General features: G+C 41.6%; 1 protein-coding gene and 1 non-coding gene across 3 annotated transcripts; one reads left to right on the top strand and one right to left on the bottom strand.

Moving 5' to 3' along the window:
- Positions 1–2,722: 2,722 nt before the first annotated feature.
- On the bottom strand, positions 2,723–2,829 carry LOC111747649 (U6 spliceosomal RNA). Its single transcript, XR_002783628.1, has one exon. It is a non-coding gene; the product is annotated as a U6 spliceosomal RNA (small nuclear RNA).
- A 13,176-nt stretch (positions 2,830–16,005) lies between these two features.
- On the top strand, positions 16,006–70,316 carry LYPLA1 (lysophospholipase 1). Of its 2 annotated transcripts, none has more exons than XM_064270416.1 (9): positions 16,006–16,158; positions 17,655–17,686; positions 32,235–32,300; positions 33,246–33,293; positions 40,855–40,925; positions 47,633–47,706; positions 52,754–52,855; positions 54,619–54,795; positions 66,715–70,316. In XM_064270416.1, the coding sequence occupies exons 1-9, from the start codon at positions 16,090–16,092 to the stop codon at positions 66,733–66,735; spliced, it is 660 nt and encodes a 219-aa protein (XP_064126486.1). In that variant the 5' UTR covers positions 16,006–16,089; the 3' UTR covers positions 66,736–70,316. The 2 variants fall into 2 exon arrangements, with proteins under 2 accessions (XP_064126486.1, XP_064126485.1); XM_064270415.1 differs by lacking the exon at positions 66,715–70,316 and adding an exon at positions 63,677–65,410 and having other exon boundaries at positions 16,010–16,158.
- The last annotated feature ends 1,773 nt before the right edge of the window (positions 70,317–72,089 follow it).

Here is a 72,089-nt window from a genome sequence, read left to right as displayed (position 1 = left end):
TGCCTCTCTGAAGGGACTATTGAGCTGAATGATACAAAGGGACTTTTAGTGCTTTCTAAGAAAAGGTTTATTCCTCACTTACACTATGTGCCCATCATGGATCAGCTGGGAGCTCTGCTCCATATCTGTCTAAATCTAGGACCCAGGCTGAGGGCAGCCACCATCAGAAAACTTGCTGGTTGCTATGACAAATGGAAAGAGGATTCTGGAGGGTACAATGAATGAAAGGCTCTAGCCTGGAAGTGACACTTGTCTCTTCTGCTCACAACCCATTGACCAGAACTAACCACATGACCTCACCAAAAAGGGGCTGGGAAGTGTAATCCTACTATGTCCTGAAACACAGAAAATAACTGGAAAACATTGTTAATGACTACCACAATCCTTCACACCCACAAGTTTTGCTGCTATCCCATTCCTCTAAAACTGAGGAAATTATTTCCTACTATTTTACAGAGCTGGAAGAATGAGTCCTTAGAATGTTACTTCATTTTTCCTAGTCAGGTTTCCAATTTCCAATTTTTCTAGCCTCAGTTAAGCTGCCTGAACTTTTCTAAAGGTAAAAAAGTCTGGCGGTATGAATATTCTCCATATCAACTTCTCAGAGCAAAAATCAAAGAAATGGGCCTAGGACAGTCTCACTGATTTTATGGGTGATGGTTTTAATTTCAAGATTATTATGTATTGCACACATATTTGAAAGAGGAAGTAAAATGTTCAACCAATATACTACTACAACATGCATGTTTTTTTATTCTAGTGTTTTAAAAATATTTCATCCTTTGTTCTATTTGGAATCAGGCCTGATATTAAATATATCATATAACTAAATATAAACTGAATACCTATATGCCCACCACCCAGTTTATAAAGTAAAGTATTACATATATACTATTGTTTTGTGCCTTCAAGTCGATTCCAACTCACCGCGACCCTATAGGACACGGTAGAACTGCCCCATAGGAATGGCTGGTAGATTTAAACTGCTGACCTTTTGGTTAGAAGCCTGAGCTCTTAACCACTTCCCCACGAAAAAAAAAAAAAAAAAAAAAACCTGTTGCCTTCAAGTCAATTCCAACTCATAGTGACCCTATAGGACAGAGTAGAACTGCCCCATAGGGTTTCCAAGAAGTGCCTGGTGGATTTGAACTACTGACCTTTTGGTTATCAGCTGTAGCACTTAACCACTACACCACCAGCTTTCCACTTCACCACGCCAGTGGACTCCATATATACATATATACAAGTAGGCCCCTTTTCACACTTAATCACATTTCTCTTTCTCCAAGCTTCCCCAGAAATAACCAATATTCTGGATTTGAAATTTTTGCTGCCCATGCATTTCTTTAAACTTTTGCTACATATGTGTATATTAGTTGCATTAGTTTCCTAGGGTTGCCGTACCTAACACAAATTGGGTGGCTTAAAACAATAGCAATTTCTTTTGTCACATTTTTTTCAGGCTAGAAGGCTGAAATCAAGGTGTCTGCAGGATTGGTTTCTTCTGAAGGCTCTAGAGAGAATCTGTTCCATGCCTCTCTCTCCTAGCTTCTGGTGGTTGCCAGCAATTCTTGATGTTCCATGGCTTGTAAAAACATTGCTCTGATCTCTGCCTCCATTTTCACCTGGCTTTCTCCCTGTGTGTTCCTGTGTTGAAATTTCCCTCTTTTTATAAGGACATCAGTTATTGGATTAGGGCCCACCCTAATCAAGTATAATCTCAACTTGATTACATCTGTACAGACCCTACTTCCAATCCATTTAAAATATATAGTATTTCTGAGATTTTTTGCTTCCAACCATGATGGAGTAAAAAAACAGATTTATCCTTTTGCCATGAAAAACTAAGTAGGCAAAATAAATGACACAATGGTTTTCAGATTTTAGACAACAGGCAGTGAAAGTCATCTCTGAGAGAAGGAAAATAATGAGGTGAACCATATTAATGCCCCAGCTTACTGCTTGGTGGGAATTTCAGGCTACATGCAAAGAGAGGGTACCCAAGCAGAGCCCAGTCTCCCTCAGTTGAGGAGACAGAATTCAGAGTTCATACAAAAAAAAAGCTCACTATAATTTATGGAGCCGAGTATGAGAGAAGAGAGAGCTGCATGGGGAAAGCTCCAGAGGAGTACTGATCAGTGCATGTGCGTGAGGAAAATGCTAAGGCAGTAAAAGACCAACAGAAAGATTCATGCAGGACCATCTCCAGAGCTCACACATCATATGTCCCCATCAGCCAGAATAAAAAGGTCTCCCAACACAAGGGGCATTCTCACAAAAATATTGAGTCAGTAGTGGGACCAAATCAGTCCAGATTAGAGGCTATAGTTGACCCACCTAACACAATATAAAGCAACCTTCAAAAACATCCAATTGATTACAAGTAACTGCACCCAAAAACAAAGCCACAAAATATTCTTTAAAACAAAAACTCCAACATTCAACAGGGTAAAATTCACAATATATAGTATTAAATAAAAAATTACCAAGCATGCAAAAATCAGGCAGAAAATAAGACATATAATGAAAAGACACATCAATCAGTATAGACAGACCCAGAAATGACAGAGGTGATAGAATTAGTTGGCCAGAATGTTAAAACAGTTAATATATAGTCCATATGTAAAACCACACAGAAGGATAAGCATGTTAAGGACAGTCACAAAAGATTTTTTTTTTAATAATTTTTATTGCACTTTAAGTGAAAGTTTACAAATCCAGTAAAAATATGCAACGCTTCACAAATTTGCATGTCATCCTTGTGCAGGGGCCATGCTAATCTTCTCTGTATCGTTCCAATTTTAGTATATGCACTGCTGAAGCGAGCACATGAAAGATATTTTTTTAAAAGGCAAATAGAGCTAGAGAAGGAAAAAGTTCTGAGAAGAAAAACAATCTGGATGAGATTATCAACAGATTAGACACTGCAGAAGATTAATAAACTTGACATAATAAATCATCCAAAATGAAACAGAGTAAAGACTTTAAAAAAAGTGAACAGAACAGGAAAAAAAAAAAAGTGAGCTGTGGGACCAGCAGCCTAATATAAGTGTAGTTGGATTCTCAGAAAGAAGAGGGGAAATGAGATTATATATGTACATATATGCTAAAATTTTTTCAAATGTAATGAAAATTATAAGCCTACATTTCCAAGAAGATCAATGAACCCCAAGCAGAAGATGTATAAAGAAAACCATGCCAATGCACATCATAATCAAATAACTTAAAATCCAGTGATAAAGAAAAACTTTAAAACCAGCCAGAGAAGAAAGACACATGTAGATTGGAACAAAGGTAAGAAAGACAATAGACTTCTTATTGAAAACAATGAAAGCAAAAAGACAATGGAACATCTTTAATGTACAGATAGAAAAAAAATGGTCACCTAGAATTCTATATACCATGAAAATATGTTTTAAAAAAGAAAATGAAATAAATACTAATTTACACTTTAAAAAGTTTGAAGAATTCATCACCAGACGAACATCATCATAGGAAATGTTAAAAAAAAAAAAAAAAAAAACTCCAGGCAGACAAAAATTATGCCAGCTGTAAATCAGGATACATCTGAAGGAATAAAGAACCCTGAAAATGGCAAATATGTGTTTAAATATGGTATACTTTTTTCTAATTTTTAAATGTCTTTAAGAAATAATTGACTGTTTAAAGAAAAAAAATAGGATCAAATAGGATCCTTAGTACACATAGGGAGCCCTGGTGGCACAGTGGATAAGAGCTCAGCTCCTAACCAAGAGGTTGGCAGTTTGAATCTACCAGCCACTCCTTGGAAACCCTACGGGGCAGTTCTACTCTATCCTACATGGTCACTCAAATTGACTCAATGGCAATGCTTTTTAATATACATAGAGGAGCCCTGGTGACACAGTGGTTAAGAACTTGGCTGCTGACCAAAAGGTCAGCAGTTTGAATCCATCAGCTGCTTCTTGGAAACTGTATGGGGCAATTCTCTGTTCTATAGGGTCACTCTGAGCTGGAATTGACTCAACGGCAATGGGTTTGGTTTCGGTTTTAATATACATAGAAAGGTGCCCTCGTGGTGCAGTGGTTAAGCACCTGGCTGCTAACTGAAAGGTCGGCAGTTTGAATTGAGCAGCTTCTCTGTGGGAGAAAGATATGCTAGTCCGCTACAGCCTTGGAAACACTATGGGACATTTTGACTCTGTCCTGTAGGATCTGTATGAGTCAGAATCAACTCAAATGCAACGAGTTTGGTTTCTAATATACCTAGAAATAAAATGTATGACAGTAGCACAAAATTCAGGAAACGGAAAATCATGTAAACTATTGTAATGATCTTCTACTATACGTGAAGAGTAATATCAGAAAGTAAACTCTAATAAGTTAAAGATCTGTACTATAAACCCAAAAGCAGCATCTAAATAAATGATGCAAAGAAGTACAGATAATAAGCAAATAAAGGAGATAAAATGGAGTCATAAAATATACTCAATCCAAAAGATGGTGGGAAAAAAAGGCGGAGCACAAAGAAGAAATGTGATAAATAGCAAATGGTAGATTAAATCTAACCTTAATAATTACATCAAATGTAAATGGTCTAAACACACCAATTAAACGTAGAGATTGTCAGATTGTATAGAAAAGGAGGACAATACTAAATATGTATGCACTTAATAACAGAGCTTCAAAATATATTTTTAAATGATAGAACTAAAAGAATAAATAGGCAAATCCACTATTACAGTTCTCACAATAATTGATAGAAAAAAATCAGTAAGGCCAGAAGACCTGAAGAACTCTATCAAACTACTCTAGCAGATAATGCATACTTTTCAAGTACAACTGAAACATTTACAAAAATAGACCATACGATGGGCCACAAACCAAGTCTCATTAAATGTAAAAGGATTCAAATCATACGAGATATGGTTTCTAACCACAAAACAATGAAATTAGAATGAAATAACAGACCTCTACCAACCTGAGCCCAGAAGAACTAGATGGTGCCTGGCTATCACCACCAACTGCTATGACAAGGATCACAATAGAGAATCTCAGACAGAGTGGGAGAAAAATGTAGAACAAAATTCAAATTTACAAAAAAACAAAAAAAACCAGACTTACTGTTCTGATAGAAACTGGAGAAACCCCCAAGATTATGGCCCTTGGACACTTCTAACTCAGAACTGAAGCCACTCCTGAAGTTCTACTTTCAGCCAAAGACTACACAGGCCTATAAAACAAACAATAACACATGTGAGGAACATGCTTCTTAGATCAATCAAGTATACCAGACTAAATGCACAACACCCACCTAAAAGCAAAGGCAATAAGGCAGGAAGGAACAAGAAAACCAGATGAATGGAAACAGGAAACCCAGGCTGGAAAGGCAGAGAGTGCTGACATATTGTAGGGGTTACAATGAACGTCACAAAACAATTTGTGTATACATTTTTGAATGAGAAATTAATTTTCTCTGTAAACTTTCACTTAAAGCACAATTATTTTTTATAAAAGAAAGCAATAACAGAAAGACACCTGATAAATACCCATGTATTTGGAAACTAAACAACATCCATGTTTAAATAGTCCATGAGTCAAAAAAGAAATCACAGGTGAAATTAAAAGTATTTTGAACTTAATGAAAATAAGTCTAACAAATTGTGGGATGTAGCAAAGCTGTGCTTAAAGGAAATTTTATAGCACTAAATAGTAAAGTCTCAAATGAAAAACCTAAGTTTTTAAAATCTAGAAAGTATGCTAGAAAAGAGGAACAAAATAAACCCAAAGTAAGAAGAAGAAAGGAATAATAAAAGGAAGAAATCAATGAACTAGAAAAAGAGAAAATAAATGAAATGAAAAGCAGGTGATTTGAGAAGATCCATAAGATTGATAAACTTCTAGCTAGATAAACTAGGGTAAAAGGAGAAAAGACTCAAACTACTACCAGGAATGAGAGACGTGACATCACTATAGAACTTTTAGACACTGAGAAAACGATACGGGACTATTGTGAAAGAGTTTAATAGCAACAACCTAAACAAATTATATGAAATAGACAAATTCTTTGAAGGCATGAACTATCCAAGCTGACAAGAAGAAACAGAGAAACGAATTCTCAGTGATGGTGTAAGAAGCTCAGCAGAACCTCTCCCCAAGGAAACAACCACTTCAGTCATGAAAATTATTTTAAAAACAAACATTTAAAGACTTTGGAAATTGTCCTAAGGGCATAGTGCAAAGGGAGAGATATTTATTCAAGAAAACCTACCAAATCTTGGTGAGAACAGCAGGAGTATGTTGCATTTGAGTCACAACTCATTACCACCACCATCCAGCTTATTGTGACAAAAACTTTACCCCAGGTGGCTACGGCCAAGAGAGGGGCTCCGTCTCTTCCCAGCTCCCAGTCTAAGGCTACAGAGTCTCCCAAGGTGGGACAGGCTTCCAGCAACTCTAATTCCCCCCCCTACAAGTTTGTATGGCAGAAGCTGTATTCCAGGCAGGCGCAGCCAATAGAATCGGGGATTCTTACCATACCTACCCACACTTGAAGAGTAGAAGCTCTACTCCAAATGGAGCAGGCCAGGAATAAAGAGCCCTGATTGCCCTTGCCATATCTTGCTTATAGAACGCAGGATAAATGCCAGGAAGGGAAAGCCAAGAAGACCGGGATCTACCATCTCCATCCAACACCCACTCATAAAACAGGGATTTAACTCCAGGAGAAGCAGGATGCTGTACCCACTCCAACCTCTGATGCACTGGCATAGAGGTTCTGTCCAGGAGTAGAGACAGGCTTTAAGGACAGAGAGCTCTGTAACTCTCCCTGAAAAAGATGATTTTATTTTTAACAGAATGGGGGGAACTTCATACCTAAAGGTCCTGTTGAAAACAAGGGAGAATTTGTTAATGATGAAATAAGAGGAAGAGCCTACTTATACGATACTACCAGCAACAAGCAAAGTGGTAGATCAGTTAGAAATTTTACAGAGAGAACCAGGGAAAAAGAAAATAAGAGCCTTTCTGGGGTCTGAGCAAGCCTCAAAGACTGGCCCTATAAAGTGGCCTAACTTAACTAGATCACTCCATGGGGTAATTTATTCCCCAGGATGTTGTTTAAAGCAATAGAGTAATTAGTTATTAAGTAGTAAAAGTTAACAGTCATATGCGATGCCAATATAGGCAGAACAGCCAGAAACTTAATTGGACTAAAAGGGAAAGATGTAGTCAAAGAGCGCCTCACTAAAACCAAAATCATCCCAGGCACTCAGGAAGATGGTGCACATGTTCAAGGCTATGATTATTGAGAAGGAGCAGCAGAGACTGCACACTGCAAGGGAAATTGACTTCATTGAATGAGTCCACCCAAGACACTAAACAAATAAACAAGGAAAAAACAACAATAAGTCAGTTTCCAGGTTCACTATGATATATTTTCTAAAATATTCAGTTTTCAACAACAACAACAAAAAATTAAGAGACATGCAAAGAAACAGCAAGGAGTGACACATACACGGGAAATAAAGCAGGCAGTAGAAACTTCCTTTGAGAGACCCAGAAGTTGGTTTTAGCAGACAAAAATTTCAAAGCTTCTATTGTAAAAACATTCAAACAACAAAAGCAAGCCATGATTAAGTAGGTAAAGGAGGTAGGATGGCAACGTCTCATCAAACAGAGAATGTAAATAAAAAGATAGGTACTATAACAATGAACCAAATGCATATTGTAGATTTGAAAAGTACCATAATGGAAACGAAAAATTTACTAGAGACTCAACAGTAGGTTTCAACTAACAAATGGAAAAACCAGAGAATTTGGATATAGAGCCACGGAAAAAAGAATAATGAAAAACTAACAGAGCCTTGGATAATTGTGGGACACCATTAAGCAAACCAACATACATGTAATGAGAGTACCAAATGAGAGGAGAGAGAAAGGAGCAGAACAATATTGAAGACATAATGCCAGTTTTGCTGGAAAAACATTAATCTACACATCCAAGAATCTAAACAAACTCCAAGTAGAATAAATGCAAGGAGGTAGATCCACACCCAGACATTTCAGAGTAAAAATGATGAATGCAAATGGCAAAGAGAAATTTTTGAAATCAGCAAGAGAAAAATGACTCATTGCATATATGAGAACCCAACTAAAATTAGCACCTGACTTCTCATTACAAACACTGGAGAACAGAACGCAATGGGATGACATATTCAAAGTACTGAAAGAAAAATAACGTCGACCAAGAATTTTATACCCAGCAAAATTAATTTAAAAAATAAAGACAAAATAAAAATATTCCTGGATACAAAAACTGAGAGAATTTATTGCTAGTTGTATTAGGCTGGGCTTTCTAGAGAAACAAATTCAATGAAGTGTGTGTGTGTGTGTGTGTGTATATATATACACACATGTATATGTACACACATGCATATCTATGGGGAAAGAGAAAGAGAAATTTATCTCAAAGAAATGGCTGATGTGGTTGTTGAGGCTGGCAAGTCCCAAGTCAGTTGGTCAGGTGTTACACTGGAGACTTCTCCTTACTCACGTAGCTGCAGGGCTGGTGAACCCAAGAAACGCAGGTCAAATGGCAGGCTGCTGGCTCACAGCCTGCAAAGGCTGATGAATCCCAAGATCAGCAGGTAAGCTGCTAGCTCAAGTTCCAAAAACCAGAGGTCAAATGATGATGAGCTGGATGTAGGATCCAGAGAGAGTGTCTTGCTGGAACATCCATTTATATACTGGAGGCAGGCCACACCCACAAGGAAACTCCCTTTCATCCTGATTGGCTGCTCATAGCAGATCTCATCATGGAGTTGATTACATAATTACATAACTGCAAAACCACATCATGCCTTTGGCATGACTGATAAGAATCATGGCCCAGCCAAGGTGACATACAACTTTAACCATCACAGGCCACCTCTTGTCAACTTGACACCCATACACATCTCCTTAAAATCTATGTAATCTCTAAATAAAGACAATTATAAATCATACTTGCACATAACATGATATAACTAATAAGTGTGCAGTCGAAAAACCACAAGCCCTGTTTACATCTTATATAAGTGAAGAAAACAAAAATATTTGATGCACACATACAAGGAAGAAATACTCAAAGCAATTAAACAGTCCTTGTTTCTGCAAGCTGTTTCTCAAAAGGAGAGTAGTTCTCTGCAGAGAATGGCAGGGCTGTGCTCCAAAATCATTAAGGGTCTGCGCTGTGATTCACCAAAAGGGGCCTGCCAAAATCTCTACACAGCGTTTCTATCTGACACTGACACTTCACCTAAACCTAACCCTAAATTTAAACTTAACTTTAACCATAACCATAAGTATAAATCTAAACTCAAACCTAATCCTAACCATAAACCTAACCCTACAAAAACCCTAACCCTAAATCTCACACTAATGCTAAACCTAATCCTCTCTCTGAACATAACTCTAACCCAAAACTTAACCGTAAAACTAATGCTAAGCCTAACCCTAAAATAACCAGAAACTAACTGTAACTCTAACCTAACACTAAACCTAAAAGTAACCCTTGCCCTAATTCTAAAACTAAACTTAGGCCTAACCCTAACACAAAACTTAACCCGAAACATATGCTTAAACTTAACCATAAATCTAAATATGACCCTAAAAATAACACCTAAAGTAAACCTAAACTGAAACCTAACCTTAAACTAACTCTAACACTAAACATAACCCTAAACCTAAAACAACCCAAACTCTAAAACCAACCCTAACCATAAATCCTAACTATAAACCTAACTTTAACCCTAACACTGAGCCTAAACATAATCCGAATACGAAATCTAAACCTATTACTACTTTTATTACTAAACCTACACCTAAACCTAAATTTAAACATAACCCTAAAACTAACCCTAACTTTAACCCTAAACCTAATTATCATCCCAATCATAAACTTAACCCTAAAACTAGCCCCAACACAACTGTAACCTTAAACCTCACTATGATGGTTAAGGCTGTGTGTGAACTTGGCTGGGCATGATTCCCAGGGGTTTGACATTATAATAGAGTTTGGAGGATATGTAATGATGTAATCACTTCCACAATGAGATCTGATATAATGTAATCACCTCCATGATGAGATCTGTTCTGAGCAGCCAATCAGGTGAAAAGGAATTTCCTTGGAGGTATGGCCTGCATCCAAAATAGGTGGACTTTCTGGCAAAGCTTGCTAACTCTTGCTCACTCTGAATCCTGCAGCTGGCTCCTATTCATCTGTCCTCTGGTTCTTGGGACTTGAGCTACCAGTTTACCTGCTGTCTTGCTGATAAAGTACTTAGGAATAAACCTAACCAGAGAAGTAAAAGACCTACAAGACACTACTGCAAAAAATCAAAAGAGACCACATAAGTGGAAAAACATACCATGCTCACGGATAGGAAGACTTTCATTGTGAAAATGTCAATTCTATCCAAGGTAGTCTACAGATACAATGCAATTCCAATGGCATTTTTTTAACTAGATGGAGAAACAAATCACTAACTTTATATGGAAAGGGAAGAGACCTCAGATAAGTAAAGCATTACTGAAGAAGAAGAAAAAAGTGGGAGGCCTCATACTACCTGATTTTAGAACCTAGTATACCACCATGGTAATCAAAACAGCCAGTACTGGTACAACAACACATACATAGACCAATGGAATGGAATTGAGAACCCAGATGTAAATTCATCCACCTATGATCAGCTCATACTTGACAAAGGCCCAAAGTCAATAAATGGGGAAAATATAGTCTCTATAACAAATGGTCCTGGCATAACTGGATATCCATCTGCAAAAATGAAACAAGACCTATACCTCACACTATGTACAAAAACTAACTCAAAATGGATCAAAGATCTAAATATAAAATCTAAAATGATAAAGATCATGGGAGAAAAAATAGGGACAATGCTAGGAGCCCTAATACATGGCATAAATAATATACGAACCATAACTAACAATGCACAAACACCAGAAGAGAAACTAGATAAATGGGAGCTCTTAACAATGAAATGCCTATGCTCATCAAGGAAACCCTGGTGGTGTAGTGGTTAAGCGCTATGGCTGCTAACCAAAAGGTCAGCAGTTCGAATCCGCCAGGCACTCCTTGGAAACTCTATGGGGCAGTTCTACTGTGTCCTATAGGGTCGCTATGAGTCGGAATCGACTCAATGGCACTGGGTTTGGTTTGGTTTTTTATGCTCATCAAAAGACTTCACCAAAAGAGTAAAGAGACAGCTTACAGATTGGGACAAAATTTTTGGCTACAGCATATCTGACAAGTGTCTAATTTCTAAAATCTACAAGATATTGCAACATCTCAACAACAAAAAGACAAATAACTCCATTAAAAATGGACAAAGGATATGAACAGACACTTCACCAAAGAAGACATTTCAGGCAGCTAACAGATATATGTGGAAATGCTCATGATCATTAGAGAAATGCAAATCAAAACTACAATAAGATACCATTTCACCCCAACAAGACTGCCACTAATCTAAAATGCACAAAATAATAAATGTTGGAGAGGTTGTGGAGAAACTGGAACACTTATGCACTGATGTTGGGAATATAAAATGGTACAACCACTTTGGAAATAAATTTGGCTCTTCCTTAAAAAGCTAGAAATATAAGTAACACACGATCCAGCATCCCACTCCTTGGAATATATCCTAGAGAAATAAGAGCCGTCAAACAAATAGATATATGCATATCCATGTTCACTGCAGCATTATTCACAATAGCAAAAAGATGGAAACAATCTAGGTGCCCATCAACAGATTAATGAACAAACAAATTATGGTACATACACACAATGGAAGACTACGCAACAATAAGGAACAATGATGAATCCATGAAACATCTCACAACATGGATGAATCTGGAGGACATTATGCTGAGTGAAACTAGTCAGTTGCAAAGGGACAAATATTGTAGGGGTCCACTATTATAAGAACTTAAGAAAAGGTTTAAACACAGAAGAAAGCATTCTTTGATGGTTACGAGGGTGGGGAAGAGGGAAAGGGGAGTTCACTAATTAGATAATAGACAAAAATCATCTTAGGTGAAGGGAAGGACAACACACAATACAGGTGAAGTCAGCACAAATGGACCAAAGCAAAGCAGTTTCCTGAACACACCCAAACACTTTGAGGGACAGCTGGGTGCAGGACCATAATTTCAGGGGACATCTAGATCAATCGACATAACAAAGTTTATCAAGGAAACGTTCTGCATCCCACTTTGGTGAGTGGAGTCTGGGGTCTTAAAAGCTTGCAAGCGGCCATCTAAAATGCGTCAGTTGGTCCCAACCCACTTGGAGCAAATGAGAATGAAGCACACCAAAAACACAAAGAAAATATTTGTCCAAGAGACAAAAACGTCCACATAAACCAGAGACTCCGTCAACCTGAGAGCAGAAGAACTACATGGTGGCTGCCTACCACCAATGACCACACTGACAGGGAACACAACAGAGACTCAAGGGCAGAGAGGGAGAAAACTGTGGAGCAGAACTCAAATTCAGGTAAAAAGACCAGACTTAATGGTCTGACAGAGACTGGAAAAACCCCCAAAACTATGGCCCCCAGATGCTCTGTTAACCCAGAACTAAAACCGTTCCCAAAGCCCACTCTTCAGACAAAGATTAGACCGGACTATACAATATAAAATAAAGCTCAGATATATGAGACCAAATGTTCTGTGCAGAGGCAGGCTGAGAAGGCAGGAAGGGACAGAACCTGGTTGAATGGATACAAGAAACCCAGAGTGGAAAGAGGAAGCGTGCTGTAGGGATTGCAACTAATGTTATGTAACAACATGGTATAAATTTTTGTATGAGAAATTAACTTGAGCTGTAAACTTTCATCTAAAGCACAACAAATATATAAAATTAAAAAGAATTCTGTTTTTGGTTTTCAACAGTTTGATTATGTCTCAGCATGGATCTCCTTGGGTTTATACTATCTGGAGTTTGTCAAGCTTCTTATATGTCCAGATTCATGTTTTTCATCAAATTAGGAAAGTTTTCAGCCATTATTTTTTCAAATATTCTTTCTGCTCTTTCTCTTTCTCCTCTCCTTCTGGGACTCCCATAATGCATGTATTAGTCCCCTGAGTGATGTTCTACAGTTTTCTTATACTGTGTTCATTTTCCTTTATTCTTTTTTCTTTCTGTTTCTCTGAGTGGATCATTTCATTTGACTGATATTCAAATTCACGAATTCGTTGTTTTCCCAGTTCAAGTCTGCTGTTGAGCCCCTCTAGTGAATTCTTAATTTCAGTTATGGTACTTTCCAGCTCCAGAATTTCTGTTTTTTAATAATTTGCCTCTCCTAGTTAATCTCATTTTTTGATGCTGGGAGTACTGGATCTCCACGTGCAAAACAACGAAGCTGGACTCACACTTCTCACCGTATATGAAAATTAACCCAAAATGAGTCAAACTTATTGCCAAAGCCAAACTCATTACCACTGAATCAATGCCAACTCACAGAGACCCTACAGGACAGAGTAGAACTGCCTCACAGGGTTTTCAATGCTGTAAACTTTACAGAAGCAGACTGCCACATCTTTCTCCTGAGGAGCAGCCTTTTAGTTAGCAGCTGAGTGCTTAACCACTTCCTCACCAGGGCTCCTAAAATGAGTCCATGGCCTAAATTTGAGAACTAAAACAATAGAACTCTTAGATCAACACATAGTGGTAATGCTTTGGGATCTAGTTTTCAATAATGGATTCTTAGATATGACACCAAAAGCATGAGCAAGAAAAAACTTTATCAGAATGAAAAGACACTTAAGAAAATGAAAAGGCTAGTAACAGACTGGTAGAAAATATTTTCAAAACATGTATCTGACAAAAGCCTCTTATATAGAATATACAGCAGAAGTCTTACAACTCAATAAGAAAAACAACCCAATTAAAACATGGAAAAGATTTGATATTTCATCAAAGATGATGTATAGGTCATAAATAAAACCAAAAAAACCAAATCCGATGCTGTTGAGTCGATTCCGACTCATAGTGACCCTATAGGACAGAGTAGAGCTGCCCCACACAGTTTCCAAGGAGCACCTGGTGGATTCGAACTGCCGACCTTTTGGTTAGCAGCCGTAGCTCTTAACCACTGTGCTACCAGGGTTTCCAGGTCATAAATAAGTACATCAAAAAATGCTTGACATCATTAGCCACTGGGGAAATTCAAGTTAAAACCATTATTAAATACCTCTACACATCCAATATAAAGGCTAAAATTTCAAAGCCTGAGAGTTCCTAGTGTTGGCAAAGATATGCAACAATTGGAATTATCATATCATAGTAGAAATAATAGAAATAGTAGAAATGTAAAACGGAACAACCATTTTGGAAAACATTTTGACTGAGATGAGTCAAAAGCTGTTCTACTTCTCATTGATATAAGTGATAAACACATTGGCAGCCCCTGGAACTCTATACACATGACATCATAGGAAAATTCACATAATAGAGTGTTGGAACAAGTTACCTTCATAACAGTTCTCTTTTCTCTATCAACACGGCAACCAAACGATGTAAAACCGTATACTAAAACATGAAATGTGAGTTGTTATTGTCATTTTCTATAAAACAGTACCAAATTAATATCTCTTGAAAGTCCACAAAATTCTCACCACACAAACCTAGGATCCAAAAAAAACCCCACTGCCCTCAAGTCAATATAGGACAAAGTAGAACTGCCTCATGGGGTTTCCAAGACGCCCCTAGGCAGATTTGAGCTGCCAACCTTTTGGTTAGCAGCCAGGGCTCTCAACCCACTAGCTTCCAGGGTTTCCAAACCTAGGATAGCAGTGATTAAAACAGTACGAATGAGGCCCCAAATTCCTCAGCATTCTGGTTATCAAGTAAATAAAAGTGGAGTTCCTGCGCAGTTTTTTTTTTTTTTTTTAACCCTTTTGGTCACCAGCTTCTTCCTTCTCCTTCCCAATCTCACATAGTATTTCCGTAACGATTGACTAGATCCTTTTAAGTTTCTCCACAGAATGGTAAATTTCTAAAAGTCAGGGAACTTTGGCTTTAAGTGTTTATATGTCTTCTCCCGTCTCAGATCTTACCATGGGAGCAGATGTACGACAAATTTGTTGATCAAACTAAATTTTGAACTGTTGAGCGACACGTCCAAAAGAAGGGCTATCTAGACCCGTGCTAAAACCGAAACTATAATAAGTCAATGTACGCCACCCATTGAGTAATGCCGGTCAGTTTCGGGAAGCTGTGGATTCTTGGTGACAACTGAATATTCTCCATCCCAACTTTCGTTTAAAGGAGGGGATTGGACCCGAATGTACACACTACCACCAATTACCCTCGAGTTGACTCTAACTAGCCCAGGAGCCCTGGTGACAGTGGTTAAGAGCTTGGCTGCTAACCAAAAGGTTGGCAGTTCGAATCCAACAGCAGCTAGCTTCTTGGAAACCCACTGGGGCAGTTCTACTCTGTCCTACAGGGTCGCTATGAGTCGGAACCGACTGGACAGCAACAGGTTGCGTTTTTTTTGTTTGTTTGTTTTGTTTTTGGTTTAGTATAACTGAAATGAAAATACAGCAAGTGCTCCACTGGTCTCTCCCAGTCCTTCCTAACGTTTAGAAACCAGTAGACCCCGGTTGCAGGAAATGGAATATCAGGGGTTGGATGTGATACCGTCCGGAGATAGCTCTTTTCACTGCACCACCAGAAGAGCGACACAAAGACACGTTCGCAGCAAGGCCGCGCACAAGCTGGGAGCGCCTCTCCCGGCCTCCCGACCGAGCATGCGCGGGGTCGGAGTTACGCCGGGCGAAGGGAAGGTCGGCTGCCGCCACGCGCCCGCCGCAGCCAGTCCGGGCCGAGGGCTGAGCTGGAACGTTGTGACCGCACAGGGAGAGCACGGCGGGGAGGGGAGGGGCCCCGCGGACCGGCAGCGGGCTGCGCGGCGGCGGGCTGGCGCGCACGCGCCTGAGCGCGCGCCCGGTGGGGCGGGCCGGGATTCGGCGCTCTCACGCCCTTGGCCGCGGCCGGGCGCCGCTTTCCCTTCCGCTTCCGACGCGCGGTCGCCAAGCCGGTGTATGTGCGGGAATAACATGTCCGCCCCGCTACCCGCCATCGTGCCAGCCGCCCGGAAGGCCACCGCTGCGGTGAGTGGCGGCGGAGGCTCGGGCCCACTCGGCCTCTAGGGACTGCCCATTGCGCAGGGTCGCCTGCAGGCCGGTGGCGGTCCGCGGGAGGAGCGCCCCTCTTGCCCGGTGGACGGCCCCGGCCTGTGCTGAGTGGAGGAGCGCACTGGTCACTTCCGGGGTCGCCGCCGGGCTGGGGGATCAGGCCCCGCCCGGGTCTGGGGCCCCCTGCACTGCGAAGCGAGTGCGCCCTCGGAACCCCGGCCCCAACGCGGAGGGACAGGCGGCAGTTTGGGGGGGTGTCTGCCTTCGGGGTGCTCTGGAGCGTGTTTCTGCCTCCTTTGTGGTTGAGGCACGTCTAAGTGCATAGGAAGAGCCCGTTTTCTTTTCTTACCCTCTTGGCCTAAATTAAAGAAGTTGGAAGATTTAGTGTGTTGTGAAATCTGAGCTCCTCTTTTCGGGAGGAACTTTTTGTGAGAATCTCAAACCTAATTTATCCTCAGAGGTTCCTTTTTGTGATGGAAAAATTCTGCCTTGTATATGAGACTTAATACTTGATTTAATTTGGGGGAGAGAATTTTTTTCCCTTAGACTTTATTACTTTGCACTTCTCAATGGAACTTAATATTGCCAAAGCCCCAAATTAATTAAACTTAGGCATCACGGGGAGAGAAGTAAGTCATCACGGGGAGAGAAGTAAGTCATAGGGAGTATTTTTGCCATTTGAAGAGGTCTCTGGAAACCAGAATGGCGAGACTATGTCTCATATGCTTTGGACATGTTATCAGGAGGGATCAGTCCCTGGAGAAGGTCATCATGCTTGGTAAAATAGAAGGTCAGCGAAAAAGAGGAAAACCCTCAACTAGATGGTTTGACACAGTGGCTGCAACAGTGGGCTCAAGCATAACAATTGTGAGGATGGCCCAGGACCTAGCAGCGTTTTTTGTTGTTGTGCATGGGGTCGTTATGAGTCCCAACCGACTGGGGGGCACCTCAGGACAACAGCACCATGGAAACCCTGATGGAAAGTGGTTAAGAGCTAAGGCTGCTAACGTAAAGGTCAGCAGTTGAATACACCGGGCATTCCTTGGAAGTGCTATGAGGCAGTTCTACCCTGTCTTATAGGGTCGTTATGAGTTCGAATCCACTTGATGGCAGTGAGTTTTTTTTTTTTTTTTCAAAGAGGTCTACAGAGGTTAGTTGGAGCCCTGGTGGCACCGTAGTTAAGAGCTCAACTGCTAACCAAAAAGTCAGCAGTTCAAATCCACCAGCCGCTCCTTCGAAGTCCTATGGGGCAGCTCTACTCTGTCCTGCAGGGTCGCTATGAATCAGAATCGACCTGACAGCATTGGGTTTGGGTTTGGGTTTGTTATAGAGGTTAATTGACTTGCTGAGTAGTCTGTAATTCTGGAGTGGATTATAAAAGCCTTTATTATTTGTGTTACTCAAAGCTGCAGTGCAGAATATGGGTTTATGTAGGCATTGCTTGTTCTTAATATTTTTCTCCTCTGTTCTAGGTCATTTTCCTTCATGGATTGGGAGATACAGGGTAGGTACCATTATTAATAACAATAATTAAATGGTGGCTTGCAGCATTACTTAGGTGGTCATTTGTTAAATATCTAAGAACTCTAGGATTGTATTTTTCAGAGAAAGTGTGGTAATAGTGTTTCTTACAGTCCAATAATAAGGCACAATCTTTTCTTTTTTGAAAACTCTCAGCATTTTTCTTTCATCATCTTAAGTATGTCAATTTTCAACATCTTTTTTTGTAACATTAAGATTGCACAGTTCTTGTTGCATTGCTTTTGGGTATGGGACACCAGAGAAGGATGGAATGTTTGTAGAGGTGGTGTGCAATTGAGAGTTTACCAAAAGGAGTTAAAATTTTAGGGCAGGCTGAGGAGGAAGACTAATTCATTAGAGAAATAGTAGCAACATAAGGTGTATGGTATTGTGAATGAGAGCTTTAATGTGTGCTTAAAATGAAATTGAAGGGCAGGAGAAGCAAATCAGGATTTATTTACAGTCTTTTCAATTTATGTTGTACTAATTTTACATATGGGTCCTCGGGTCGTGCAGATGCATCATGCAGTTGGCTGTTAACTCAAAGGCTGGAGGTTCAAGTCCACCAGAGGTGCCTTGGAAGAAAGGCCTGGCAGTCTCTTCTGAAAAATGAGCCTTTTAGAACTCTTATGGAGCACAGCTCACTTCTGACACACATAGGGTCACCATGAGTCAATCTGGCAGTTTTAGATTCATGGGTCTTTTCTGTATCAAAATTTTTTTTTTAATTTAAATCAGTGGTCATTTGAAGCAGATAAAATATGAGTGTTATTACAAAATAGCAGAAGGGGAAGAAAACTGAAAAATTTGGTTGCTACTAAATAATCTTTCAAATGAGGGGTTGAGCTAGATTAGTTTTTACAAGTGATTCTCAGTATTCTGTAATGCCTACTTAGCAGAGATACATGACACACGCCATATCGTCTTGTATGGAGTTATCAGAATGGTTGCAGGGCTCTTTGGCGATCAGGTAGTCTTGTGAAAATGACAGACGTAATTTGCTGAATGGAACTTAAATAGCAGAACCTCTGTTTTATCACGAAACTCTCTTGATGTTGAGAGCCAGGGAGGATCTTGTTACCCTGTCACTTTCCAAATCAGGAGAGCTTCCAGGCCTGAAGAATCAGTCCAAGTGGAAGGAAGGTTCTCTGTGGACTTCCATTTTAGCCAAGTTCCATGGACTGAAGTTAAGAGTTCAGGCCAAAGTGAAAATGATGGAGAGAATGAATTAAGATCAGATTAAAAATACCAAGAATGTCAATGACGTCTTCACTAAGAATTAAGTTTATATCAAAAATTAAAGGCCTTCAGTTCTGCAAATACTTTGTGAGATGCCAATAAAGAAAAGCTAGCTCTAGATTTGTCCCACTAATACATGATAAAATTCAGAACTAACAAATTTTTTAAATACTTGTGGAAAAGTCGTTAAAGTATACTTACCAGGTTAACTTGGAGGATGATAGGAGTTAAGCATTAAGTTTGTTGGTAATAAAAATTGGCAGCTTCTGCTTTTTTCGTTCAGATTCATAACATAGAGAGCCAGCCAAGGAATGCTGTCAGGTAACGCAGGTTGTGCAGTCTGTGTGAGAAAAACCCGTCGCCATCGAGTCGATTCCAACTCATAGCGACCCTATAGGACAGAGTAGAACTGGCCCATGGGGTTTCCAAGGAGTGGCTGGTGGATTTGAACTGCCAACCTTTTGGGTTGCAGCCATACTCAACCACTTTGCCACCAGGGCATGAGAAAAGTGGTAGCCAAATAAGATTGCAAGACCCTGCATAATTCCACATTTTCTCAATTCTAATACGTCCGTTTCCTCTACATTTTTAGGTAATAAAATTGGTACTCATGTTACTTTGGGTTTACTGTGAAGATTTTTTTCCCCCCTTATAAAAAGCTGGTATTTTAATCAGTGATGTCTCTAAGATTATATATTAGGGTATAGGAAGTATGTGGCACATCCCCCCTTGAAGATTCACAGGATATACGTTAGCATTTTGCAAGCTCTGAAAAGTTCTGCAGAAAACAAACATCTGACCACCAATGTATTCTTATTTATAATATGTATTAATAAACTGTGAAACTGATATTTAAAGAAATGTGTTTTAGACCATACTGTATTGCTTGAGGCCACAGTTTTCTTTCTAAAACAAAAATAGCTTTTGTTATAATTATGATAATGTTAGTTTTTTTATGGTAAAAAAAATCAAAACGGAGATATATTTGAAAGTGAAAATCAGTTGAAATTCCACAAACCAGAGATAAGCATTATTTACCCTTCATAGCATTTTTTAAACTTTTTATTTTGAAATAATGTCAAATTTACAGAAGAGTTACAAAAATAATACAAATACCTCGATATACTTTACTTAGACTCAGTAACATAGAATATATGATACTGTTTTTTGCTGAACCCTTAAAGAGTAAAGGAGCCATGGTGGACAGTGGTTAAGAGCTTGGCTGCCAACCAAAAGGTCAGCAGCTAGAATCCACCCCCCGCTCCATGGAAACTGTACGGGGCAGTTGTACTCTGCCCTGTAGGGTTGCTTTGAATTGGAATCAATTCAACAGCAACAGATGGTGTTTTTGTTTTTTGACAGCAAAAGTTTTAGGTATCATGATTCTATACTTCCAAAATACTTCAGCATGTATCTTCTAAGAACAAAGAGAATATCTTAGATAACCACAGAACAATGATCAGATTCAAGAAACTTAACACTGATGTGTGTTGTCCCAATAGTGCCTTTTATCGTAGTCCTCTGCCTCTAATCCAGTTCCCAATCTCACACACTGCGTTTAGTTGTCATGTCTCTCTAGTCTCTTTTAATCTGGAATAACTTCTCAGCCTTTATTTGTCTTTCGTGACATTGATGTTTTTTGCAGAGGACAAGGGAGTCCCTTAATTTAGGTTTGTTTGATATTTCCTGATGATTAGATTCAGTTTATGCATTTCTGGTTACAAATATAAATGACATGTCCCACTTATTACATCACATCAAACCTTTTGGCCCGTTATTGTTGGTGCTAGCTTGGATCACTTGATTAAGGTGGTGGTCTTCCAAGTTTCTCTCCTCCAATTACTTTCCCTTTGTAATTAAAAAAGTATTTTGTGAGTCTGTAAAAAACAGGTAGATAGTTCCTCAAAAAGTTAAACAGACAACTCAACAAGCACAACGATAAATAGGCAATCCTGTAAAAAAACTGCAGAGGACTTCAATAAACGTTTCTCTAAAGAAGATATACAAATAGTAAGCCATAAAAAGATGCTCAACATCATTAGGCATTAGGTAAATGCAGATCAAAACCACAATGAAATATCTCTTCACACCCACTATTATAAAAAAAATATGGAAAGTAACAAGTGTTGGCAAGGATGTGGAGCAATGAGATTCCTCATCCATTGCTGGTGGGAATGAAAAATGATGCAGCCACTGGGGAAAACAATTTGACAGTTCTAAAAAGTTAAACATAGACGGACCATATGACCCAACTTCTGGGTTTATACCCCAGGGAATTGAAAGCAGGAACTCAGTTGTACGCCAGTGTTTGTTGCAGCATTATGAGTGAATAAACAAAATGTGAGATATACATACATTATAATATTAGCCATAAAGACAAGTTAAGTTCTGATACATGCTACAATATGGATGAACCTTGCAAATTGGTTAACTGAGATAAACCAGACACAAAAGGACAAATACATGATCTCACTTTTATGAAATGTCTAGAATAGGTTAATGTATAGAAACAAAGTAGATTAGTGGTTACCATGGGTTAGGGTAGGAGAGGAAATAGGAGAGTCATTGCTTAATGGGCTCTGAGTTTCTGTTCGGGGTGATGAGAACGTTTTAGAAATAGGAAGTGCTGATGGTTGCACAACATTGTGAATGTAACTAATGTCATCGAATTGTACACTTACAGTATAATTAAAACGACAACTTTATGTTATATGTATTTTACCACAATGGGGGAAAAAAAAAAAAGCAAATACCACCCATCAATTCCACTTCTAAGTATGTACCCAAAAGAATTGAAAGCAGGGACTCAAACAGATACCTGTACACCAGTGTTCATTGCAACCTTATTCATAAGATGAAGCCACTCAACAGATGAATGGATAAAATATGGTATATACACAAGACTATATTTTTCAGCCATAAAAATAAATGAGGTTATGATATGTGCTATGGTATGGATGGACCTTGAAAACATGCTGAGTGAAATAAGTTAGAGGCAAAAGGACAAGCATTGTCTGATTCTACTTACATGAAATAAGTAGAACAGGTAAATGCATAGAGACAAAAGTTTACCAGGAACTGGAGGTGGGGGGGAAATGGGAACTTATTACTTAAGGCGTACAGAGTTTCTGTTTGGGGGTGGTAAAAGATTTTAGAAATAGTGGTGATGGTTGACAACATTGTGAATGTAATTAATGTCTTTGAATTGTACATTTAAAACTGGTTTAAATGGCCAGTTTTGTGTTATATATGTTTTACTACAATAAAATGAAAAACAAAAATAATTTGTGGGGAGGAACTTGGGAGACTGTATATACCTGTTGCTCACCAGATTTTCACTCAGGCATCTCTTGATCCCTGCTTAAATCCATTATTACTGTGACGTGCTTTTTTTTTTAATTGAACTTCAGATGAAGGTTTACAGAACAAACTAGTTTCTCATCGAACAGTACACACATTGTTGCATGACACTGGTAACAACCCCATGACGTCAACACTCTCCCTTCTCAACCCTGGGTTCCCTATTACCAGCTGTCCTGTTCCCTCCTACCTTCCAGTCCCTGCCCCAGGGCTGGTGCGCCCCTTTAGTCTTGTTTTGTTCCATGGGACTGTACAATCTTTGACTGAAGGGTGAACCTCAGGAATGGCCTCATTACTGAGCTGAAAGGATGTCCGGGGGCCCTACCTTCAGCGTTTCTCCAGTCTCTGTCAGGCCAGCAAGTCTGTTCGTTCTTTTGGAGTTAGAATTTTGTTCATTTTTCTCCAGCTCTTCTGGGACCATCTGTTGTGATTTCTGTCAGAGCAGTCAGTGGTGGTAGCCGGGCACCGTCTAGTTGTACTGGACTCAATTTGGTGGAGGCCATGGTAGATATGGTCCATTAGTCCTTTGGACTAATCTTTCCCTTATGTCTTTAGTTTTCTTCATTCTTCCTTGCTCCGTAAGGGTTGAGACCAGTGGAGTATCTTAAATGGCTGTTTATAGGCTTTTAAGGCCCCGGACACTACCCACCAAAGTAGAATGTAGAACATTTTCTTTATAAACTGTGTTAATGTCAGTTGAGCTAGATGATCCCTGAGACCATGGTCCCCACAACCCTCAGCCCAGCCATTCGGTCCCTCAAGGAGCTTGGATGTGTCTGTGGAGCTCCCATGGCCTTGCCTTTTACAGGTTGTTCTGGCTTCCCCAGTATGGTGTAGTCTTACCCTTCACCAAAGTTACCACTTACCTTTTGTCTTTTAAGTGTTTTTCCATCCCCTCCCCTCCCTCGTAACTATCAAATATTGTTTCTTTTTGTATGTAAACCTTTTCATGAGTTTTTACAGTAGTGGTCTTGTATAATATTTGTCCTTTTGTGACTGACTTATTTCACTCAGCATAATTTCCCCAGATGCATCCATGTTATGAGATGCTTCACAGATTCATCGTTGTTCTTTAGCATTGCGTAATACTCCATTGTGTGTATGTACCACAGTTTGTTTATCCATTCATCCGTTGATGGGCATCTAGGTTGTTTCTGTCTTTTTTGCTATTATGAACAATGCTGCAGTGAACATGGGTGTACCTATATCTATTCGTGTGACAACTCTTACTTCTCTAGGATATATTTCTGGGAGTGGGATTCCTGGATCAAATGGTATTTCTATTTCTAGCTTTCTAAGGAAGCGCCATACCGTTTTCCAAAAAGGTTGTATCATTTTGCATTCCCACCAGCAGTGTGTAAGAGCTCTGATCTCCCCACATCCTCTCCAACATTTGTTATTTTCTGTTTTATTGATTCGTGCCAGTAATGCTGGGGCGAGATGGTATCTCATTGTGGTTTTGATTTGCATTCCTCTGATGGCTAGAGATCTTGCACATTTTCTCATGTGTCTGTTGGCTGCTTGAATGTCTTCTTTGGTGAAGTGTCTGTTCATTTTCTTTGGCTATTTTTTAAATTTGATTATTTGTCTTTTTGTTGTAGAGGTGTTGGATTTTCTTGTAGATTTTAGAGATTAGACCCTTGTCTGATTTGTAATAGCCAAAATTTTTTTTCCAGTCTGTAGTCTCTCTCCTGACGAGCATAAGTGTTTAATTTTTAGAAGATCCCATTTATCTACCTTATCTTCTTTATCTTCTGGAGCTTGTGTGTTGTTGGATGTGATTTGTATCCTCTTAATGCCATGTATTAGGGCCTCTACTGTTGATCCTATTTTCTCTTCTATGAACTTCATGGTTTTGGGCTTTATATTTAAGTCTTTGATCCACTTTGAGTTAGTTTTTGTATATGGTGTGAGATATGGGTCCTGTTTCATTTTTTTGCAGATGGACATCCAATTTTGCCAGTACCATTTGTTAAAAAAAAAAAAAACTGTCTTTTCCCAGTTGGGTGGACTTTGGGCCCTTGTTGATGATCAGGTGACCATAGGTGGATGGATTTACGTCTGGATATCAATTCTATTCCATTGGTCAATGTATCTGTCATTATAATTATACCAGTGCCAGGCTATTTTGACTACTGTAGCTATATAGTAGGTTCTGAGGTCAGGTAACGCGAGTCCTTCTACTTTATTCTTCTTCTTCAGTAGTGCTTTACTTATCCAGGGCTTCTTCCCTTTCCATATAAAGTTAATAATAAGTTTTTCCATCTCTTTAAAGAACGTTGTTGGTATTTGGATCGGTATTGCATTGCATTTGTAAATTGCTTTGGGTAGAATTGTCATTTTCACAATGTTGAGTCTACCTATCCATGAGCATGGTATGTTTTTCCATTTATGTAGATCTCCTTTGGTTTCTTGCAGTAGTGTTTTGTAGTTTTCTTTGTGTAGGTCTTTTACATCCCGGGTTAGATTTATTCCCAAGTATTTATATTTTTAGGGGCTCTTATAAATGGTATTGTTTTCTTGATTTCCTTTTCATCGTTATCTTTACTGGTGTGTAGGAATCCAACTGATTTTTTTATGTTTATCTTGTATCCTGCAACTCTGCTGAATCTTTCTGTTACTTCCAGTAGTTTTCTCATGGAGTCTTTTGGGTTTTCTAAGAAAAGTGTCATATCATCTGCCAATAGGGACAGTTTAACTTTTTCATTACCAATTTGAATGCCATTTGTTTCTTGCCTTATTGCTCTACCTAAGACCTCCAACACAGTCTTAAATAACAGTGGTAATAATGGGCATCCTTGTCTCGTTCCTGTTCTCGAGGGGAATGTTTTCAGCCTCTCTCCATTAAGAATGATGTTGGCAGTTGGTTTTGCATGTATGCCCTTTATTATGTTGAGGAATTTCCCTTCTATACCTGTTTTATTGAGAGTTTTTATCAGGAATGGGTGTTAGACTTTGTCGAATGCCTTTTCTGCATCGATCAAGATGATCATATGATTCTTTACTTTTATTTATGTGGTGGATTACGTTGATTGATTTTCTAATGTCGAACTGTCCTTGCACACCTGGTATGAATCCTACTTGGTCATGATGTATCATTTTTTTGATATGATGCTGAATTCTATTGGCTAGCATTTTATTGAGAATTCTGCATGCGATGTGATTTTCTAACTCTGACATACCTTTTGTGTTTATTAGTTTGTTCCTCCCCATTTATTTATGTATTTAGTATGGACTAATAAGAGTCTCACAACTGAACCAATAAGCAATATCATGGTAAATGGAGAAAATATTGAAGTTGTCTAGGATTTCACTTTACTTGGATCCACAGTCAATGCCCATGGAAGCAGCAGTCAGGAAATCAAACGACATATTGGACTGGGCAAATCTGCAAAAGATCTCTTTAAAGTGTTAAAAAGCAAAGATGTAACTTTGAGGACTAAGGTGTGTCTGACCCAAGCCATGGTGTTTTCAGTCACCTTATATGCATGTGAAAGCTGGACAATGAATAAGGAAAACTGAAGAATTACTGCCTTTGAATTACGGTGTCGGTGAAGAATATTGAATATACCATGAACTGCCGGAAGAATGAATAAGTCTGTCTTGGAAGAATTATAGCCAGAATGCTCCTTAGAAGCAAGGGTGGCGAGACTTCATCTCATGTACTTTGGACATGTTATCAGGAGAGACCAGCCCTGGAGAAGTACATCATGCTTGGTAAAGTAGAGGGTCAGCAAAAAAGAGGAAGACCCTCAATGAGATGGATTGACACAGTGGCTGCAACAATGGGCTCAAACATAATGGTGGTGAGAATGGCACAGGGCCAGGCAGTGTTTTGTTTTGTGTTTCATAGGATCGCTATGAGTTTTTGGTAATACATTTGAACTTTAAGGAATCTACTTAAAGCTCTTGTACTTTACCTACAATGGGCTGCAGCTTTTTTATTTTAACCCCCCTCCCCCCCAAAAATTTGTATATGTGTACGTATGTATATGGGTTACCAAAGGCCATAAAAAAAAAGAAAAAACAAACCCATTGCCATTGAGTTGATTCCTACTCTTAGCAACCCTATGAGAATACAAAAATCCAGCAGTATAGAGCCTTTTGATATGGAGAAAATAATAACTATATTAAGAACAATTCTCAAATTAACATACAGAACGTTTTATTTTATTTCTCTAAATCACCGTTGCCTTAAGTCTTTACTGCTCAGTGAACTTTATCAACTGGCTTTACTTTATGAAAATATAAGGGAGTACGGCTGCATCTACATTAGCCTCCCATAGTAAGTGAGGCTTGTAGTATACATAGTAATGTTTTGAGGAACCAAGTTGGACCTACTCTGTTTTGGACTCTAATAAAGAAGTGGCAGATTGTTTTATGTGTGATTTTTTTCATGGCTGTGCATTCCCAAAGCTGTAATTAGCCGAAATAATACCGTGATGGTAAGGGCTTGTTTAGTTATCCCTGAGGTCATTAGCCCAAATCCTGAAATAGAAAATACGGTAATGATATTATTGTGAAATTGAAAAAGGTAGAAACTGAAATGGCATACATAAAATGAGCATTGGCCATGACCAGGGAGAGAACATTTTATCACAGGACTCTACTGTTATTTTTCCGGGAATAGCAAATAGGTTTTATATTTAAAAGCCGCTTGGAGTACTGTGTTGAAAAGGCCTCTAAGTGTGGCTCTGGCAGAGTGCCGTGGTTGCTTAGTAATGTTTGGTGTGGGCCCAGGATCTGGAGTGGCAGCCCAGATGGCAAGTATCTCTCATTCCTGGAGAGTGTTGATTATTATACACAATAAAATGCAAGTGTACTAGCTGCAAAACTAACTATACCTGTATTGTTTGTAGAATATTATTCCAAATTCTGTGGAGAATCTTGCACAGAAAGCTTAAGGGGTGTTAACACCAAAAAATAAATATGTTGAATAGCTGATAATATTCTGAAGTGTTAAAAAAAAGAAAAATCCATTAAAGTGGCTGTTTGACGTAGGTCTATGTCTTAGTTATTTAGTGCTGCTATAAAAGAAGTATCACAAGTGGATGGCTTTAACAAAGAGAAGTTTATTTTCTCACAGTAAAGTAGGCTAAAAGTCCAAATTCAGGGTCTCAGCTTCAGGGGAAGGCTTTCCTTCTCTGTCAGCTCTGGAGGAAGGTCCTTGTCCTCAGCCTTTCCCTGGTCAAGGAGCTTCTTGGTGATATGAGGTCTCCAACTCTTTGCTTGCTTCCCTTTTATCTCTTGAGAGATAAAAGGTGGTGCAGGCCACACCCCAGGGAAGCTCCCTTTACTTTGGATTGGGGAGGTGACCTGAGTTAGGGTGATTGAAACATAAAATTACAATCACAAAATGGAGGACAGCCACAGTACTGGGAATCATTGCCTAACCAAGTTGATGCATATTTTTTGGGGGGACACAGTACGATCCATGACAGCCTGTAATATGCTTTGGAGTCAATTAATACAGTGCATGGCTTTACACTTAACAGATAGCAGAAGGGGATACCACCTGAAGAATCTGTAACCATTAACCTTGTCTTAAAATGATTATCAATCTTCACACTTACTCAGGGCAGCCAACTGATTTCCCTCAGCTTTATCACTCTTGTACTTAGCCCAGAGTCACCAAAGTCTAAATCAGCGGCGAACAACATGTAACCCAGGGGCCGCGCTCATTGGCCTGCATTTAACCCCAGGAATCCATCTTAAATGAGAAACTGAAGCCCAAGGAAGACCAAACTTGGCCAATTTCAGTGACCTTTAGTTGAATAAGTGAGTTTAGTGGTTGAGTCTGGTGGGGAGAGGAGAATTTTATCAGTTGGTTTGCAACTGTTTTGTAACTTAACTCAGATTGTCTCAGCCGGGGAACCTTTTTGAGTTGGGTGTGCCGTTTTTTTAATGTATTTAAAAAATTACACACATATAATAATATATTATATATTTATATATTTCACTGGTTTTGCTTTTCTAGAGAACCCAGCCTAAGACAGATACTCCTATATAACCAGCATATAGTACTCCACATAAGGAAATCAACATCAGTATAACTCTACCATACAATCCATGGACCCCACAGAAGTTTTCACCAACTGTCCCAATACCATCTACTTCCTTTCTGGTGGAGGGTTTTCCCAGCAATATGTTACTTTTAGTTGTCATTTCTTCCACCTGGAATGGTTCTTCCATCTTTTTGTCTTCTATGTCTTTTATGGTTTTAAAGAGTACAGGCTTACATTCTATATGTTTTGTGGAATGACTTTCAACTTGGATCTGTCTACATAATGTTTCCTCATTACCAGAACTCAGTCATGCATTCTTTTATTTTGGTAGCAGCTTTATTGAGATATAATCTGCATACTGTACAATTCATACCTTTAAAGTGTACAGTTCATTGGTATTTAGTGTATTTACTTATTTGTGCAACCATCACCACCATCAATTTTAGAACATTGCCATCACCTCAGAAAGAAACCAGTGCCCTTTAGAAATCACTCCCAAGCCCCAGTCCCTGGCAACCACTAATCTACTTTCTGTCTCTATGAATTTGCCTAGTCTGGACATTTCATGTAAGTGGTAGTCTTTTATGACTGGCTTCTTTCACTTAGTTTTTTTGTTTTCTAGGTTAATGTGTGTTGTAGCATTTATCAGGACCTCATTTCTCTTTATGGCTAAGTAATACTCCGTTGTATGTACCACATTTTGTTTATGTGTCCGTCTAAGGACATTTGGGTGGTTTTCACCTGTTGGCTGTTACGCGGCCTTGCTAAACCAGGCCATGCCTTCTGTCAGGAATGCCACGGAGACGATACCGTGCCCTTCTCAGTACCTCACTTCAGGAGGAGCATGATGTCGACCCATACCACCACTGGAGATGTTAACCTCGATTATCTGGTTATGTGGCTGTCTGCCAGATTTCTTCATTTTAAATATACCATTTTTCTTTTTGTGACGGACTAATGTTGTGGAGAGGGTTTCTGAGATCATGTCAATATCTTGTTCCTCATTAGATCTTAACCTGTCAGCCTCAAGGATCCATCAACATCTATGGCTTCAATCAGTCACCTGTATGACCGTTGCCAAACAGTGGTTTTGTTTCCGTCATTCCTTCTTACATTAGTTGGTATTGGACTGTAAGGAAGAGATTTTCCTTCTCCCCATTAATTGTTTTATTAATAAATTTATATCTCTATGAACTCAGATTCATATTTTATTCAGTGGGTGGTAATCTATAAATATTTATTTTAATACTCATTTGTTCCTAATTGGACCAGTGGGAACCCCTACAAGCTGGTTCATATGTCTTTCTGACAGGTCCCCATCATACACTGAGCATTTTTTATACTCTAGCACAGCAAAATGTTTTTTGTTTTTTTTAATTGATAGAATAAGTGGATAAACCCCAGTTCAGATACCATCTTTTCTATGAAGCCTTCTTAGCAGCCTTCAGTGTCCCAGTTTGTTAAAATCATTTAGCAGGGATTGTTTTTATTACATATTTGACATTTGCATGTAATTTATTGGGCTTATGAGCATGTGACCATGGGCACATTCCTAAGGTTGTCTATTCCTCAGATTCTCATCTATAAAATGGGGGTAATAGTACCTACTAGGATGGTTAGGAAGATTGAGTTTGTACAGGTAGAGTGTATGTGTGTACATAACATGTACATCCACACATTCACACACGTACATGTTCTCATATATACACACACACAAACACATTTATTCTCTCACACATACATATATACACATCCTTATATTCATAATTCTTAGAATGTCCCTAGGTTATCATGTTATATGAATATTGTTCTATACACATGTGCTCAGACACACCCATATACTCATACCCACAAACACACCCCTAAACGGATACATGTGAGCGTACATGCACAACTTTAGCAGGCAACTATACTATGTATAGCATAGTATGAGACCACTTTTTTTTTTTTAAATGTGTTTTCAGTGAAGGTTCACACAGCAGTTTAGGTTCCCATTCAAGAGTATCTGCACACGTTGTTCATTGCCATTGGTTTCATTCTTTGCAGTATGTGAACACACTCCTTATTTCTATTCTGTTTGTTCCCTTTCCTTTAATGTAGTTTCCCAGCCCCCTAACATTCTCATCTTTGTTTTAAAGTAATTGTTGACTGTTTGGTCTCATATAGGTGGTTTTTTTAAAGGAACACAGTACTGAGAGGTGATAGTCATTATTTTCCGAGCCAATTTGTTATTTAGCTACAAGGGGACCTCGGGGGTTAGTTTCAGTTCAAGGTTTGAAGAGTATCTCAGGGCAATAATCTTGGGGAGTCTCCTAGTCTCAACCAGTCCAGTAGGTTTCATTTATTTTGGTAGTCATTTGTTTTTGATACTCATACTTTTTTTTTTTTTTTAGGAATTTGAGGTTCTGTTCAATGTTTTATCCCATTCTATCAGGGTCCATCCATTGTGGCCCTGATTAGAATGGTTGGTAGTGGTAGCTGGGTACCATCCAGTTCTTTTAGTCTCGGGGTAAATGAGGCCATGGTTCGTGTAGTATGAGCCCACTTTTATGAAATCTGTATCTACTTATTATGCATGGAAAAATTGGGAGGAGATAAAAAGATCAACTGCTTATTCTGGCTAGAAGGAGTACGGGTGATTTAAGTTTTTTCAATTTTTCAGGTATTCTGTTTCGAACATGTACATATGTGTATATGTATATCTGTGTATATATACTTGAGGAAAATACTAAAAGTTGTTTTTAATATCGTAGTAAGCATGTACGGATATTAGACAACTGAACGCCTTTACACCTCTGAGGTGTCTTTCTCTCTTGAAATGTGAATTATGTTCTCTGTCTTGCCTACTTTGTGGGCACTTTGTTATGAATTTAAAAGAGATAAATATCTCTGTATTTGGCAATTGGGCATCCCTGTGGCTATATGGAGAACACAATGCTTTTCAGAAATGAAGAAAGATCATCTTTATACATATGTAAATTTAAACAGCAACAGTTGAGTCGGTTCTAGGTGGCAGTGTTTTTTTTAATGGTATTGATGGTGCTTGCTTGCTGAAAGCAAAGGGGAGTTGAAGCACTTACTGATAAAGATCAAAGACCACATCCTTCAGTACGGATTACACCTCAACATAAAGAAAACAAAAGTCCTCAGAACTGGACCAGTAAGCAACATCACGATAAACAGAGAAAAGATTGAAGTCGTCAAGAATTTCATTTTACTTCGGTTCATAATCAACGCCCATAGAAGCAGCAGTCAAGAAACCAAATGACATATTTCACTGGACAAATCTGCCAAAGACCTCTTTAAAGTGTTGAAAAGCAAAGACGTCACCTTGAGGACCAAGATGCACCTGACGCAAGCTGTGGTCTTTTCAGTCACCCCATGTGCGTGTGTAAGCTGGGCAATAAAAAAGGAAGACTGAAGAAGAATTGACAAATTTGAATTACTGTGTTGGCGAAAAATATTGAATATACCATGGACTGCCAAAAGAACAAACAAACCTGTCTTGGAAGAAGTATAGCCAGAACGCCCCTTAAAGTGCCGATGTACTTTGGACATGTCATCAGGACGGACCAGTCCCTGGAGAAGGACATCATGCTTGGTGATGTAGAGGGTCAGCAAAAAAGAGGAAGACTCTCGAGGAAATAGTTTGACATGGTGGCCGCGACAATGGGCTCAGATATAGCAAGTCTCCTGAAATGGTGCAGGTCCAGGCAGTGCTTTGTTCTGTTGTGCGTAGGGTCACTAAGAGTCGGAACCAACTCAGTGGCACCTAACAACAACAACAACAACAACAACAACGGTGAGCAGTGTAAAAATATATTAAGAAGTTTACATTTATCCTCACGATTTTTTACGGTTCTATTACTAATTTATTGGAACTTAAAATCTTATCTAATAACATTATTCAAATAATTTTTCCGTCAGGCATGGATGGGCAGAAGCCTTGGCAGGTATCAGAAGTTCACACATCAAATACATCTGCCCACATGCGTAAGTATTTTTGACCTTTAGGCTTTTCACTCAGAATCTGAAGAGGAATAAATAGTTTTGATGGCTTTGAAACTTTTGATAGCTTTACTTTTCAGGAAAAACATTTGAACCTAATTTTTTATCTTTTAATTATTCAGTATAAGAATAAAAATTAGTAGAATTTTTTAAAGCTAAGATTTAAAACTAAATGGTCTCAGTTAAATTGTTTTTGGTTTTTTTGTTGTTGAGAAATTTAAAATGTTAGTCTCGGTCAGTTTCACTTATAGCCAGAAAGTTTTTTTCAGATATACAAATATCTGTAAAGTTCTAACAATATCCATGATGTATCTCTGAAGGGAATTTACTTTCAGATTTTACTAGACGTCTTTATACGTTGAAAACACTCCTAAATTTTACCAATAAGAGGCAGTATGATGTATTGTGGGGAAAACGTAGGCTGGGAGTTAGACTCCCATGCAAATCTTGTATTTCCTTATTTACTTAAAGGTTCCTTCATAAAGCCATACGTAGCTAAGACCTAGAAAGTGAGCAAAAGTGTAGTCTGTGCATTCTGGAATTGATGCCCCAGTGTCTGTGCAATAAACATGCTCCTGTCCTTAGCCCAAGTCTCATATTGTACATCGCCAACAGCCTTAACTACTGGTTTCCCTCCTTATGTCTAGTTTGAAGTCTTGAATAAGAGTGTTGAGAAGGGACAGTGGTCTTCACTGGCCAGGCGTAGTCTTTCCCACAGCTGCTCTGGCTCAGTGCACATCGGAAGGCCAGGAGAGCAGAACTGGACAGGTGTGGATGCAGTGAAACAGCTCAGGAGACTCACGTATTAGGATCGTAGCATACCATATTGTGTGAACCTCTGTAACCACCTGTTTTTAATTGATAGAATTTATTAGATTTTATGCTTTGTTATACTGTTCTTATTTTGCTGGGTTTTTCTTTCCCATGTAGGCCGGTTATGCCTGTTACGTTAAATATGAACATGGCTATGCCTTCTTGGTAAGTAAGAATTTCTTTATTCAGTAAGAACCTCTTATTTATATTAGTTAATCTTTTATCAGAAGTGCTTATGTGTGCAGCAATTTTGAATTAGCTATTTTTAAATTGCGTAGTTAAATCGTTAACCTTATATTTGTCCTTTTATCTAACCAAGTTTTTGTACTTTACATTCAGGGTTAAACTTTTAAGGGGCTGCACCATCTGGTGGGAAAACGATAGAATGGGTGAATAGAAATATTTTGGGAAAATATCTCCTCTTGCTTGATAACCATTTGTTGATTTCGGTAAGCAGACGTTGGCAGGCACTCCGATTAAGCCACAGCCTCATCACCCTTCCAACCTTTGACCTTCCTGGAGAGCTGCCCATGTTAAAGGAAGCCACTTCCCCTTTCACCCTTTCCAGATAGTTTCTTCTTCCCTGTGGACCGTATGTAAGGAAGTGGGGTCTATTCTTCGTCCTCTGATCTACTTCCAGACTATGCTTCTTGGATACTCCTGCCATCAGCTCTTGTCATAGAATGATGATTCCGAGGCCTGATATGTATCTTTCTTTCCATCTACCTCCTGCCATCCTTTTCTCTTTTGGGGGCTACAGGATCCAGTATAATTGACCCTTTCAAACCTTAACTGGCTTTTCACTTCCTTGACCGCTTCTATTACCCAGTGACTTTCCTCAGTCAGCTTACATCATCCACAGTCATTCCCTGGGCCTTGTCACCTGAGACTCTCTCATCTGGAAAGCCATCAGTTATCTGTCCTTTGATCTGGCTTTCCTGTTTCCATGCTGTTTGTCTTGGACCTCATTCGGGCCTCCGGTCTGTTGTGCTTTCTGCTTTCTCATCCATCTCTGTACTTACTTTCTTACCTAAATTAGAGTCCTTGGCAACTTTTTCATGTTCTGACCCACCTTGGCTTTGGTTCCGTCATCTTTCTGTCTGGTGCAATCGTAATGCCAGAACAAAATTTTCTACCTGATGTTGCTGGGGACCATAATGAGACAATGGACAAGTGTATAACCTGGTAGAGAGCTAGAAAAGGCCAGCAGAATGTGGCTGGGGAGATCGTTATAAATGCATATGCTAGGTAGGTGTGAAGTGGCGTGTGCAGTCACAGGTTAAGGGAAAGTAGCCAGTCCATTGTATTGACTTAAGATTTAATAGAAGAGGGAAGTGAGTAGCTGGATTTGAATGCAGACTTCCAGGATTGTGGGTTAAGATCCCTGCTTGGGTGTAAGGTTGGAGTAGATAATTTCTGAGGCTGTTCTCACCCTTAAATTATATGGCACTGTGGCTTTTTGACGTTAGGACCTTATTGGAGTTAAAGGAACATACAGAATCTCAGATTCATGCGTTTGAACTTTTTCGCCTCTGTAAACATCTGAGTTGCATGTTCTAGATAATATCTCTGTTTAGCCCTTTTATCCAAACTACTCTGAGTTTAGAATCCCTTGGTGGCGTAAACAGTTATATACTCAGCTGCTAACCGAAAGGTTAGAAGTTCAAATCCACCCAGAGGCACCTTGGAAGAAAGGCCTGGTGATAAAATCAGCCACTGAAAACCCTAAGCAGCACAATTCTGCTCTGACATACGTGGGATCGCCAGGAGACAGAGCGGACCCGACCTGATGGCCATCCCCACCTGTCATTCTGGGCTCTTCTGCTCTGACGTACGTGGGATCGCCAGGAGACAGAGCGGACCAGACCTGACGGCCATCCCCACCTGTCATTCTGGGCTCTTCTGCTCTGATGTACGTGGGATCGCCAGGAGACACAGCGGACCCGACCTGACGGCCATCCCCACCTGTCTCATTCTGGGCTCTTCTGCTCTGACGTACGTGGGATCGCCAGGAGACAGAGAGGACTCGACCTGACGGCCATCCCCACCTGTCTCACTCTGGGCTCTTCTGCTCTGACGTACGTGGGATCGCCAGGAGACAGAGCGGACTCGACCTGACGGCCGTCCCCACCTGTCTCATTCTGGGCTCTTCTGCTCTGACATACGTGGGATCGCCAGGAGACAGAGCGGACTCGACGTGACGGCCATCCCCACCTGTCATTCTGGGCTCTTCTGCGCTGACGTACGTGGGATTGCCGTGAGACAGAGCTGACTCGACCTGACGGCCATCACCACCTGTCATTCTGGGCTCTTCTGCTCTGACGTACGTAGGATCGCCAGGAGACAGAGTGGACTCGACGTGACGGCCATCACCACCTGTCTCATTCTGGGCTCTTCTGCTCTGACGTACGTAGGATCGCCAGGAGACAGAGTGGACTCGACGTGACGGCCATCACCATCTGTCATTCTGGGCTCTTCTGCTCTGACGTACGTAGGATCGCCAGGAGACAGAGTGGACTCGACGTGACGGCCATCACCATCTGTCTCATTCTGGGCTCTTCTGCTCTGACGTACGTAGGATCGCCAGGAGACAGAGTGGACTCGACGTGACGGCCATCACCATCTGTCATCCTGGGCTCTTCTGCTCTGACGTACGTAGGATCGCCAGGAGACAGAGTGGACTCGACGTGACGGCCATCACCATCTGTCTCATTCTGGGCTCTTCTGCTCTGACGTACGTAGGATCGCCAGGAGACAGAGTGGACTCGACCTGACGGCCATCACCACCTGTCATTCTGGGCTCTTCTGCTCTGACGTACGTAGGATCGCCAGGAGACAGAGTGGACTCGACGTGACGGCCATCACCATCTGTCTCATTCTGGGCTCTTCTGCTCTGACGTACGTAGGATCGCCAGGAGACAGAGTGGACTCGACCTGACTGCCATCACCACCTGTCATTCTGGGCTCTCTGTTGTTGCTGGTAGGGGCCGTTGAGTCGGTTCCAACTCGTAGCGACCCTGTGCACAACAGAACGACATACTGCCCGGTCCTGCGCAATCACAATCGTTATGCTTGAGCCCATTGTTGCAGCCACTGTGTCAATCCACCTCGTTGAGGGTCGTCCTCTTTTCCGCTGACCCTGTACTCTGCCAAGCATGATGTGCTTCTCCAGGGACTGATCCCTCCTGACAACATGTCCAAAGTATGTAAGATGCAGTCTTGCCATCCTTGCCTCTAAGGAGCGTTCTGGTTGCACTTCTTCCAAGACAGATTTGTTCATTCTTTTGGCAGTCCCTGCTATATTCAATATTCTTCACCAACACCACAACTCAAAGGCGTCAACTCTTCTTCGGTCTTCCTTATTCGTTGCCCAGCTTTCACATGCATATGATATGATTGAAAATACCATGGCTTGGGTCAGGTGCACCTTAGTCTTCAAGGTGACATCTTTGCTCTTCAACACTTTGAAGAGGTCCAGAAAATTTGCCCAATGCAATGCGTCTTTTGATTTCTTGACTGCTGCTTCCATGGCAGTTGATTGTATGAAATCTTTGACAACTTCAGTCTTTTCTCCGTTTATCATGATGTTGCTCATTGGTCCAGTTATGAGGATTTTTGTTTTCTTTATGTTGAGGTGTAATCCATACTGAAGGGTGTGGTCTTTGCTCTTTATTAGTAAGTGCTTCAAGTCCTTTTCACTTTCAGCAAGCAAGGTTGTGCCATCTGCATAACACAGGTTGTTAATGAGTCTTCCTCCAACCCTGATGCCCATTCTTCTTCATATAGTCCAACCAAAAAAAACCAAACCCAGTGCTGTCGAGTCGATTCCAACTCAGATAGTCCGGCTTCTTGTATTATTTATTCAGCATACAGATTAAATGGGTATGATGCACACCTCTCCTGACTTTAAACCAATCAATATGCCCTTGTTCTGTCCTAACAACTGCCCTTTGATCTATGTAAAGGTTCCTCATGAGCACAATTAAGTGTTCTGAAATTCCCATTCTTCGCAGTGTTATCCATAGTTTGTTAATATCCACACGGTCGAATGCCTTTGCATAGTCAATAAAACACAGGTAAACATCCTTCTGGTATTCACTGCTTTCACCCAGGATCCATCTGACATTAGCAATGATATCCCTGCTTCCACGTCCTCTTCTGAAACCAGACTGAATTTCTGGCAGTTCCTTGTCAATATACTGCTGCAGCCATTTTTGAATGATCTTCAGCAAAATTTTGCTTGCGTGTGATATTAATGATATTCTATAATTTCCACATTTGGTTGGGTCACCTTTCTTGGGAATAGGCATAAATATGGATCTCTTCCAGTCGGGAGGCCAGGATGCTGTCTTCCATATTTCTTGGCATAGACCTCCAGCACTGCATCTGTTTGTTGAAACATCTCAATTGATACGTCATCAATTCCTGGAGCCTTGTTTTTTGCCAGTGCCTTCAGAGCAGCTTGGACTTCTTCCCTCAGCACCATCGGTTCCTGATCATATGCCACCTCTTGAAATGGTTGCATATTGACTAATTCTTTTTGGTATAATGACTCTGTGTATTCCTTCCATCTTCTTTTGATGCTTCCTGCATCGTTTAATATTTTTCCCATGGAATCCTTCACTATTGCAACTCGAGACTTGAATTTTTTCTTCAGTTCTTTCAGCTTGAGAAACGCCAAACGTGTTCTTCCCTTTTGGTTTTCCATCTCCAGCCCTTTGCACATGTCATTATAATACTTCATTTTCTCGAGAGGTCCTTTGGAATCTTCTGTTCAGTTCTTTTCAGTGACCTCTTGCTTTCTTCATGGATGATGTCCTTGATGTCATTCCACAACTTGTCTGGTCTTCGGTCACTAGTGTTCAGTGCATCAAATCTATTCTTGAGATGGTATCTAAATTCAAGTGGGATATACTCAAGGTCGTATTTTGGCTCTCGTGGACTTGCTCTGATTTTCTTCAGTTTCAGCTTGAACTTGCATATGAGCAATTGATGGTCTGTTCCACAGTCGGCCCCTGGCCTTGTTCTGACTGGTGATATTGAGCTTTTCCATCGTCTCTTTCCACAGATGTAGTCAATTTGAATTCTCTGTGTTCCATCTGGCGAGGTCCATGTGTATAGTCGCCATTTATGTTGGTGAAAGAAGGTATTTGCAACGAAGAAGTCGTTGGTCTTGCAAAATTCTATCATTCGATCCCTGGCATTGTTTCTATGACCAAGGCCATATTTTCCAACTACTGATCCTTCTTCTTTGTTGCCAGCTTTCACATTCCAACTGCCAGTAATTATCAATGCATCTTGATTGCATGTTCGATCCATTTCAGACTGCAACAGCTGATAAAAGTCTTCTCTTTCTTCATCTTTGGCCCTAGTGGTTGGTGCATAAATTTGAATAATATTTGTGTTAACTGGTCTTCCTTGTAGGCGTGTGGATATTATCCTATCACTGACAGCGTTGTACTTCAGGATAGATCTTGAACGCTCTTTGACGATGAATGCAACACCATTCCTCTTCAATTTGTCATTACGAGCATAGTAGACTATATGATTGTCCGATTCAAATGCCCAATACCAGTCCATTTCAGCTCACTAATGCCTAGGATATCGATGTTTAGGTATTCCATTTCATTTTTGACGATTTCCAATTTTCCTAGATTCATACTTTCGTACATTCCAGGTTCCCATTATTAGTGGATGTTTGCAGCTGTTTCTTCTCATTTTGAGTCGTGCCACATCAGCAAATGAAGGTCCCGAAAGCTTTACTCCATCCATGTCATTAACGTCGACTCTACTTTGAGGAGGCAGCTCTTCCCCAGTCATCTTTTGAGCGCCTTCCAACCTGGGGGGCTCATCTTCCAGCACTATATCAAACAATGTTCCGCCGCTATTCAAAAGGTTTTCACTGGCTAATGCTTTTCAGAAGTAGGCCACTGGGTCCTTCTTCCTAGTCTGTCTTAGTCTGGAAGCTCAGCTGAAACCTGTCCTCCATGGGTGACCCTGCTGGTATCTGAATATCAGTGGCATAGCTTCCAGCATCACAGCAACATGCAAGCCCCCACAGTACGACAAACTGACAGACACATGGGGGTCTGGGCTCTCTAGAGGAGCTAAACCAGGGAAGTGTGTATAGTTACATACAGAGAGAAATTTACTTCAAGGAAATGGCTCATGCAATTGTGGGAAAATGAGTCGTGCAATTGTGGGCTGGGAAACCCCAAATCCGTGGGTCAGGCAACAGGCCGAAGACCTCTGCTGTTTAAGATGGTTGCTGGAGCTGATGAACCCAAAATTAGCAGGTCAGGTCACGGGCTGGAGGCTTCTGCAGGCTTATGTCCCAAGAACCGGAGGTCGGGGGACAAAAAAAGGGCATGGACAAGAAAGCGAGCTTTGTCAGAACATCCATGTATATACTGTATCTATGTATTCCCCTTTCAGTCAATTGCTCACGTCAGATCACAAAATGGAAGGTGATTACATAGTATCTACCAAACCACTGAGAATCATAGCCTAGCCAAGTTGACACATAACATTAACCATCACACATCTGTATATTAGTTTGTTTATTGTGATGGCTTGCATCTTGCTACGATACTGGAAGCTATGTCACCAGTATTTCAAATACCAGAAGGGATACCCGTAGTGGATGAGTTTCAGCAGAACTTCCAAGCTAAGACAGACTTTAAAGAAAGGCCTGGCAGTCTACTTCTGAAAACTAGCCAGCGAAAAGCTGTGGGACGCAACAGAATATTGTCCGATATGGGGAACATCTAGCTCAATTGGCATCAGATAGTTTATAAAGAAAATGTTCTACATCCTACTTTGGTGAGTAGTGTCTGGGGTCTTAAAAGCTTGTGAGCGGCCATCTAAGATACTTTACTGGTCCCACCCCATGTGGAGCAAGGGAGAATGAAGAAAACCAAAGGTACAAGGAAGGATTAGTCCAAGGGACTAATGGACCACAAGTACCACAGCCTCCACCAGACTGAGTCCAGCACAACTAGATAGTGCCTGGCTACCACCGACTGCTCTGACAGACATTATAATAGAAGGTCCCAAACAGAGCTGAAGAAAAATGTGGAACAAAATTCTAGCTCTCAAAAAAAGACCAGACTAACTGGTCTTACAAAGACTGGAGAAACCCCAAGACACCCTTTAAGCCAGCACTGAAGTCACTCTTGAGGTTCATCCTTCATCCAATGATTAGACAGGCCTATAAACAATAATACACGTAGCTGAACCATGTATATGAGACTACGTGGGCACACCAGCCCAGGATCAAGGACGAGAAGGCAAGAGGGGACAGGATAGCTGGAGGAATAGAAATGGGGAACCCACGGTCAAGCAGGGGAAAGTGTTGACACATTGTGGGGTTGGCAACCAATGTCACAAAACAATATGTGTATTAACTGTTTAATGAGAAACTAACTTGCTCTGTAAACCTTCACATAAAGCACAATAAAAAGTTAAAAAAGAATACTCTCTGATACACTGCTGGAACATGAGCACCCTAGGTTGGAAGGCACTCAGAGTACACAGTGGCCACAGCAATGGACTTGAGCATACCAGGCAACGTTTTATTCTGTTGAATGTGGGGTTGTCGTGAATCGGAACCTACTTCATGGGAACTAACAAAAATATCAACAATGAGACTGAGCTTAGTAAAACATTTCAAAAGTAGATTTTCTAGAATCCCATGATTCTTTTAAGATTTTGCCTTATTTTGCAGGTTTGATATTATTGGGCTTTCACCAGATGCACAGGAAGATGAACATGGAATCAAACAAGCAGCAGAAAATGGTAAGTTCAGAAACATTTGATGACCAATGAAGCACTCGTAAATGCTTAGTAGATTGACAGGTTATGCACACCCGTGTATGTGTGTGTATATACGTATACGTATATATACATCTTTACCATTTCTTTTCTTGTGTGCTTTAAGTGAAAGTTTACAGTTCAAGTCAGTTTCTCATACAAAACTTTATACACACGTTGTTGTATGACCCTAGTTGCTCTCCCTGTAATGTGACAGCACACTCCTCCTTTCCACCCTCTAGTTCCCATGTCTATTCGGCAGCTCCCGTCCCCCTCTGCCTTCTCATCTTACCTCCAGACAGGAGCTGCCATTTAGTCTCATGTATCTACTTGAGCTAAGAAGCACACTCTTCACAAGTATCATTTTATGTCTTACAGTCCAGCCTAATTTTTGTCTGAAGAGTTGGCTTTGGGAATGGTTTTAGTTTTGGGCTAACAGAGAGTCCAGGGGCCGTGTCCTCTGGGGTCCCTCCAGTCTTAGTCAGACCATTAAGTCTGGTCTTTTTACTAGAATTTGGGTTCTGCACCCCACTTTTCTCCTGCTCCGTCAGGGACTCTCTGTTTTGTTCCCTGTCAGGGTGGTCATTGGTGGTAGCCGGGCACCATCTAGTTCTTCTGGTCTCAGGTCGATGGAGTTTCTGGTTTATGTGGCCCTTTCTGTATCTTGGGCTCATAGTTTCCTTGCGTCTTTGGTGTTCTTCATTCTTCTTTGTTCCAGATGGGTTGGGACCAATTGATGCATCTTAGATGGCCACTTGCTAGCTTTTAAGACCCCAGACACCACTTGCCAAAGTGGGATGCAGAACATTTTCTTAATAACCTTTGTTATCCCAATTGATCTAGATGTCCCCTGAAACCATGGTCCCCAGACCCTCATCCCTGCTGCTCTGTCCCTAGAAGTGTTTGGTTGTATTCAGGAAACCTCTTAGCTTTTGGCTTAGTTCAGTTGTGCGACTTCCCCTGTATTGTACCTAAGATAATTTTTGTCTACTTTATCTAGTTAGTGAATACTCCTCTCCCTCCCTCCCCACCCTCGTAACCATCAAAGGATGTTTTCTTCTGTGTTTAAACTTTTTCTTCGTTCTTTTTTTTTTGTCTTCGACAAAGAGATTTATTCTTTCACAGTCTAGTAGTCTGCAAGTCCAAATTCAGAGCATAGGCTCCAGGGGAAGGCATTCTCTTTTTGGCTCTGGAGGAAGGCCATTGTCATCAATCTTCCCCTGGTCAAGGAGCTTCTCAGTGCAGGGACCCCGGGTCCAAAGGACGCACACTCCTGCTTTTCATTCTTGGTGGTATGAGGTCCCCCAGCTCTCTGCTTGCTTCCCTTTCCTTTTATCTCTTGTAAGATAAAAGGTGGTGCAGGCCACACCTCAGGGAAATTCCCTTTACATTGGATCAGGATGTGACCTTAGTAAGGGTGTTACAATCCCACTCTAATCCTCTTTAACATAAAATTATTATCACAAAGTGGACAACCACACAATACTGGGAATCATGGCCCAGCCAAATTGATACACACATTTTTTGGAGGACATAATTGAATCCATGACATTCCACCCTTTGGCCCCCAAAAATCACATCGTTGCAACATGCAAAACATAGTCATCCCGTTATATCATAGCAAAAGTCTCAACTCCAAGTCCAAAATCCAAAAATTCTTCGGGTGTTAAATCTAGAATATAGGTTACCTGCTTCCAAAGGTACAATGGCAGAATTGGCACAAGCTAGATATTTCCATTACAAGTGGGAGAAACAGGAGGAAAAGAAGGGATAACAGGCATCAAGAAACTCAGCAGAACACGTTCATATTAGCCCTCAAGGCTTTGAAGATAATCCTCTGTTCTCTGAGACAATTTATGCAGTGATCCTGCCCTCCAGACCCTAGGTATTGGCCACACTGTCCAGATTCTGAGTGGAGGCCCCTCGACCCTGGGCTTCAGCTCTGCCTTCCAGGCCCACTGGAACAGCAAGTCTGCTCCCTTGGCTTTAGGTGCACAATTCTCCAAGTCCATCTGAGTGATGACTCCACCCTTGGAAACGCCAGAGGCCATGACTCTACCCTTTGAAACCCCAGAGGTCATGGCCATACCTTTTGAGACTGAGGCAGCTCAGCTTCTTATGTTGTCTCTTCAGCTTCAGCTCCCTAGTTTCTTGGCCTCTTGGCTCTTTGGGCCTCATGCCTGCATTTGCTCTGCTGGGGCAAGTGTTCCAAAGCTCTGTAGCTCCACCGATAGTGCATGGAGGTACCCCACTCCAGGAAGCCTCCTGCGCACAGGCACTCAGCTCTCTTGCTCCATAGGTCAGCTCCAGCACTGTGTGGTGCTGGTCTCTTGGTTCTGCTGCTGCAGGTTCGCTGCTGCTGCCGATCCTCTGCTGCTGTTTCTCACCATCTGTACTTTCTCTGATATAAACAGTTCTCCTCATTTCTGCCTGAGTCTGCTATCCATTCACAGTTTCAAAACTGCTTCTACGTTTTAGGTATCCTACTCTCTTGGTACCAAGTTAGTCATCTAGTGCTGCTGTAACAGAAATACCACACATGAATGTCTTCAACAAGGACAAGTTTGTTCTGTCATCACAGTCTGGTAGGCTACAAGTCCAAATTAAGGGTATAGTCTCCAGGGGAAGGCTTGCTCGGCTCTGGAGGAAGGTCCTTGTCATCAGTCTTCCCCTGGTTGAGGAACTTTTCAGTGCAGGGACCCTAGGTCCAAAGGACATGCTGCTGCACTTCATTCTTGGTGATACAAGGTCTCCTCTTCTTGACTTCTTATAATAGTGATCTCGTACAGCATTTGTCCTTTTGCGATTGACTAATTTCGCTCAGCATAATGCCTTCCAGATTCATCCATGTTAATGAGATGTTTTGCAAGTTCATCGTTGTTCTTTATTGTTGGGTAGTATTCCACTGTGTGAATATATCATAATTTGTTTATCCATTCATCTGCTGATGGGCACCTGTGTTGTTTCCATCTCTTTGCTGTTGTGAATAGTGCTGCGTTGAGCATGGGTTTGCATATATCTCTTCGTGTGAAGGCTCTTACCTCTCTAAGATATATTCCAAGGAGTGGGATTGCTGGATTGTATGATAGTTTAATTTCTAGCTTTTTAAGGATGCCCCAATCAATTTCCAAAGTTATCGTACCATTTTACATTCCCACCAGCAGTGTATAAGTGTTCCAATCTCCCCACAACCTAACACTTATTATTTTGTGTTTTTTGGATTAATGTTAGCCTTGTTGGGGTAAGACGGTATCTCATTGTAGTTTCAATTTGCATTTCTGTAATGGCTAATGATTGTGAGCATTTCCTCATGTATCTGTTAGCCGCTTCAGTGTCTTCTTTGGTGAGGTGCGTGTCCATATCCTTTGCCCCTTTTTTTATTGAGTTGTCTTTTTGTTGTTGAAGTTTTGCAGTATCTCGTAGATTTTAGAATTAGATGCTGATTGCATTTGTTGTAGCCAGAAACTTTTTCCCAGTCTGTAGGTTGTCTTTTCGCTCTTTTGCTGAAGTCTTTAGATGAGCATAAGTGTTTGATTTTTAGGAGCTCCCAGTTATCTAGTTTCTCTTCTGGTGTTTGTGCATTGTTAGTAATGTTTCGTATTCTGTTTATGCCATGTATTAGGCTCCTAGTGTTGTCCCTATTTTTTCTTCCATGGTCTTTATCATTTTAGATTTTATATTTAGGTCTTTGATCCATTTTGAGGTAGTTTTTGTGCATGGTGTGAGGTATGGGTCTTGTTTCATTTTTTTTCAGATGGATATCCAGTTGTGCCAGCACCATTTGTTAAAGAGACTGTCTTTTTGCCAATTAACAGACTTTGGGCCTTTGTCAAATATCAGCTGCTCATAAAATCAGCTGCTCATAGGTGGGTGAATTTACATCTGGATTTTCAGTTCTGTTTCTGTTTTTCTGAGTTTAAACCAATGTTTATTTTTCTATATTGCCTTGGCTTCCTCTCCATATGAAAGATCTATGCCTATATTTTTTAGTTCCCCTTTTTTGTTTTAATGTTGTCATCTTTTACATATTGACGTCTCCGTTTCTCTGTTTTTGGTGCTTTAGCTTTGGTTTAATTTTTTGGCCTCCCTGTCTGGGTTGATATCTGGTTGCTCTGCCCTGTGTTCTAGTCTTGGGTTTTTATCTGGTGTTAGTGATTTTCTAACCAGAGGACTCCCTTTAGTATTTCTTGTAATTTTGGTTTGTTTTTTGCACGTTCTTTAACTTCTGTTTATCTGGAAATGCCCTAATTTCACCATCATATTTGAGAGACAGTTTTGCTATATATGTAATTCTTGGCTGGCAATTGTTTTCCTTCAAAGCTTTATATATGTCATCCCATTGCCTTCTTGCCTGCATGGTTTCTGCTGAGTAGTCCAAGCTTTGTCTTATTGACTCTCCTTTGTAGATGACTTTTCGTTTATCCCTCACTGCTCTTAAAATTCTCTGTTTATTTTGGTTTGGGCAAGTTTGACTATAATATGTCTTGGTGACTTTCTTTTGGGATCTGCATTGGGTGGGGTTCGAGGAGCATCTTGGATAGGTATCTTCTCATCTTTCATGGTATCAGGGAAGTTTTCTGCCAACAAATCTTCAACAGTTCTCTCTGTATTTTCTGTTATCCCTCCCTGTTCTGGTATTGCAATTAGTTGTAGATTATTCCTATTGATAGAGTCCCACATAATTCTTTTTTTTTTTTTTTTCACTTTTTTAAAATTATTTTATCTGATTTTTCTTCAAATAAGCTTGTGTAAAGTGCTTTATCTTCGGTCTCACTAATTCTGACTTCTGTTGCCTCCATTCTGCTCTTATGACTTTGTATTGAGATGTCTCATTCTGAAATTTTATTGTTTATGTTCTGGATTTCTGTTTGCTGTCTCTCTATGGATTCTTGCAGCCTGTTAAATTTGTCACTATTCTATAATCTTCTTAAGTTCCTCTATTGCTTTGTCTGTGTGTTCCTTGGCTTGTTCTGTGTTTTGCCTGACCTCCTTCCTGATCCCTTGAAGAGTTCTGTATATTAATCTTTTGTATTCTACCTCTGGTAATTCCAGGAAATTCTCTTCCTCTGAAAGATTTCTTGATTCTTTGTTTTGGGAGCTTGCTGAAGCCATCATGGTCTGCTTCTTCAGGCGATTTAATATTGATTGTTGTCTCCACGTCATCAACAAGTTATTGTACTTATTTATGTTATGTTTGCTTACTGTGTCCTAGCTTCTTGCTTTGTTTTGATATGCCTAAATAGGCTGCTCATGTGAGCTAGTTTGATTATTGGCGCCTTTGAAGCTCTAACATCCTGTCACTGGGTGGTTAGATCTGTTACTAGGTATGTGAGCCCCAGAGTCCATTTTCTTTTCTTGTATGGATTCAGTTCAGGTGTCCAATTCAACTGTGGCTCTCACCTACAGTCCTGGACGGTCAGGAGTGATTGGTGTACGCACAGGTATCTGGCTGCAGCAGGGGCTCGCTCACTGAGCAAGGCAAGGGCCTGACAGCTGCCCCTGAGTGTCTGGGAGGAAAGCGTGTCCCTGTTCCCTAGAGCACGTAGGCGAGTGGGTTTTGCAGCTGAACTGTGGGCACCCAATGCTGTTGGCTGTAAGGGCTGGGAGGCACCACTTATTTTTGGACCCCTGTCTCGGGTGGCTGGGTGGTGTGGGTGGAGTCACCAGTCCTCAGGCCCCTGATTTGGGTAGGTGAGGACCCTGCTTAATAGACAGAGTGGTATCAGACGTCACAAACCTGCCACTCCACCATACAGCTGAAACAGTTGAAGTTTGGCTTCAGCTATACACCCTGTTACACTGTGCTAATGAGGGCCTACACTGTTGAAATGGGCCCACACAGGTCTATGCAGGGGTAAAGGCATTCGGAGTCCATGGACCCCTTATGTCTGTGCCTAGGCAAAGGAGCTATCCCTCCCTGAGTTCCCATCTTAGGGGAGCTGGCAGATTGTTTTTTCCTGTTTTTTAATTTGTTCTGTCTCCAAGGCCAGGAGAATGGCTTAGGGAGTGTGATGAGTCCTACTTCCAGTGCAGGGGATGTGGCAATCTTTGAAGCTGGCTAGGGACCCGGTGCAGAGCAGGGAGGGGACAGGTAAATGGGAGAGAGGTTTTTCCCAAAGGGAATGTTTTTTGATCAACGCCATAGGTTAGACACATATACTTATCTTTTGCTGATTGATCGCTGCTTTTCACTAGTTCTGGAGGCTTCAGTAGACTGCTTGCCACTCAGTCTCTCCCGACATGGAAATCACATCCCAAGTGCCGCTTCTTGCCTCACCACTCACGCCAGCCGGTCTTGGCCTGCAGGGTGCCGATTACCACTGGGTCAGGTCCTGCAAGTCCTCGCTGCTTTTGACCCCTCTCTCCCTACCTGTGCCTCTCAGTCCAATTCCTCAGCTTTGCCTTTGGTGTTAAGGGCTCTTAGATTGTCACACACAATTGATTCACTTGTTTTTTGGGGTCTTCATTGTAAGAGGGACCAGAGGAAGCGTCTGACCACTCCACAATGTTGGCCCCGCCTCATCAGGAGTTATAGCGATACTGATTCAAAATGAGAATGTATTTTTATTCTTTCATTTTTACCCTCAATATACTTTGTGTTTTTTTATTTTTTATTTTTACTGTTGATTTTAGATTGTATTAATAGGTTTACCTTTCAAGGAATCGGTAATTAATTTTTATGTTATTTTTAGTTAAAGCATTGATAGATGAAGAGGTGAAGAACGGAATTCCTTCTGCCAGAATTATTTTGGGAGGATTTTCTCAGGTAAGATGAAGTTTTGGTGGTGTGTCAGCACCCTTAACATACTGTCTAGAAGTCTGTGGGTTCAGTCCTTTGCTGTGGTGGAGTCCTTTTTATGGAGATGTTATAGACTCTAGACTGATAGACTTACCTTTAATGCTGGTGGTGCAATGGTAAACCACTCGGCTGCTAACTGAAAAGTTGGCAGTTTGAACCCATGGCTGCTCCTTGGGAGAAAAGACCTGGTGACCTGCTCCCATAAAGATTACAGCCTAGGAAATGCTATGGGGCAGTTGTACCCTGTTCTTTAGGGTCACTAGGAGTCAGAATTGACTCAGTGACACATAACAACAATGCTGGATTACGTTTGAATGGACAAAATTTTTACTTCATACCCTCTAATTTTTCTAGTTTTTTTTTTTAATCTGTTCATCAGTAGCCTTCACCTTATGGGTTGTGTCTTCAAATATTTTTATTAAGTAAATTGATTTTTTTTAAATTGGTTGGAACCTGGGATACTTTTTCTCAAAATAAACAGCGTATACGTATTGTTAGGATTCTCATTTGCTGCTCTCTGCCTCCAGTGAAACAGAAGCCTAGTGCGGCCAGCTTAGGTGCAGGAAGAGAACGCTGAGAGGAACAGTGAGGGGTAAGACAGAAGAGGGTGTCTGCCAGCTTAGGTACGGGAAGAGAACACTGAGAGGAACAGTGAGGAGTAAGACAGAAGAGGGTGTCTGCCAGCTTAGGTGCGGGAAGAGAACGCTGAGAGGAACAGTGAGGAGTAAGACAGAAGAGGGTGTCTGCCAGCTTAGGTACGGGAAGAGAACGCTGAGAGGAACAGTGAGGAGTAAGACAGAAGAGGGTGTCTGCCAGCTTAGGTGCGGGAAGAGAACGCTGAGAGGAACAGTGAGGAGTAAGACAGAAGAGGGTGTCTGCCAGCTTAGGTACGGGAAGAGAACGCTGAGAGGAACAGTGAGGAGTAAGACAGAAGAGGGTGTCTGCCAGCTTAGGTGCGGGAAGAGAACGCTGAGAGGAACAGTGAGGAGTAAGACAGAAGAGGGTGTCTGCCAGCTTAGGTGCGGGAAGAGAACGCTGAGAGGAGCAGTGAGGAGTAAGACAGAAGAGGGTGTCTGCCAGCTTAGGTACGGGAAGAGAACGCTGAGAGGAACAGGGAGGAGTAAGACAGAAGAGGGTGTCTGCCAGCTTAGGTACGGGAAGAGAGTGCTGAGAGGAGCAGTGAGGAGTAAGACAGAAGAGGGTGTCTGCCAGCTTAGGTACGGGAAGAGAACGCTGAGAGGAACAGTGAGGAGTAAGACAGAAGAGGGTGTCTGCCAGCTTAGGTGCGGGAAGAGAACGCTGAGAGGAGCAGTGAGGAGTAAGACAGAAGAGGGTGTCTGCCAGCTTAGGTACGGGAAGAGAACGCTGAGAGGAACAGGGAGGAGTAAGACAGAAGAGGGTGTCTGCCAGCTTAGGTACGGGAAGAGAGTGCTGAGAGGAGCAGTGAGGAGTAAGACAGAAGAGGGTGTCTGCCAGCTTAGGTACGGGAAGAGAACGCTGAGAGGAACAGGGAGGAGTAAGACAGAAGAGGGTGTCTGCCAGCTTAGGTACGGGAAGAGAACGCTGAGAGGAGCAGTGAGGAGTAAGACAGAAGAGGGTGTCTGCCAGCTTAGGTACGGGAAGAGAACGCTGAGAGGAGCAGTGAGGGGTAAGACAGAAGAGGGTGTCTGCCAGCTTAGGTACGGGAAGAGAACGCTGAGAGGAGCAGTGAGGGGTAAGACAGAAGAGGGTGTCTGCCAGCTTAGGTACGGGAAGAGAACGCTGAGAGGAACAGGGAGGGGTAAGACAGAAGAGGGTGTCTGCCAGCTTAGGTACGGGAAGAGAACGCTGAGAGGAGCAGTGAGGAGTAAGACAGAAGAGGGTGTCTGCCAGCTTAGGTACGGGAAGAGAACGCTGAGAGGAGCAGTGAGGAGTAAGACAGAAGAGGGTGTCTGCCAGCTTAGGTACGGGAAGAGGACGCTGAGAGGAGCAGTGAGGAGTAAGACAGAAGAGGGTGTCTGCCAGCTTAGGTACGGGAAGAGAACGCTGAGAGGAGCAGTGAGGAGTAAGACAGAAGAGGGTGTCTGCCAGCTTAGGTACGGGAAGAGAACGCTGAGAGGAGCAGTGAGGAGTAAGACAGAAGAGGGTGTCTGCCAGCTTAGGTACGGGAAGAGAACGCTGAGAGGAGCAGTGAGGAGTAAGACAGAAGAGGGTGTCTGCCAGCTTAGGTACGGGAAGAGAACGCTGAGAGGAGCAGTGAGGAGTAAGACAGAAGAGGGTGTCTGCCAGCTTAGGTACGGGAAGAGAACGCTGAGAGGAGCAGTGAGGAGTAAGGCAGAAGAGGGTGTCTGCCAGCTTAGGTACGGGAAGAGAACGCTGAGAGGAACAGTGAGGAGTAAGACAGAAGAGGGTGTCTGCCAGCTTAGGTACGGGAAGAGAGTGCTGAGAGGAGCAGTGAGGAGTAAGACAAAAGAGGGTGTCTGCCAGCTTAGGTACGGGAAGAGAACGCTGAGAGGAGCAGTGAGGAGTAAGACAAAAGAGGGTGTCTGCCAGCTTAGGTACGGGAAGAGAGTGCTGAGAGGAGCAGTGAGGAGTAAGACAAAAGAGGGTGTCTGCCAGCTTAGGTACGGGAAGAGAACGCTGAGAGGAGCAGTGAGGAGTAAGACAAAAGAGGGTGTCTGCCAGCTTAGGTACGGGAAGAGAACGCTGAGAGGAGCAGTGAGGAGTAAGACAGAAGAGGGTGTCTGCCAGCTTAGGTGCGGGAAGAGAACGCTGAGAGGAGCAGTGAGGAGTAAGACAGAAGAGGGTGTCTGCCAGCTTAGGTACGGGAAGAGAGTGCTGAGAGGAACAGTGAGGTGTAAGACAGAAGAGGGTGTCTGCCAGCTTAGGTACGGGAAGAGAACGCTGAGAGGAACAGTGAGGAGTAAGACAGAAGAGGGTGTCTGCCAGGTTAGGTACGGGAAGAGAACGCTGAGAGGAACAGTGAGGAGTAAGACAGAAGAGGGTGTCTGCCAGCTTAGGTACGGGAAGAGAACGCTGAGAGGAGCAGTGAGGAGTAAGACAAAAGAGGGTGTCTGCCAGCTTAGGTACGGGAAGAGAGTGCTGAGAGGAACAGTGAGGAGTAAGACAAAAGAGGGTGTCCTCCTTTTCTTAGTGGTGAAAAATAGGTTATAAATATAAACATGGGGTGTTTATTTTGGTATCTCCCCTCCTCCCTTTCTGTCCTTTCTCTCTCACCCCCTACACTTTCCGTAGACAGAGTGATCTCATACTGACCTTGTGTCTTCTCTTTAGCATATCACCTGTTAGCCACCCCCCCCCCATCCACAAATTGCTCTAGTTTCTAATCTGCAAATCTTCTAAATCAACAATTTAGTATTCAGACTCCCTGAATTAGGGAAATGTCAGAATTTGGGGGTATTTTAGAAGATAGTATTCAGTAGAAAGATTGATTTGGTTTGTTGAAATTCACAGATGATGTACATTGTAATGCACATTGTGATATAGACAGGCATAGAATTTAATGCTTGATTCAAAAGAGAGTGTGTATTTCTGATTCATTGGTTACAGTTAACAGAAATGAACTCGTAATAGCTTAAGCAAGAAAGGGGGAAGATAACCGAACCAGGGCCTCATCTACCCTGAGCCCAGAAGAACTAGATGGTGCCAGGCTACCACTACTAATTCAATTCTACTTCTAATCAGGGACACAATAGATGGACCCTGATAGAATGGGGAAAAATGTGGAACCAGAGCCTCAGATTCCTAAAAAGAAAAAAAAAATCAGACCTACTGGGTTGAGGCTGGAAGACTCCCAAAGACTATTGCCTGAGACTCTTCAAGCCTTAAACTAAAACTAACCCCTGAGGTCACCTTATAGCTAATAACAAATTGGCTCAAAAAACAATATCATCTGTGTTCCTTTAAAAAAAAACCACCTATATGAGACCAGTCAACAGTTACTTTAAAACAAAGATGAGAGTGTAAGGGGAAAAGGAAACTAATGGAAATGAAACAACTGAAATAGAAATAATGAGAGTGTTCACGCATGGTAAAGAATGTAACCAATGCCACTGAACAACTTGTGTACAAATTGTTGGATGGGAACCTAAGCTGCTGTGTGAAACCTCACCAGAATCACAGTAAATATTAAAAAAAATTTTTTTGCAATAAAGTAACAGATGAACTTGTTCGAAGAAGTAGGGGAAAAAAGGTGGTGGGGGGGTATGTCATGAGTCTGTGGACCGTGTCAGGGAAACCAAGGAAGGCAGTGAAGCAAGGCCTGAGGAAGGAGCTGGAACTAGGCTTTGAAAGCTGTTGGGATTTTCTCTCTGTCACTCATCTCTGTGTTTCTCTGCCCGTCTGCTTCATTTTTCTATGTTGGCTGTCGGATTCTGCTTCCTGTAGCTCCTCTAGCTTCTGAATTTATATTACACAGTTCCAGCCACACAGAGAAGCTGACTGCAGTCACTGAATCCCAATTTCAAGATCCTGGGATTAAAAATATGGCAGTCTTGGATGGGAAAGAATCTAATCTGCGCATATGATCCAGGGACCCACAGCCTGGTCGGGGTGACCTGGCATCTCGATGACCAGTAGGAATGCGGTCCCCAGAACACAGGGTGTCGTGAGCTGGGCAGGCAGATCCTCTAAGTTGTCTACCACATGTTCCTTAGCTTGAACTTAGGAAATAATACCTATTTAAGACTAGATTTGATTTTACAGCTGAGATTTCTCAGGGGAGAAAATGGTTACCATAAATTGGGAATATCCCTAAGGTGTTTTTTTTTTCTTATACTGTAAGTGCAGCGATTTACCGCCAGCGCTGTCTCCACGGATCGGGAGCCTGCGTGCTCAGTGCGGTCTTTAGTGTAGACAATCAGTGTAATCAGTGTCTTTTGTGTACTTCTACTGGCTTAACTGATTCAACATCATCCGCCCAATCTGATTTTTATGAACAGTATGGATAATAAAAAGCTCTTGAGTTGCTGTGACAGCTTATGTGTTCCACTGATGTTACCTATTGCTTTTCCAGGGAGGAGCTTTATCTTTATATACTGCTCTTACCACACAACAGAAACTGGCGGGTGTCGTGGGGCTCAGTTGCTGGCTTCCACTTCGGACCTCATTTCCACAGGTAGCCTGACTGATGCATACCGTGTCAGAGTCCTGAGATAAGAGACAAGTACTTAGTGTTGGTGCAGTGGCGTCACCTTTGCAAAAGAGTTTTCGTAGAGTTTTGTGATTGACTCTGAGGCTTTATTTATACACTGCAAGGCCTTACACGAAATGGGTTACACAGAAACACCTGTTCTCATGAGTTTTGTATTTCAAGAGTATCGATAAATTGCAGGATGTATATAAAAATCAGGGCTTTTTTTTTTTTTTTTGGTGAAGGGGCCTAAACACACCAGTCTTCTGTAAAACTAACGATAGCGTTCTCTAATGTGCTACCCCACACAAAATAGGTAACAAAATATCTCACTATGAAGTCTGATTAATTCTTAGGGACGTAAACTAGGAAAGCTTCTTTTTTTTGACAGGCTTTCTCATTAAACAGACCATTATAATATAATGTGAGTTAACACAATTAATAATTAAAAAAAAAAGAAAAGGCCTAAATGTTTGGCACCACAGCCTAATATCTCTAGAACGAATGATTTCTGACTTCATTGGGCAACTCTTTCATAATTAGATTTTTAAGACATTTCCAATTTCCTCTGAAATTTATGAGCCATGAAAAATTAAGGTGATTTCAACTTAACTTTCCTTTGGAACTTTTTAGATTTTTATAAGGTGCTTTGAAAAAAAACTTAGTGTATGCACTGACATAAAAATCATGGCTGAGAAACCGCTAAAAAAGCCAGTCAAGTGAAATGATTCCTTGCCAACAAAAACTGTAGCAACACAGCTGTCCCCAAAGACTACTCACAGAGCTCTACGCCGGTGTTTTGTCCCTTCGTATGGCAAGGCAAGAAACATATAAAAGCCCTTGTGTTTTTTGACAAAGCATATCTCAATTTAATGTAAGCTAAATTCCCATGAGTGGTACTAGAAAATAACTGTCCGATGATGTCATACTAATATATTAACTAAAAGATCTGGTTTCTTTTTTTTTTTTAATTAATTTGTTTATTGTGCTTTAAGTGAAAGTTCACAAATCAAGTCAGTTTCTCATACAAAAAGTTATACACACCTTGCTATGTACTCCTGGCTGCTCTCCTTCTAATGAGACAGCACACTCCTCCTCTTCTCCCTGTATTTGCAGGGCTATTTTTAACACATAAAAATAACATTTCTGTAATGTTCAATATACTTACGTTTGATAACAGAATGTTTGTCATAGAATATGATTTCTGTATGTTTAACAGTGTGAAACAGTATATCGTGCTTAGATACACATGGGAGATGTGGACTTTTTTAAAATCCATTTTAAAATCTGGGATTCTTTCTTTCTTGTCACTATATATTAGCTCTTTGATGTCATACACATAATAAGTACTGCTTAGTAACTCTTATTTAAATCAAATAAAAGCTCATGTTTGAATTTGTTAAATAAGAGCTGAGAAGAACGTGATCCAGCTAATATATACTGGCAGTTATTGATTACCACACGTGCAGAGATGCTGAAAATATAAAAATAAACTAAGCTACAATGCGCTTCAAGAAGCTATTTCATTGGGAAACATAAGGCAGAGTAATCATATACCCTGTAAAAGTTTAAATAAAGAGATACAGGGAACAGAGGGATGGAAAAAATCTTACTTCTTTGGCCAAATACAGCCTATAATTACTTAATGTATGTTGTGTGTGTATATTCGTCTACAATTTTTTGTGCCTGCCGTAATGTTCTATACAGTTGAATAAATATACTCCTTGATGATTTTTCTTTTTTTGCAGGGTCCCATCAGTGGTGCTAATAAAGATATTTCTATTCTCCAGTGCCATGGAGATTTCGACCCTTTAGTTCCCGTAATGTTTGGTTCTCTTACTGTGGAAAAGCTAAAAACATTGGTAAACCCAGCCAATGTGACCTTTAAAACCTACGAGGGCATGATGCACAGTTCCTGTCCGCAGGTAAGTATTTGAAGCCTTGATTACAGGGCCGTATTTGCAACTTCCATGTGGGTTTTTTTTGTTGTTGTTGGTAAATTTATAGGTAACAAAACATTCGCTATTTTAATATCCTTTACATGTGCAGTTCAGTGACATTGCATATGTTCATCATAATCCATGTAGTATTTAAAAAATAAATAACATTTGACTGTGGTTTAACAGCTGATTAATGCATTCACATTGAATCGTAGGTTAGCAGTCATGAGATCAGAGTTTATTCACTTTAACTCAACAGATATTTACTGATTGATTGCTTATTACATTCAAGCATTGTACATAATTCAGAGATGAATAATCAACATTCCCTTTTTAAAATAATTGAAATGAGAAGTTTAATAAGGGGTGAAGGATATATTCAGCTACTGTGTGGAAGGCAGAATGTGATATGTATTATGTTAGAAGTTTATAAAAGTGCTGTGGACCACTGAGAAGAGTGGCTGATTCATCTTAGGAGGCACTGAGAAGGTGATGGAAGAGCTAACCTGGAGCATGGGAAGGATGTTCTTAGCAACTGTACAGAGACCGGACTGTAGGAGAGGCAAGACGAGCTAGCCATTGTGGCTGGAGTCTTTCATGAAAACCTGGTGCTGTAGAACAGAGGATGTAGGGAGTGGAGACTTGGCCATTGAGAGCAATGATGTTGTGCCGAGGGTAGACTTGTTCTCTAGGCAGCAGGAAGCTATCGGCATTCCCGATTGAAGGCAGGTGTGATCTCATCTGTAGTCTGAAAACAGGTGACACAGAATCAGCAGGATTTAGTGACTAATCATCTGGGGTAAGAAAGGGAGATGTCAGTCAGAGAGGACTTAGATTTCTAGCTCAAGTGATACGAGGCTGTCATTCAGAAACGTGATAATAAGAAATGGTTTTAGAATGATAGGAAGGAAATAATATTAAGTTTAATGAACATTCTGAGGTTAATGTACCCCCTCAATAACGAAATAAGATGTTGGAAATACTCGCCTGAAGCGCAAGCCTAGAAATAGACTTGGAATCATCGTCAGTATTGTTGAGCAGTGAAGAATTTTCATGGGAGAGCATCATGAGAAAGCAAGCTGAGGAATAGACTTTGGGGGGATGCCTGTATTTAGATTCAGGCTAAGGAGAAGAGAAGTGAGGTGTTGAAGGAAGCTATGGGTGGGAAGAATGTCAGAAGGAGAGGGAGCAGTGACAGACAATTCAGAGAATGAGCAAGGAGAAGGCAGCCTCCATAACTTGAATGTTTGAGGGGAGGTTACAAGAGGTTTTGCTGAAAGGGTGAAGGAGCAAAAAGGCTCCTTTAAAATAGGAGACTGTTTAAAAAAAAAGAAACCCTTACGTTTGCAAGGCAATGCAGGGACACAGAATTAGTAAGTCTTTTGTATTAAGGAGGAAAGTCAAGAAAAGAAAACAACCTTTCAGATTACAAGACAGAGTTGATTGGGTGGTGTAAGATACAGACCAGTTTCTCTGGATGCTCAGAAAATGGACATATGATGTAGAGAAGAGGGCATCAGAAGAGATTTAATTTGGAAGAGGCTATCTGAGAGAGCCGGGGTTAAGAGCAGGAATTCTGCCTGTGGAAGTGGAGCTAGAGGAAACTAACAGAGGCAGGCAGAAGGGCAGTATAGGGGATGCTCAAGTGAGAGTGAATACAAGCCTGGACAGTGTAGAGGGATGTATTTAAAAGGGTTTTGAATTCCAACAACCAGAACAGAAACAATGAGAATGCTGACGCAGTGTGGAAAACGTAACCAACGTCACTGAACAATATGTACAGAAATTATGAAATGGAAACCTAATTTGCTGTGTACACTCCACCAAAAATGCAATAAAATATACTTTTTTAAGGAATAAAAATTAAAGAAAAATAGAATGGGAGAAAGAAATCTGCGGGTGGGGAACGGGTGGGAGAAGATGCAGTGAAGAGAAGATAAATTGAGAAGGGAAACCTTAGGGGCTGATGTAAAGAATGAAGCCCCAGAATGGGAAGTCCTTGCCTTGAAGGACAAAAAAACTTCCACATCAAGACAGAAGAGAATGGATGAATAGAAGCGGGGTGTTGAGGTAGAGAAGAGAGTAGTCGAAAGCTCACATTAGATGCTCTTTATCTTTTTAGTAAAGTAGGAAATGCGGTCACTTGATAAGACAGAAGACCTGGATAGGTGTGGAGGCTTCAAAAGGCCTAGAATGAAAAATTGATTCCTAAGCATTAAGGGGAGCCCTGGTGGTGTAGTGGTTAAGAGCTCGGCTGCTGACTAAAAGGTCAGCAGTTCAAACGCACCAGCCGCTCCTCAGAAACCCTTCAGGGCAGTTCTGCTCTGTCCTGTAGGGTCGCTATGAGTCAGGACGGACTCGATGGCACCTAACAACAACAACAAGCATTATGGTGGTTCAGGCCAAGAGTGCTTTGAACTTACTTTGAACTTAAATCATTTGCTTTAGGGGCAGAAAAAGCAGTAGTGTATGATTCAGCCAGAAAGAGAAGGTGGCTGGTATGATACGGTGCTACTGAGAACATAGTTGGAACCATAATGAAGTCTTGAATTCAGAAGGTGAGGGCTGGGCGCTCTGAGTATCCAGGAGGGACTGAGGGCTTGGGCAGTGGTTTTCAGCAGTTCCCGTGGAGCTTTCAAAAATATAGGTGCCCAAGCTCCAAACTCTGAAGCCTGGTGTTGGGTGAACTCGAGTATCTAGGTTTGTATGATGTGTCTTTAGAATGAAAGCTCCATAGAAGATTTTCTGTTCTGTTGCATTTGAGGATACTGGACTGAGTGACTAGGAGCAGAAAGTAGATGGGCATTAAGTGAGAAGGCGTGGTAGAGTGGTAAGAGGTCTGTCACAGGACGATGTCAGAACGTGAGGGTGTTAGAAAGTAGAACACTTCCTATGTGGCTCTTGTTTTTTGGGTGACTGAATTGCTATAAGGCTGAAGCTTCTCTGCATTGCTAGTTTGTGGAACTGTGAGGATAAGGTCTTGAAATACTAGAGATGATAGCAGTAAATAGGTTTGCGGGAGGTAAGAAAACTGAGCCAGATGCAGAAGTCTTCTACAAAGAAATGTCTTCTGTAATGTTTGATACATTCATTTTCATGTCTTTCCAGTCCTTTCTGAGTTATCTGCTCGTTTTCAGAGGATTAGTTATATGTAACTCCTTATGAAAGACACAGTATATTTTGTGATGATGGATATAGCGTTTAGCATTTCATTCAAATGAGGGAATTGTGAAAAGCTAGGCTTACTCACTGATTTTAGTTGCCAGTAATTGTATACTTCCTGAGACTTCTCAGTGTAGGTACTGAGAGTGCTTTCACTTTTAAAGCCATCCCTCTGGTGTTTTATATTATTCAAATATAGGAAAATACAAATGGTTGTCCTGGGACTAGATAATTGATGGGGGCTATAATTTGAATGTACATTAGTAATAATCGTAAGAAATATTCTGAAATTTCTGTTGGCGCCTCATTTCTCTGTTGTGATTTTTTTTATTAACTGTAGTAGTGAGAATGTGGAGCCCTGGTGGCACAGTTTTGGTTAAGCGCTTGGCTGCTAAAAAGGTTAGCAGTTCGAGTCCACCAGCTGCTCCTTGGAAACCCTGTGGTGCAGTTCTACTGTGCCCTATAGGGTGGATATGAGTGGGAATTGATTCGATGGCAGCAGGTTTGGTTTTTGGTTTTAGTAAGAATGTGCTTTAGCCTTACCTAAGTACACTGCGGATCTACGTAGTTACACTGTGGATAGACATGGTTACATTGCAGATAGACGTGGTTACACTGCGGATAGACAGTTACACTGCAGATAGACATGGTTACACTGCGGATAGACGTGGTTACACTGCGGATAGACAGTTACACTGCGGATGGACGTGGTTACACTGCAGATGTACGAGGTTACACTGCGGATAGACAGTTACACTGTGGATGGACGTGGTTACGCTGCGGATGGACGTGGTTACACTGCGGATGGACGTGGTTACACTGCGGATAGACGTGGTTTCACTGCGGATAGACAGTTACACTGCGGATAGACATGGTTACACTGCAGATAGACAGTTACACTGTGGATAGACGTTACACTGCGGATAGACAGTTACACTGCGGATAGACGTGGTTACACTGCGGATAGACAGTTACACTGCGGATAGACGTGGTTACGCTGCGGATAGACAGTTACACTGCGGATGGATGTGGTTACACTGCGGATAGACAGTTACACTGCGGATAGACGTGGTTACACTGCGGATAGACGTGGTTACACTGCGGATAGACGTGGTTACACTGCAGATGGACGTGGTTACACTGCGGATAGACAGTTACACTGCGGATGGACGTGGTTACACTGCGGATGGACGTGGTTACACTGCGGATAGACAGTTACACTGCGGATGGACGTGGTTACGCTGCGGATGGACGTGGTTACACTGCGGATAGACAGTTACACTGCGGATGGACGTGGTTACACTGCGGATAGACAGTTACACTGCGGATGGACGTGGTTACACTGCGGATAGACAGTTACACTGCGGATAGACAGTTACACTGCGGATAGACGTGGTTACACTGCGGATGGACGTGGTTATGCTGCGGATGGACGTGGTTACGCTGCAGATGGATGTGGTTACACTGCGGATAGACAGTTACACTGCGGATAGACAGTTACACTGCGGATGGACGTGGTTACACTGCGGATAGACAGTTACACTGCGGATGGACGTGGTTACACTGCGGATAGACAGTTACACTGCGGATAGACGTGGTTACACTGCAGATGGACGTGGTTACACTGCGGATAGACAGTTACACTGCGGATGGACGTGGTTACACTGCGGATAGACAGTTACACTGCAGATGGACGTGGTTACACTGCGGATAGACAGTTACACTGCGGATGGACGTGGTTACACTGCGGATAGACAGTTACACTGCGGATGGACGTGGTTACACTGCAGATGGACGTGGTTACACTGCGGATAGACAGTTACACTGCGGATAGACAGTTACACTGCGGATGGACGTGGTTACACTGCGGATGGACGTTGGTTACACTGCGGATGGACCTGGTTACACTGCGGATAGACAGTTACACTGCGGATGGTTGTGGTTACACTGCAGATGGACGTGGTTACACTGCGGATGGACGTGGTTACACTGCGGATAGACAGTTACACTGCGGATGGACCTGGTTACACTGCGGATAGACAGTTACACTGCGGATAGACAGTTACACTGCGGATGGACGTGGTTACACTGCGGATAGACAGTTACACTGCGGATAGACGTGGTTACGCTGCGGATGGACGTGGTTACGCTGCGGATGGACGTGGTTACGCTGCGGATGGACGTGGTTACGCTGCGGATGGACGTGGTTACGCTGCGGATGGACGTGGTTACACTGCGGATGGACGTGGTTACACTGCGGATAGACAGTTACACTGCGGATGGACGTGGTTACACTGCAGATGGATGTGGTTACACTGCGGATAGACAGTTACACTGCGGATGGACGTGGTTACACTGCAGATAGACAGTTACACTGCGGATAGACGTGGTTACACTGCGGATAGACAGTTACACTGCGGATAGACGTGGTTACGCTGCGGATGGATGTGGTTACACTGCAGATGGACGTGGTTACACTGCGGATAGACAGTTACACTGCGGATGGACGTGGTTACGCTGCGGATGGACGTGGTTACGCTGCGGATAGACAGTTACACTGCGGATAGACGTGGTTACACTGCGGATAGACAGTTACACTGCGGATGGACGTGGTTACACTGCAGATGGATGTGGTTACACTGCGGATAGTCAGTTACACTGCGGATAGACGTGGGTACACTGCGGATAGACAGTTACACTGCGGATGGACGTGGTTACACTGCAGATGGATGTGGTTACACTGCGGATAGACAGTTACACTGCGGATAGACGTGGTTACACTGCGGATGGACGTGGTTACACTGCAGATGGATGTGGTTACACTGCGGATAGTCAGTTACACTGCGGATAGACGTGGTTACACTGCGGATAGACAGTTACACTGCGGATGGACGTGGTTACACTGCAGATGGATGTGGTTACACTGCGGATAGACAGTTACACTGCGGATAGACGTGGTTACGCTGCAGATGGACGTGGTTACGCTGCGGATGGATGTGGTTACGCTGCGGATGGACGTGGTTACACTGCGGATAGACAGTTACACTGCGGATAGATGTGGTTACACTGCGGATAGACAGTTACACTGCGGATGGACGTGGTTACACTGCAGATGGCTGTGGTTACACTGCGGATAGTCAGTTACACTGCGGATAGACAGTTACACTGCGGATGGACGTGGTTACACTGCAGATGGATGTGGTTACACTGCGGATAGTCAGTTACACTGCGGATAGACGTGGTTACACTGCGGATAGACAGTTACACTGCGGATGGACGTGGTTACACTGCAGATGGATGTGGTTACACTGCGGATAGACAGTTACACTGCGGATGGACATGGTTACACTGCGGATAGGCAGTTACACTGCGGATGGACGTGGTTACACTGCAGATGGACGTGGTTACACTGCGGATAGACAGTTACACTGCGGATGGACGTGGTTACACTGCGGATAGACAGTTACACTGCAGATGGACGTGGTTACACTGCGGATAGACAGTTACACTGCGGATGGACGTGGTTACACTGCGGATAGACAGTTACACTGCGGATGGACGTGGTTACACTGCAGATGGACGTGGTTACACTGCAGATAGACAGTTACACTGCGGATAGACAGTTACACTGCGGATGGACGTGGTTACACTGCGGATGGACGTTGGTTACACTGCGGATGGACCTGGTTACACTGCGGATAGACAGTTACACTGCGGATGGTTGTGGTTACACTGCAGATGGACGTGGTTACACTGCGGATAGACAGTTACACTGCGGATGGACCTGGTTACACTGCGGATAGACAGTTACACTGCGGATAGACAGTTACACTGCGGATGGACGTGGTTACACTGCGGATAGACAGTTACACTGCGGATAGACGTGGTTACGCTGCGGATGGACGTGGTTACACTGCGGATGGACGTGGTTACACTGCGGATGGACGTGGTTACACTGCGGATGGACGTGGTTACACTGCGGATGGACGTGGTTACACTGCGGATAGACAGTTACACTGCGGATGGACGTGGTTACACTGCAGATGGATGTGGTTACACTGCGGATAGACAGTTACACTGCGGATGGACGTGGTTACACTGCGGATAGACAGTTACACTGCGGATAGACGTGGTTACACTGCGGATAGACAGTTACACTGCGGATAGACGTGGTTACACTGCGGATGGATGTGGTTACACTGCAGATGGACGTGGTTACACTGCGGATAGACAGTTACACTGCGGATGGACGTGGTTACGCTGCGGATGGACGTGGTTACGCTGCGGATGGACGTGGTTACGCTGCGGATGGACGTGGTTACGCTGCGGATGGACGTGGTTACGCTGCGGATGGACGTGGTTACGCTGCGGATAGACAGTTACACTGCGGATAGACGTGGTTACACTGCGGATAGACAGTTACACTGCGGATGGACGTGGTTACACTGCAGATGGATGTGGTTACACTGCGGATAGTCAGTTACACTGCGGATAGACGTGGTTACACTGCGGATAGACAGTTACACTGCGGATGGACGTGGTTACACTGCAGATGGATGTGGTTACACTGCGGATAGACAGTTACACTGCGGATAGACGTGGTTACACTGCGGATAGACAGTTACACTGCGGATGGACGTGGTTACACTGCAGATGGATGTGGTTACACTGCGGATAGACAGTTACACTGCGGATAGACGTGGTTACGCTGCGGATGGACGTGGTTACGCTGCGGATGGACGTGGTTACGCTGCGGATGGATGTGGTTACGCTGCGGATGGACGTGGTTACACTGCGGATAGACAGTTACACTGCGGATAGATGTGGTTACACTGCGGATAGACAGTTACACTGCGGATGGACGTGGTTACACTGCAGATGGATGTGGTTACACTGCGGATAGTCAGTTACACTGCGGATAGACAGTTACACTGCGGATAGACGTGGTTACACTGCGGATAGACAGTTACACTGCGGATGGACGTGGTTACACTGCAGATGGATGTGGTTACACTGCGGATAGTCAGTTACACTGCGGATAGACGTGGTTACACTGCGGATAGACAGTTACACTGCGGATGGACGTGGTTACACTGCAGATGGATGTGGTTACACTGCGGATAGACAGTTACACTGCGGATGGACGTGGTTACACTGCGGATAGGCAGTTACACTGCGGATAGACGTGGTTACACTGCGGATAGACAGTTACATTGCAGATAGACGTGGTTACACTGCGGATGGATGTGGTTACACTGCAGATGGACGTGGTTACACTGCGGATAGACATTTACACTGCGGATAGACGTGGTTACGCTGCGGATGGACGTGGTTACGCTGCGGATGGACGTGGTTACGCTGCGGATGGACGTGGTTACGCTGCGGATAGACAGTTACACTGCGGATAGACGTGGTTACACTGCGGATAGTCAGTTACACTGCGGATAGACGTGGTTACACTGCGGATAGACAGTTACACTGCGGATGGACGTGGTTACGCTGCGGATGGACGTGGTTACGCTGCGGATGGACGTGGTTACGCTGCGGATAGACAGTTACACCGCGGATAGACGTGGTTACACTGCGGATAGCCGTGGTTACACTGCGGATAGCCATGGTTAGTGGTAGTTTAGTTGAAACACTTTAGTGGGGATTTAATTTCTGATTTATATAACTGCTTATTAAATCACTTTATCCTAAACAGGAAATGATGGACGTCAAGCAATTCATTGATAAGCTCCTACCTCCAGTGGATTGACGCCACCGAGAGGCCTTGTGTGGAAGTGCACCAGCATCATTGCCATAGAGTAGAAGTCTGTACATGTGCCCAAACCTGAAGCTTCTCATGTTTGCAGTGTTAAAATGTTTTGCAGATAAATACCAACAATAGACTAAATATTTCCTCCTGGGAAACTTCCGGTCTTTTAAGTTTCTAGACATGTATAATATGATCCAGAACATATTAGTATTAAAGTAAGTGAAGCAGCTAGCTTCTTTTTCCCACATGTAATTCAACAAAATAATAAAATACTGTAACTAGATTCTTTATTACATTATTTGAAATTTATTAGTATGCTTAATGAAAATTTGTTCATGTATAAATGAGCACTGAAGATATAAACGGTTTATATATGCTGTGACTTAGACTGTGGGTTTATTCAAAAATTGCTTAGTCATCATGCAGTGTCTGTATTTTTATATATGTGATGATTGTAATACAGAAGAGCAATGAGATGGTATTACGTTATTTCTAATCATAGGGATAATGCTTTTATGTGTCCATGAAAGAGTAATATTACTGCTCTTCTCAATTAATGGCCCTTCTATTCTGGGGACCAGGATTTTTTCATTTTCTTTTTTTTCTGATATCATTTAATGTTCTTTTCTCCTTTCTAGAAATGTGTTCTTTATCTGTCACAGCAGACCAAATGTTGGCCCTCTGCCACAGACAGCTGCTGCCAGTGAATACTGTAATTCAACGTTCTAAATCACAGACATGTGGGGTATTAAATACATTTATACTTACGTAGAGAAACCAGATATCACTCAAGACCTCTGCAGTACTTATTTTAGAAACTGTACTTTAGTCCAAATTTAGCCCTATTTAGTTATTAGAATCTTCAGTCCCAGAAACAGGAATAATTCTGTGGTTTTATTTATTTTCTGTAATCAGCTGGAAGAAAAATCAGGTCATATTCTATTATGTTCTGAAATACTTCAGACTTCAGTCTTAAAAATTGTGTCTTCTAAGATGATTTGGCCTAAGATGAGTCTCCTTGTAGAACTGGGTTTACTTGTTTTTGTGCATATGTTTGAAACCAATTACTGTGGGAAATTAGCAATCCATCAGAAAAATTTGCTTTATTTCTATCTGCCAATGAATGTGTTTGAGATTTTGACTTAAGTCAAACGATTTTTGTGCAGACATAAAAATAGCAATGATTTATTCAGTCAGAATTTTCAGATTACTGATAGAAATGATTTTAAAACGTATTTATGGACAATAAAGGTTAGTTAAAACGCTACACGTAGAGTGTAGTTACTAGGCAGTTTACTATGTAGCAGAAATGTATGCTTGATACTTTTTAACTTAATTTTTCTGCTGTATTTCAGCTGATCAGAACAATGTTAGGAATGCATCTTTATAAATGGGTGCTAATTGATAATGGAAATGATTTAGTAATGTACTATATAGAATGTTAATAATGAAGCCATATGTTTATGTCTGGATTTTAAAATTTTGAACAATCATTTACTAAGTCACTTTCCTTTGTTCTAAAGAATATAAACTCTTGTTTCAGTTATACAAATCAGCAAAATCTTATTTATGGGAAATCTCTTATTCTGTTGAAATGTTTGCTGTAACGTGGGAAAATGTAAATCTTTTTTCACGATTTCTATTAATGTGAAATAAAATTTAATTCTGTCTCTTCTGTGACTGTTTTTCAGGTATTTTCTTATTTTAATGTTTGAGTTTCCTTTGCCATGAATGTCTCTGATGCAAAGGAGGAAAATAACGTAATCAGAAGAATATATACATTATGAGAGAAATTTTGGTGGTGGCATCATGGGTACGAAATGGAACCAGGCATAAGAAAAGCATCACTCATTACTCAATTTTAGTGGCAAATAATTTTTAAAAAAATATCAGAGAGACCCAAGTCCAAACCTCCAAAATCGTTTTTTTTTTGTGTGTGTGTCCCTAACCTATTTAAGGAAACCCTGGTGGCGTAGTGGTTAAGAGCTGTGGCTGCTAACCAAAAGGTCGGCAATTTGAATCCACCAGGCACCCCTCGGGAACCCCATGGAGCAGTTCTGCTCTGCCCAATAGGGTCGCTGTGAGTTGGAATCGACTCGATGGCAATGGGTTTTTTGTTTTTTTAACCTATTTAAGAAGTTTTGTTTCCTGTTTGTCTTTTCCTCTTACATGGTGTTCACTGGGATTTTAAAATTTGTGGCATAAATCAGTTATCCAAATAGCATTTTCTTCCTTTATATCAACACTGATATCTGACTTTCATTCTGTTTCATGTTACTAAATGAAAGTGATCATAGTAATCTCATTACCCAAGACAGGAATCCTTTCTCTTCTGTCTCTTAATCAGTCCTTCAACTACTGCTTTTGAACTGGGGATGACAGGCTCGCCTCGGTGAGGCTGCTTGTTCTGTGTTTTGGGTAGCGCTAATGGTAGGGAGAGGCTGTGCCACAAATACTGTCTCCAACTTCGACGTTATCTGCCACAGCAGCACCTTATTTCATGTGATAATCTTTAACTCATCATCCTTTTTAAAATACTGTGGTCACAGCACAGTGCTAGTAGAGTGAAACCCGTGAAAGTTGGAAGCTGTCAGAGATGGAAAATTAAAATATTTTCCACTAAAACAAGTGATAGCAAAGTGGTAAGACTGCACACTGTCAAAAGTGGAAAACCTGCGAGACCTGGAAAACAAGGCAGTCCCCTCAAATTCTGGCTTTCCCAGATTTCACTGCAATACCTTATCAGTAGGTAAACCGAAAGATAACAGTAATTTGCTTAATTATTGCAGGTACTCTGATGGCTACTGTAAAAAGTAGATACATGATAGATTTACCACCCTCCTAACCACTATTTTTATTTTTATTTTTTTATTACATATTAAAAAAGGAAAAATTCAGTTTGATAAGTAACATATTCCAGGCAGTGTGCTAACAATTTTATATCCATAATTCGTATAATCTTCACATCAATTTTTATTTTACAGGTAAGGAAACTGAAGTCTTGAGAGACAAACTGGTCACAGAGCTATTACGTGGAAGACCGAGGATTCAAATTGATGTGCCCAGCCTCAAATGGTAGAGGGTCAGTGAAAAAGAGGAAGACTCTCAATGACGTGGTTTGACACAGTGGCTGTAACAATGGGTCCAAACAGCAATGATTGTGAGGGTGGCACAGGCCTGAGAGTGCTTCATTCTTTTATACGTAGGACGGGCTGTTGCACCTGACAGCATCCACTCAACATACCACTTACATAAGAATCCCAGCTCAGACCCTGCTTTCAAGAAGCCGGACCCAAGGCATTTCTGTCTTAGAGAACTTAGAGTACTTGCCACTCTTTAACTTGGGAAGTTCTGTAAATACCTGCTTGAATGATGATATTTCAGTATATTGCCCCACCTGTTAAGGCATTTTAAACTCTACTGGTGATTACATCCAAGAAAACCCTATGTCGCAAGCCTACTCTAGCACACGGGGGCATCATGGCTCAGAATCTACTCAACGTCTAGCAACCACAGCAACAACAGCACCTTAAGATAAAGACAGGAAACTATGAAGAGTAACGTTTTTGTCATTGCAGGTGATTCTTTTGCTCTCAGAGGACTTTCCGAAGTCACAGCCATGGCTAGGGATACTGCCTTAGTCCATCCCAAGTACCCTAAGTATTATTACTTTTTAAAAATTTTTATTGTGCTTTAAGTGAAACTTTACAAATCAAGCCAGACTCTCATATGAAAATTTATAAATGCCTTGCTATATACTCCTAATTGCTCTCCCCCTAATGAGGCAGCACACTCCTTGCCTCGCTCTCTCTTTTCGTGTCCATTCGGCCAGCTTCTGACCCCCTGTACCCTCTCATCTGCCCTTCAGACAGGAGATGCCAACATAGTCTCATGTGTCTACTTGATCCAAGAAGCTCATCCTTCACCAGTATCATTGTCTATCCCATAGTCCACTCCAATCCCTGTCTGAAGAGTTGGCTTTGGGGATGGTTCCTGTCTTGGGCTAACAGGAGGCCTGGGGACCATGACCTCCGGGGTCTTTCTATTCTCAGTTAGACCACTGAGTCTGGTCTTTTTATGAGAATTTGAGGTCTGCATCCCACTGCTCTCCTGCTCCATCAGGGGTTCTCTGCTGTGTTCCCTGTCAGGACAGTCATCAGTTGTAGCTGGGCATAATCTAGTTCTTCTGGTCTCAGGCTAATGTAGCCTCTGCTTTATGTGGCCCTTTCTGCCTCTTGGGCTCATAATTACCTTGTGCCTTTGGTGTTCTTCCTTCTCCTTTGCTCCAGGTGGGTTGAGACCAATTGATGCATCCGAGTAACCTAAGTATTATTTACCTTCCCTCATAGTTTTGCTAAGTAAATAAGTGAACCAGGAAATTAAAAACGCTAAGTTCATATAGGTCCATAATTATCAACCAATCAAATAAGATCATGTCACCTAACCCCTTGTTTCTCTATCCATATACTTCTGTTTAGTGTCCCTCAAAGGTGAGGGCATTTAGCAGAATGTTTGAGAGATTCAGTTCTGAAATGTAAATATATGAGATTAGTACTTGTAATTTTTATATATGAAATATTTTTACATTTTGTTGTTGTTAGGTGCCGTCGAGTCGTTTCCAACTCATAGCGACCCTATGCACAACAGAACGAAACACTGCCCGGTCCTGCGCCATCCTTACGGTCACTGTTAGGCTTGAGCCCATAGTTGCAGGCACTGTGTCAGTCCGTCCCATTGAGGGTCTTCCTCTTTCCCACTGACCCTGTACTTTACCAAGCATGATGTCCTTCTCCAGGGACTGGTCCCTGGAGATCTGATAACATGTCCAAAGTATGTGAGATGTAGTGTCACCATCTTTGCTTCCAAGAAGCATTCTGGTTGTACTTCTTCTGAGGCTGTTTTGATCATTCTTTTGGCAGTCCATGGTATACTCAATATTCTTCACCGACACCACAACTCAAAGGCATCGATTCTTCGGCCTTCCTTATTCATTGTCCAGCTTTTGCATGCATATGAGGCAGTTGAAAACACTGTGGCTTGGGTCAGGCACACCTTTAGTCCTCAAGGTGACGTCTTTGCTTTTTAACACTTCAAAGAGATCTCTTGCAGCCGATTTGCCCAATGCAATGTGTCTTTTTGATTTTTTTAATATTTACATGGGAAGCAGTTATTTATGAAATACTTTTCTATTTTAAATATTTTTACATGTGACATTTATGTATGAAATATTGTATGTAAGAAATAATTTTATAGATGAAATGATTTTATGAAATAGTTTTATATATGAAATATTTTATAATATATTTATACATGAACTATTTAACTTATGAAATATTTTACATGTGGAATATTTTTACATATGAAATATTTTCACACAGCAATATATTTATAGATGAAATATTTTATATAGATGATTTTATATAAGAAATATTTTCAAACAAGAAATAATTTCTTATATGAAATGTTTTTATATGTAACTTTTTATATGTGAAATGTTTTCATATATGAAGTAGTTTTTTTTTTAATTTTTGAGTGAAACTTTACAAATCAAGTCAGTCTCATACAAAAATTTATATGCACCTTGCTCTGTACTCCTAGTTGCCCTCCCAGTAATGAGACAGCACACTCCTCTCAGCCCTCTATTTTCATGTCCATTTAGTCAGCTCCTGACCCCCTCTGCCTTTTCATCTCCCCTCCTGCCCACATAGTCTCATGTGTCTACTTGATTCCAAGAAGTTCACTCCTCACCAGTATCATTTTCTATCTTATAGTCCAGTCCAATCCCTGTCTGAAGAGTAGGCTTTGGGAATGGTTCCTGTCTTGGGCTAACAGAAGGTCTGGGGACCATGACCTCCGGGGTCCCTGTAGTCTCAATGAGATATGAAGTAGTTTTATATATGAAATGATTTTTATATATAACGTTTTTATATAAGACATGTTTTTCTGTAAGTACATTTTTAATCATGAAATTTTTATGCAAGTGATATTTTAATAAAATATATGAAGTATATACATATATGAAAAATATGACATCTTTACAAATGATATTTTAACAAAAGAAATATATTAGATTAAAATTAAGTATATTAACGTGAAATAATCTTACATATCAAATATTTTTATGTATGAAATATTTTGTGTGGAAAACATCTTTATATGTGACACATGTCTTTATGTGTGAAACATCTCTATGGCGAACACGTCTTTATATATAAAACTCCATTACGTGTGAAACACGGCTTTTTGCGTGTAACATGTCTTTAAGTCAATCATGTCTTTATGTGTGAAACACGTTTTTTTGCGTGAAACATGTCTCTACGCGTGAAACGTCTTTATGTTGGGACACATCTTTATTTTGAAACATCTTTATGATGAAACAGGTCATTATGTTAAAACGTGTTTATATTGAAACATGTATTTGTGAAACTCATCTTTATGTGCGAAACACGTCTTTATGTCGAAACAAGTCTTTATGTTGGAACGAGTCTTTATGTTGAAACAAGTCTTTTATGGGAAGCACTTTATATTGAAATGTCTATTTGTGAAACTTGTCTTTTTTATTAAACACAACTTTATGTGTGAAAAATGTTTTTATATGTGAAACAAGATTTTATGTCTGAAACATCTTTTTGTGTGAAACATGGAAGTATAAAACACATATGAAATATATAAGAAATATAGTTTAATTGAAATATATTTATATATGAAACATAGTTATATATAAAATATTTTTATATATGAAAAATTTGATATAAGATATACTGCTTGGCTAGCAGCCGGGAAGGGGGAACCTGGGAGGCCTGGCGGAGGAAAGATGGCTCCTAAGTCACACACTTGGCACCCTGCCATTTATTCACTCAGTCACACCTGATTCCCTTCCCGAGCTCCCTGAACGTCTTCTGGAATCCACGGGCCAGGAGCACAAAGAGAGGAAGATACATCCCCACCAAGGGCACCCCTCTTTCTCCTAGAGGAGACAGACAAGTATGGTGTGTGCCAGCAAAGAGGGAGCCGTGACAGCAGATGGGGTGCACAGAGGGCACAGGCTTCACCCAGCAGCCTCAGCTCATGATGACTGTGCAGGACTCGGGGCAGTCGCCCCCATCTCCTTGTTCTCTGCTGCCTCTGGGTAATGGTTTCCCTGGGGTCAGGGGTGAGGAGCTCTGCTTCCTCCCAACACCACCCACTCTCCTGCCCTACACCTGTCCAGGAACAGAGCAGGAGGACAGGAGGGTGCCTGTGAGGCTGCAGGGCAGCCCCAGAAACACCCTCGCCTTCCGGCAGCCGTGGTCCTCTGTGGCAGTGCCCTGGCTCAGCTGATCTGCCTTCTTGCAGATGGACGGCAAGGACTGGTTACAGGGGCTGTCATTCCAGCGACCCTCCTAGGGACACAGGGTTGGGAGAGTCTCAGGACCCGCACTCCCAAATCTCCCAACCCCTCAGCGAACCTGATCTCTAGGCCTGGCCCTGCCTCTGCCTTGCTGTGTGTGATTCTGAGTCTGTGTCCCAGACGGGAAAATGCAGACAGCCGGATTATCCTAGTCTGTAGGCCCCACAGGGCTGATGAGAGCACAAATGAAGGAATGGATGTGCAAGCGCCCTGAAACTGACACACACTCTCTAAAAGGGGAGGGGGAGATTCTTTCAAATTACTTGTAGCCCATTTTATAAAGGTCAAGGACAAACCCATTGCAGGACAGATGGGATGCCCAGTTTGGAAGGTGTCCAGTTAGTACCTGTACACCCAGGGTGGGCAGAACCCTGCGAAACCAGAGTCGAATCTCAGCTAACGAAGCTGAAGAGGAGTTTAGTCCTCAGCCCCTAATCCACTAGCCTTCCTCAGCGCCCACAGCCTCCCTGCTAGCAGTTTCCCTGCCTTTAACCCCCGCCCTAGGGCAGAGGTGTTTGTACTCCTGGCACCAAAGAGAATGCCTGGCATGTAGTAGCCACTCAATAAATGTTTTTAGTTTTTTAATAGCATCCCTGTTATGGACTGAATTGTGTTGCCCAAAATTATGTGTTGTAAATCCTAAACCCTATACTTGTGGATATGATCCCATCTGGGAATAGGTTTCTCTTTGTTACGTGAATGTGGCTGTATCAGTGTACGGTGTGTTAAGCCAAGCACTTTGGAGATATAAAAGGAGCCACTTAGGTGCAGAAGCCAGCAGGAATGGGGGAAAGACAGATGCCATGTGGATATCTCCAAGAAACACTGAGAAGAAAGGGCTTTCCTCCAGACTGGACAGAGAGCCTTCGCCTAGACCTGGCACCCTGAATTTAGACTTCTAACCTCCTAAACTTTGAGAAAAAAATTTTTTGTTAATTGAAGCTACTGATTTATGGTGTTTCTGTATTA

The sequence above is a fragment of the Loxodonta africana genome, chromosome 18, assembly GCF_030014295.1.
Source record: "Loxodonta africana isolate mLoxAfr1 chromosome 18, mLoxAfr1.hap2, whole genome shotgun sequence".
Taxonomy (NCBI): Eukaryota; Metazoa; Chordata; class Mammalia; order Proboscidea; family Elephantidae; genus Loxodonta; species Loxodonta africana.
This window is presented reverse-complemented; position numbering and strand designations above follow the sequence as displayed.

Coding starts and splice junctions, on each gene's coding strand:
- LYPLA1 (XM_064270415.1), top strand. CDS start 16,090: ATGTGCGGGAATAACATGTCCGCCCCGCTACCCGCCATCGTGCCAGCC. Junction 16,159..17,654: donor CCCGGAAGGCCACCGCTGCG/GTGAGTGGCGGC, acceptor CCTCTGTTCTAG/GTCATTTTCCTTCATGGATT. Junction 47,707..52,753: donor TTTTGGGAGGATTTTCTCAG/GTAAGATGAAGT, acceptor TTGCTTTTCCAG/GGAGGAGCTTTATCTTTATA.